The 70,126-nt window shown below is 45.8% G+C and overlaps 5 protein-coding genes, 1 long non-coding RNA gene and 1 pseudogene across 8 annotated transcripts in view; 5 read left to right on the top strand and 2 right to left on the bottom strand.

Moving 5' to 3' along the window:
* LOC113007873 (interferon alpha/beta receptor 1b-like) overlaps window positions 1–11,536 on the top strand; it is a 16,618-nt gene extending 5,082 nt beyond the window's left edge. Inside the window, exons 2-8 of the mRNA XM_026144887.2 lie at window positions 5,121–5,259; window positions 5,786–5,976; window positions 6,957–7,117; window positions 7,969–8,113; window positions 9,975–10,132; window positions 10,287–10,459; window positions 10,542–11,536. Of these exons, the coding sequence (XP_026000672.2) occupies window positions 5,121–5,259; window positions 5,786–5,976; window positions 6,957–7,117; window positions 7,969–8,113; window positions 9,975–10,132; window positions 10,287–10,459; window positions 10,542–10,785 (1,211 nt within the window). The 3' untranslated portion in view covers window positions 10,786–11,536. The remainder of the gene's footprint in view (window positions 1–5,120; window positions 5,260–5,785; window positions 5,977–6,956; window positions 7,118–7,968; window positions 8,114–9,974; window positions 10,133–10,286; window positions 10,460–10,541) is intronic.
* An 8,755-nt stretch (window positions 11,537–20,291) lies between these two features.
* On the top strand, window positions 20,292–32,624 carry LOC113008470 (uncharacterized). 3 transcript variants are annotated; one of them, XM_080290761.1, is made up of 7 exons: window positions 20,292–20,403; window positions 21,189–21,294; window positions 28,079–28,263; window positions 28,391–28,539; window positions 29,142–29,283; window positions 29,427–29,553; window positions 31,456–32,624. In XM_080290761.1, exons 1-6 carry the CDS (start codon window positions 20,364–20,366, stop codon window positions 29,546–29,548), a joined length of 744 nt encoding a protein of 247 aa, XP_080146887.1. In that variant the 5' UTR covers window positions 20,292–20,363; the 3' UTR covers window positions 29,549–29,553; window positions 31,456–32,624. The 3 variants fall into 3 exon arrangements, with proteins under 3 accessions (XP_080146887.1, XP_080146886.1, XP_026001689.1); XM_080290760.1 differs by having other exon boundaries at window positions 29,427–29,566; window positions 31,456–31,596; XM_026145904.2 differs by lacking the exon at window positions 20,292–20,403 and having other exon boundaries at window positions 21,072–21,294; window positions 29,427–29,566; window positions 31,456–31,596.
* Window positions 32,625–35,664: 3,040 nt separating this feature from the next.
* Window positions 35,665–37,065, bottom strand: LOC113007610 (protein CFDP2-like; annotated as a pseudogene).
* A 54-nt stretch (window positions 37,066–37,119) lies between these two features.
* On the bottom strand, window positions 37,120–43,768 carry LOC145421034 (uncharacterized). Its single transcript, XR_013902301.1, has 2 exons — window positions 43,453–43,768; window positions 37,120–41,608 (listed from the first exon to the last, which is right to left on the bottom strand). It is a non-coding gene; the product is annotated as an uncharacterized LOC145421034 (long non-coding RNA).
* Window positions 43,284–46,793, top strand: LOC113008350 (uncharacterized). Its single transcript, XM_026145711.2, has 5 exons — window positions 43,284–43,518; window positions 43,742–43,783; window positions 43,854–44,141; window positions 44,239–44,496; window positions 44,592–46,793. The coding sequence occupies exons 1-5, from the start codon at window positions 43,464–43,466 to the stop codon at window positions 44,876–44,878; spliced, it is 930 nt and encodes a 309-aa protein (XP_026001496.2). The 5' UTR covers window positions 43,284–43,463; the 3' UTR covers window positions 44,879–46,793.
* A 9,587-nt stretch (window positions 46,794–56,380) lies between these two features.
* On the top strand, window positions 56,381–60,463 carry LOC145421170 (uncharacterized). The gene is made up of 5 exons (XM_080291025.1): window positions 56,381–56,423; window positions 58,367–58,408; window positions 58,482–58,766; window positions 58,854–59,096; window positions 59,185–60,463. Exons 1-5 carry the CDS (start codon window positions 56,393–56,395, stop codon window positions 59,265–59,267), a joined length of 684 nt encoding a protein of 227 aa, XP_080147151.1. The 5' UTR covers window positions 56,381–56,392; the 3' UTR covers window positions 59,268–60,463.
* A 7,675-nt stretch (window positions 60,464–68,138) lies between these two features.
* LOC113008029 (uncharacterized) overlaps window positions 68,139–70,126 on the top strand; it is a 5,221-nt gene continuing 3,233 nt past the window's right edge. Inside the window, exons 1-4 of the mRNA XM_026145144.2 lie at window positions 68,139–68,271; window positions 68,397–68,591; window positions 69,610–69,715; window positions 70,045–70,126. The exon at window positions 70,045–70,126 is cut by the window's right edge and continues 103 nt beyond it. Coding sequence (XP_026000929.2) covers window positions 68,552–68,591; window positions 69,610–69,715; window positions 70,045–70,126 — 228 coding nt within the window. The 5' untranslated portion in view covers window positions 68,139–68,271; window positions 68,397–68,551. The remainder of the gene's footprint in view (window positions 68,272–68,396; window positions 68,592–69,609; window positions 69,716–70,044) is intronic.

The raw sequence follows: 70,126 nt of genomic DNA on the forward strand, positions 1-70,126 counted from the left end.
CTTCTCAAAGTGCATTGTGGGTAAACTTTGAGGCTCTTTGTCTGCTCGGAGCGTCGTCAGGCAGATACTCCTCACCGCTGAATAATCTCAGAGTGGCTGTGATTCTGGGGGATTATTGTTTTGTTGCTGTGGCCAGCACATCTGGATCCAGGTGTGGGGGAAGCTCGGTCTTTATCCACAGTTCCTCCTTCACTCTCACAAATGCTTTCTCGCTCATATTTTTATTCTGCTCGGAAACACCTGTGCTTTATTTTTGTCCCTGGGGCTGCTGGGTAAATAATCACTCTCACTCCCAGTGCGGTCAGGTTAGTCGCAGCACTTCCTGTTCCTCGGCAGACGCTGTGCTGGTGTTTTTACTCGATGTGCAGACGCTCGTTTTCGTGGCTGATACGATTATTGTTATTCTGATCTAGGGCTGTTTGATATAACCATATATATTGGTTGCTGGAGTACTTTTCTATGCTGTGGTGTGCTGGGGGAGCAGCGCAGCAAAGAAGGACTCATCCAGGCTGGAGAAACTGATCAGGAAGGCTAGCTCTGTGGTCGGCATGAAGCTGAACACTCTGGTGACAGTGGCAGAGAAAAGGACACTAAAGAAGCTGCTGGACATTATGAACAATGCTGGGCATCCTCTGCACACGGCCATTAACAACCAGAAGAGTCTGTTCAGTGACAGGTTGCTTCTCCCAAAGACAAGAACTAACAGACTTAAAAACTCCTTTGTCCCACACGCCATCAGACTGTTTAACTCCTCTCTGGAGGGGAGAGGGAGGGGGGACAACTAAGCTGGAGTGCCTCTTCACCTCACTGTGCAATACTTTTGTAAATAGTCAACAGTGCAATAGACCTCAATACTTGAAATGTGCAATTTCACTTGTATTTTTATTTTTATTCCTATTTATTCTATTTATCCCCTTCGTATATTTTATTTATGTGTGTGTGTGTGTGTGTGTGTATATAATATTCTGTAACTGTAACTTCTGTCGGTGCTGTGCTTTTGGAAACCGAATTTCCCAGAGCAACCCACCCGAGGGATTAATAAAGTTTTATCTTATCTTATATGGATGACGATATAAAAACGTCGTTTCATTTCACGCTATCGTTTGTTTCGTGGTGTCGGAAATAAACTGTTTACAGCAATATGTGTTCATGGTTCTGATGTCACTGTAGTGGCTGTATTCATTTATTAAAGTTCTCTTTCTCTTATATTTAATATCACCACACTACGGACGGACAAGCGCCTGTTTTTATGCGTTCTCGTTAGCAACAACGACGGTAACAGCATCGCGTGTCCGCTTGTTTATGTTCCACATAAACCTTTCACAATAAAGCTCAAGATCCTGTTGAGACTTTTCAAAATAAACTGAATCACGTGAAAGAGCAGATTATTTACGATGAGAAGTAAAAAAGAGCCGCCAATAACGATAGAGGAGATTCAGAAAGCGATTGGAAAATTACGTAGAAACAAGGCACCAGGCAGTGATGGGTTTCCTGCCGAATGGTACAAGAAATGTGGAAAAGAATTGATACCCTTACTCCACCAGACTCTTAATTGGACTCACACTAAACATGTGATTCCCCCCTCTTGGAGGGAGGCAATTATCACGGTGCTGCCAAAACCACAAAAACAAAGAGAATACTGCCAAAATTACAGGCCTATATCGGTGTTGAATGTTGATTATAAAATCTATACTACAATCCTATCAAATAGGCTCCAGTCGTTTATACCAGACCTGATAGATGAGGACCAAGCAGGTTTTGTCAAAAATAGACAGGCACAAGACAATATTAGAAGGACCCTACACATCATACACCAAATACATAAAGACAAGATACCGGGTGCGTTGATAAGTTTAGACGCAGAAAAAGCCTTTGATCGAGTCAGCTGGGACTTCCTGTACCTAACCATGGCAAAGTTCGGGTTCACTACGAAATCAATCCAATGTATTAAATCTCTCTATGACAAACCGACTGCAAGACTAAAAGTTAACGGCTCATTGACAAAGACATTCCAAGTAGAGAGAGGAACTAGACAGGGTTGCTGTTTAAGTCCAACCTTATTTGCCTTGTATATTGAGCCATTGGCACAAATGATTAGACAAGACGCCCTAATAACAGGAATAGAAATCAATAGACAAGAGCATGTAATTAGTCTGTTTGCTGATGACGTGTTGATAGCCCTCAAAAACCCCACAAACTCTTTTATGCAGCTCACAGAAATGTTAGGAAAATTTGGTACGCTTTCTGGCTACAAAGTAAATATACTTAAAACTCAAGTTCTGTTTAATTGTACACCAACTCAAAATCTTAAGGAATGGGAAATAAAGTGGGAGGCAAAAACCCTTAAATATTTAGGTATAAATATAACCAAAAACTATGCCAAACTATATCAAAGTAACTATGGACATATAAATAACAGGATAAGGCAGGATATGGAAAGATGGAATACATATCCGTTAGGATTTAGTGACAGGATAAATGTGATAAAGATGAATATCTTACCACGATTGCTATATTTATTCCTCTCTCTTCCGATAAGCATACCTCAAACCCAATTCTCAGAATGGGATAAGTATATATCTAGATTTGTCTGGGAAGGCAAGCGGCCAAGGGTACGATACACTACTTTACAGCTTACTAAGGAGAAAGGAGGAATGTCGCTTCCTAATTTAAAAGAATATTTTCGTGCTGCACAGATACGCCAGATAACATATTGGTGTAGTGATGATGACGGGGCTCGCTGGAAGGATGTGGAGCTCTCCACACTCAATGTCCCAATCCAAACAAACATGGGTATGAAGAAGACCCCTGAATACGTAACTAAAGACCAAGATAGGAACCCGATAATATCCTTTACATTAAATGTATGGTATGACACAGTAAAGGAGTTCAGGATTGGCAAAGAGCTTGGTTTGCTAAAATGGATAGCCTTCGATGAAGAATTTAGACCAGGAAAATTGGATCTTGGTTTTAAAAATTGGAATGAAAAGGGAATCACAGCATTTTGTTTATTAATCAAAAAAGGAGAAATTAAAAGTTTTGAAGAATTAAAACGGGAATACAACTTAAAAAACAAGGATTTTTTCAGATACTTACAGGTGAGAGATTACCTTAATAAAAACATAAAAATAGAGGAAGACAAAATCCATCCTATTATAAAAATAATTATGCTAGCATATAAAAGTGTTATTCCAAAAACAGTGTCTACAAATGTTTGATGGAATCAAGACAGGAATCAACTGTATATGTTAAAGTAAAATGGCAAAGAGAGCTGAGTGAAGAAATCACTGAGGGGGTGTGGTATGAAACATGGAAAGAACATAAGAATACAACTCACTCATTGAGGTGGAGAGAATTCATCTGGAAAAATCAAATTCGCTATTTTATTACACCTAAGATTAAAAATAAACAAACCAATACACAACAACAATGTTGGAGGCTGTGTGGATGGGATGAACCAGACCATACACACATTTTCTGGAAATGCAGAAAAATTCACACTTTCTGGGTTAAAATTCGCTCAGCTCTCTGTGATATATTAGGTTATATTATTCCCAGAACCTGCCTTGTTTTGTATCTAGGATACTTGGAAGGTACTGTAGATGTAAAGGATCGTTACCTGGCTAAGATTCTCCTTTTGGCAGCAAAGAAGGCCATCACCAAAAACTGGCTTAAGACAGAAACACCAGGAAAGCAGCAGTGGGTAGCAATTGTGGAGGACATTATGGAGATGGAGAACCTTACATATAAACTGAAAGTAAAGGAAGAACGCTTTTTGAAGGACTGGGGAAAATGGTTGACGTACAACGGAAGGGGAAAAAAGACTGAACTGAATGAAGATGAGCATACAAGAAGAAGAAAAAAGTGAAATGAACGATGGAAATGTTTGACACCACAGGCATGTTTCCTTTTTTTTCTTTTGTTTTACTTTATCTTATTTTTCTAATTATTATTCTATATGTATCTATATTTTTATACATATATATTTGTTTGTTTCTTTTTCTTTCTAATTTCACTGTCTTGAGTTTGTGACTCTCTTTGTATTCTGTTATTCTGAAGAAACTGTATGCGTAATGGACAGGTGAGTTCTTCAAATAAATAAAATAAAAAGTTATAAAAATAAAAAATAAAAAAAAGAGCCGCCAGGTGCTAAAAAATCAACCTTAGACTCAAACATCAGAACAGGCTTTTCCCCGCAGCACGCCGTGTAATAAACACTCACAAAGAAAAAAATGTATCGTTTCATGCATCGTTAAAACACTCGACTCCGGGTAAAGGACGCGCAGCTGGAAACACTTCACGCAAGTCGAGCTGCCCGAGATTCACAGAATTTACAGAAATTGTTACATTTTTGTGATTTATATCGTTGTCAGGACGATAGAATTCTGATATCGGGATGTGAGATTTTGGTCATATCGCACAGCTCTATTCTGATCACAGCCACGTGGACCTGATTTACAGCAGCTGAGGACGAAGGAACAACATAAGGGTCATGTGACAAGTTGATGGCTATTTTTCAAAATAAAAGCCTCAGTTAGTTATAGGACCTAGGGATGGATAATTGGGGAGGGAATCAAACACGGGGTTCATGTCCCAGACTGAGGTCACAATGACCACCTGTGGACACCTGAAGACCGAGGCAAGATGGCGGCAGCTGATCTGCTGCGTGTGCACGTGTTACAAACCCTCAGACAGACACACACACACACACACACACACAGCAGGGCTATAGACTAACGTTTACTTCTGTAACTTGTCCTTTTCCCCATGTGTCTGCGATGACACCTGTAACCTGGGTGCACGTGACATCATTACTGGAGGTGGGGTTTATTTTCAAGCCATTTGAACTTTGAATGGAACATCTTCTTTGGGAATATCGTAGGCAATGTTAAACCTCATGTCGGCGTCCTCTGACGACCTGTTTGCTGCTGCCTGAAAGGCCGATGTCTCGGGACTACTTCCTGTGAGGTCGTGCTGACGACACTGAGCTGGAAAGATTTCTGTTTTTCTCTTCGCACACACATGTTGACTTTCTCAGAGTGCGAGAGAGAGCGATATAGAACGCATAGTATGCAAACTGTTAACCCCACTCCAGCCAATCCTCTGTTTCTGTCCTGCAGGTGGAGCCGATGGATCCGAGGTGCCGCCTCCTCAGAACGTCATCACGAAGACCTTGAACACCAACTACACGCTGAGCTGGGACTGGCCGCCGGGCGCTGCAGGGACCCACGCCGTCACCTTCACCACGCAATATGTGCCGTAAGTCTGAGAATCACGAGGGCGGGGCTTATTTACCTGTCAGACGGTGGACACAGGGGGCGTGGTCCACCTCACCAAACCAGCGACAGGAAGCTGTCAGAGAGGCTTACTGGAAACGGGCTCAGGCTCAGCCATCTCTTCCTCATACTTGAAGCAGAGCCTGAGCCCGGCTCGTGTTTCTCCTCTCTGGTTTCACTGGAATTCATTTGAGACGTTTATTAACCACCTGGCCTGCCATCATGTGATCACATAAAGACCTTTTAACTCCTCGCTGATATTTTAATACGAGTTTAAGTGTAAGTCAGAGTGTGCTCCATGCCTCAGAGAGCCGTGGAGCAGCCTTCCTCTTCGCAGTTTTCCTCCCTCGTCCCCATCATCCTGCTTCCACAGGCGTTAACCTCCCAGCCCCGACCTATGAAACAGACACGTTTACTGAAACACGGCTGGTGTGTTGCTGTTGTAATTAGATTTGATTCAATGAAAGCTCTCCCTCCACTAATGTGTTTTCATGTTCTCGTATCCTCAGGAGGTACCAGCTGAAGTTTAAGAAGAAGAAGACAAACTGGATCACGGCGTGCAACCAGACGTCACACCGGTCATGTGACCTCACACGGTTCAACCTGCACTACCTGGGCATCTTCGTGCTCCAGGTGCGAGCCACCGTGGACGGGCAGCACTCGGAGTGGGCGCAGACGGAGTTCTGCCCCGATAAGGAGGGTAAGACGAGTGCTCGGCTTTCCAGGAACTGCGATGTGCACATGCTGCAGCAGCGTTTGAGCTCACGTGTGAGCTCACCACAAACCATGAAAAACAAGGTGTTATGACTCAGAGGTGAACAGCCTTCGCACAGTATCGGTGCAACAGCCGAGAGCTGCGCTCAGCAGAGATAAAGATCTCCAGCTTCAAATATGTGACTGTGAATCGTGCGTCCATGTGTGAGGCTCTCATCGCTGCAGTAAATGAACCAGAGTCAGCCAAGCAGTCACAGAAAGTCTGTGCAGGTGTTCACTACACATCCTGGGACCTGAGCTCACCTGTTGTCTGAACCATTAGTGTAGATGCCCTCAAGCCCACAGTTCTGACCCAACTTTTATTCAACCAGCGAGTTTTTTTATTTTGTTTTGTTTTTACCCTAAGTGACGCGGGAGTCTCTCTAAGTCGATGTCCAAGAGGTTTCTCAGCTTTTATTTACATTTCAGCAAAAAGTGTCACATCCAAAATGATTCATAGTCTTCTTAGAAAAGCCTTTATTGGCAACCTCGGATCAGTGTTTCGCACTGATCTGCTCCTCCGTCTTTAGCAGTGAGCTCAGGTTGGAGGGTCTCCTCGCCCTGGTCTTTAGCTCATCCACAGAGTCTCAGTTGGGTTGGAGTCAGGACTCTGGCCGGGCCGCTGCACAGTGTTAATGGTTTTGTCTGCTAACTGTTGGTTTTGCTGTGAAATGTCCACTGGTGCCTGAGGCCAAGTCTCTCTGCAGACTGCCTGATGTTGTTGTTGAGAATCTTCGTTCATGGGGGCGTTCATGTTCGACAGTGGGGATGCAGAGGTTTCAGGCCCTGTGCAGTGAGACAGCAGTCTGCCTGGGCTCCTTCAGTAGACGGTCACATGGTGTTTAAGGACCGCCTCACAGGTGTCAGAGCAGGTGAAACACCTGCTCATCAGGTGAATAAATGTGATCTCCTCTCTGTCCCGTCTAGCGGCTCTGGGGCCTCCCAGCAACGTGACCCTCGCTCCTGCTGGAAGCGACCTGGACGTGGTCGTCACCGACCCGCTGACCAGCAACAACACCTCCATGAGGGAGCACGTCCCCAACCTGTACTACCACGTCCAGTACTGGGAGCGCCAGGCTGATGGGCAGGTAGGAAGCCCCTCCCACTTCAGTATTACCTTTTCTCCTCGTGTGTGTGTGTGTGTGTGTGTGTGTGTGTGTGTGTGTGTGTGTGTGTTTGTTCTCGCCTCCCCAAGACGTTTCGGTGGAGAACAGATGTATTTCCTGTGTGAATCTCGCCGTACTTCCTGCCGTACTTCCTGCCAGCTGGCTGCAGTTGAGCAGCGAGCTGAAAACTGGTTTGATGAGGAAGAAACAGGTCACTGCAGCACGTCCCAAAATAAGCCGAGCGCGTGACGAGCGAGTCGATGATGAGGGTTAACGCCACACAAACACGACATGCACGGAGGAATCGGACAGCTCAGAGCCTCACACAGAAACACGGGAACCTATCAGAGCCCACCACATCTGCAGAAGGACCCGCCCCCTCGGGTCAGCTGACTGACTCAGACTGTACAAAGGTGGTCGAGTGAGTAGACGGGACACGTGAGCGTCTCAGGCCTGTGTGTGTGATAAAGGTGATGATGAAGACGTGGTCCAGCTGCAGAGGTGCAGCCTCAGTGATCATGTCGGTGACGGTGGGAGCACAAACGTGTTCAGCACCAAACCCCCAAACGCACAGGAAACCACACAGACGTCACGTTTACACTCGTGGTGGAGTTTAAGTTAGGATGAGACACACAATCACACACAGACACACAATCACACACAGACACGCACACAGTCCTGTTTGCAGTCTGTCCTGATTGGCTGCAGTCAGGCTGACTATTACAGGACTGATGATGATGATGTCTGACTGCATGTTGATGCTGGTGCGTGGCGGTCCGCTCAGAGTGATGCTCTCTGCCGTTACCCCTCTGACCTTTGCCCCTCCCCCTCAGGCAAAGTGGCTGAGGATCAACACCACCATGGTGACGCTGCCGGGCTTGAAGGCGTGGACCTGGTACTGTGTGAGGGTGCAGTCTCGCGACGACTTCTACTCGAAGACCAGCGACTTCACGGTGCCGCACTGCATGCAGACCGAAGGTAACGCCGTCACTCTCACTAAGCTTGGCGCTCTGCTTCCTGCAGCTGTGACAGCACAGCCTCTCTCTCTCTCGCCCCCTCTCTCTCTCTCGCCCCCTCTCTCTCTCTCGCCCGCCCTCTCTCGCCCCCTCTCTCGCCCTCTCTCTCTCCCGCTCTCTCTCTCTCTCGCCCCCTCTCTCTCGCCCCCTCTCTCTCGCCCCCTCTCTCTCTCGCCCCCCCTCTCTCGCCCCCCCTCTCTCGCCCCCCCTCTCGCCCGCTCTCTCTCTCTCGCCCTCCCTCCCTCGCCCTCCCTCCCTCGCCCTCTCTCTCTCTCGCCCCACTCTCTCTCTCGCCCCCCGCTCCCTCGCCCTCTCTCTCTCGCCCCCGCTCTCGCCCTCCCTCTCTCTCTCGCCCTCCCTCTCTCTCTCGCCCTCCCTCTCTCTCTCGCCCTCTCTCTCTCTCTCGCCCTCTCTCTCTCTCTCGCCCGCCCCCCCTCTCTCGCCCGCCCCCCCTCTCTCGCCCGCCCCCCCTCTCTCGCCCGCCCCCCCTCTCTCGCCCGCCCCCCCTCTCTCGCCCGCCCCCCCTCTCTCGCCCGCCCCCCCTCTCTCTCTCTCTCTCTCGCCCTCTCTCTCTCTCTCTCTCTCTCTCTCGCCCTCTCTCTCTCTCTCGCCCTCTCTCTCTCTCTCGCCCTCTCTCTCTCTCTCGCCCTCTCTCTCTCTCTCGCCCTCTCTCTCTCTCGCTCTCTCTCTCTCGCCCGCCCTCTCTCTCGCCCCCCCTCTCTCTCTCCCTCTCTCGCCCTCTCTCTCTCGGCCCCCCTCTCTCTCTCTCGCCCTCTCTCTCTCGCCCGCCCTCTCTCTCGCCCGCCCTCTCTCTCTCTCTCGCCCCCCCTCTCTCTCTCTCGCCCTCTCTCTCTCTCTCTCTCTCGCCCTCTCTCTCTCTCTCGCCCTCTCTCTCTCTCTCGCCCTCTCTCTCTCTCTCGCCCTCTCTCTCTCTCTCGCCCTCTCTCTCTCTCTCTCGCCCTCTCTCTCTCTCTCGCCCTCTCTCTCTCTCGCCTGCCCTCTCTCTCTCTCTCGCCCTCTCTCTCTCTCTCTCGCCCTCTCTCTCTCTCTCTCGCCCTCTCTCTCTCTCGCCTGCCCTCTCTCTCTCTCTCGCCCTCTCTCTCTCTCTCTCGCCCTCTCTCTCTCTCGCCTGCCCTCTCTCTCTCTCTCTCGCCCTCTCTCTCTCTCTCTCGCCTGCCCTCTCTCTCTCTCTCTCGCCCTCTCTCTCTCTCTCTCGCCCTCTCTCTCTCGCCCTCTCTCTCTCTCTCGCCCTCTCTCTCTCGCCCTCTCTCTCTCTCTCGCCTGCCCTCTCTCTCTCTCTCTCGCCTGCCCTCTCTCTCTCTCTCGCCCTCTCTCTCTCTCTCTCGCCCTCTCTCTCTCTCTCGCCCTCTCTCTCTCTCTCGCCCTCTCTCTCTCTCTCGCCTGCCCTCTCTCTCGCCCGCCCTCTCTCTCTCTCTCGCCCTCTCTCTCGCCCTCTCTCGCCCGCCCTCTCTCTCTCTCTCGCCCTCTCTCTCTCTCTCTCGCCCTCTCTCTCTCTCGCCCTCTCTCTCTCTCTCGCCCGCCCTCTCTCTCTCAGAGACCAGCTTCTTTCTGAGTCAAAATTGAATCGAATTGATTGTAGAAATTAAAACCGATACCAGCACAGCCTCCACGCAGGGACACATCAGAGGAGAACCAATCAGGTGTCAGAATGTAAACTCGTCCAATCATAGCCTGCAGAGGAGATAAGTGAAGTTCTCTGAGGGTCTGAGAGGGTGGTCACATGGTCTGCCACCATCTTCATGGTGACAGCTGTGACTCTGAAGGCGGAGCGCCTCCATCTAACGGCGTCGGTTTGTTTCCAGGTTCGATCCCCTGGTGGAACATCTTCCTGTACTTCCTGGGCTCGCTGCTGTTCTTCTTCCTGATCGTGCTGGGAACCATTTACGGTTTATTCAGGTGCTGCAAGACCATGAAGGATGTTCTGAACCCGTCCGACCAGATGCCCTCCCACCTGAAGAAGGTAGCTTGCAGTTGATGAGCGGGTGGTGTTCACCTGATTGATCTGTTTTATTTAAACCATGAACTGGAACACTTATGATGAGGTGTGATCGGGGCGTTTCTCTGTGATGTGCGCATCATCAGCAGCTCTTCTTCTCTCCTCTGTCCTCCTGCAGTACCTCTGCAGCTCTCCGGGCTGCGACATCCCTCGCCTCCTCACCCCGGACTCTGAGTCTGAGCTGCTGTGTGAAGGTGTGACCATCTGTCCACCGCCCACCGTCCTGGAAATCCACATCCCTCCTGCCGAGGAGCTGGCAGCACCCCCCTCGGGCCTGGAGCCGAACAGCAGGTCAGTGTTGGCGTGTTTATTAGAGAGCGTTCATGATGGCAGATCCGGCAACGCCAGCTAAACCGTGTCTCTGTGTTTGCAGTGTCAGGCACAGCCGGCAGGACAGCAGCAGCAGCGGCGACTCCGGCGTCTACTCCTCTGGCGGCGGCTCCTCAAGCAGCTCTGCCCTGAAGCATCTCAGCGCCGTTCGCCACAACCACATGGGGAGCGATGACATCTTTAAGGGTTTGTTGGACCCTGAGCGGGTGAACCTGCGGGAGATGACGGCCCACCTCAAGAGCCAGCCCGAGGTCGCAGACGAGGGCGTCGTGGACGTGTGCGTCTGAGCGAAGAGGAGACGGGTCCGTGGGAAATGTGTGGCATGCCTTTTTTCCGCCAGTCACTGTGAAACGAGCGTCTCTTTTTAAACACAAACACTGAAAAAGACTGAACTGCTGAGCCACGCCCCTCACGCAGAAGGAATGAGTCGTGCTGGAGCGTCGCCGTTTGCAGCTGCTGATCCTGGTTCAGGCAGACAGGAAGTCCTGCTGGTGCTGACAGAAACATTCCTCCTTCAGCCGCTACTGTCGTCTTAACCCTCGCCACACAGCTCGACTCTGCGCGCCATCATGCATCACTTTAACTTTCACAGGTAGCTTGCAGGTGCTAGCATTAATCAAAGAGGAAGCAGTTCATTACGTGAGCGCACCTGGCTACAAGCATGACATCTCTGCGGGCGGCGGCCTCTGTGTCGCTTTCATTTAATCTCCGTTTTACCGTAACAGCACGTTTTATTCTTCCATTTATGGTTCTTATAGAATCTCTGTTCTGGTAACTCTTGCTTTCTTTATGGGTCTGTCTCACCTCCATCTGCAGCTTATGCTCCGCCCACATGGTGATGTAGAAACCGAATCTTTGGCATGTATCAGCAGGACAAATCAAACAGTAATTGTAATCAAAGAAGCATCAGTCGTGTGGTTTGACTTCCTGCTCTGAATCGCCCCGCCCATCTGCTGACCTCTGTTAACCTTTGTATATAAGCTTGTTGTGCAGCTGTGTTTACAATCAGAAACTAAATAAACTCCTGAAAAAACCAAACTCGCTTCATGTTACTGTGCGCAACATCTTCTCGTTCCAAACCCTCGTTTCACATGTTTGATGACGCAGATCCTGTGACGTCCAGCAGAGGCAGCAGTGAGTCAGTCCCCATAAACTCCCATGTTTACAGCAGCAAAGAGCCTCTGTGCGGACTCAAACTCACGCCCCTGCGTTTCTATGGTACACTGTTGCCCAACAGTGCAAAAACATGAAACGAGTGATTTTTCACGTGACAGGCGTTTGCTCTGCTGCAGAGCTTTTCTTTGGTTTTTTCCACGTCATGAAGAAAAGCTTGAGTGTCGCTGATAAACTGCAGCCGGTTCTGTTCCCGTGGCAGAAATGTTGGAAAGGTACTTGAAAGCTCGACCAAAGCTGCACTTTCCTCGGGTGAAATGACCTGAGAACAGGAAACATGATTCATGTAAAGTTCAGCTACTAAATCCCTCCAAGATGAACCACTTCTAATTCTGTGTTTATTTGCTCACACTGTCACATGGAAAAAGGATGGTTGATCTTGTAGCTTTCCCAACAATGACCTTGGGGAGTTCAATTAGTTTTATACAGCGCCAAATTGCAACAACAGTCGTCTCAAGGTGCTTTATATCATACAGTAGATCGTACAATAATACATACAGACAAAAACCCAACAATCATATGACCCCCTATGAGCACTTTGGCGACAGTGGGAAAGAAAAACTCCCTTTTAACAGGAAGAAACCTCCAGCAGGACCAGGCAGGGGCGGGGCCATCTGCTGTGATTGTTTGAGAGAAGGAAGACAGGCTAAAGACATGCTGTGGAAGAGAGACAGAGGTTAATAACAGATATGATTCAATGCAGAGAGGTCTACATCTGCAGAAATGGTGGCGTGCTCTACAGATTTAACGGCTGAAAGTTGACTGTGATGATTTCAGACAGCAGACATATCTGGGAATAATCTGGGCTAATTTTCTCTCAGTTACTGACAAATGCTGCTGTGCGCCTGAGTTTCCTATTCTCCCTGAGTCAGTGCCAAAGGTTGCCTGAAGGAGACTGGACGACACTTTCGGCGAACATGGAGCTGCAACCTGCAGTTCCTCTGACGTCCAGCAGAGGCTCCAGCAGTGTGTCAGTCCCCACAGACTCTACGTTTGGTTAACAGACCGTCCAACAAGTCTGAGCTGAGTCTTTCTCTGTGTTTGATGTGATATGTGTTTGAACTGCTCTTGTTCTGTCAGGAATGTATGGAGTACATGGGACAGACCTGAAAAAGTAGTCCGTGCAGCCTGAGGTGAATTGAACCAGAATTATGCCAGAAGCCTGCTGACGACGCTGAGGCGTGCCTTTCTGAGGAACGTTTACCAAATATTAGAGGCGTGCCCGTGACCAGCACTAGCATTGGCTGATGCCTCCTCAGCTCTGAGCTTTCATCCAAATAAAACAAGCTAATGGGAGATGAGACGGGAGCGAGGGCCATCTTTTATGTACTTGTGATGGTGGTGGAGAGAGACTGAGGTTTCAATAATCTGTCGTACTTACATATAAGCTGAGAGATGTTCTGTGATGTTGCCGTGCACAGACAGGTGAGACAGTCACTGTGCTGTGAGTGCGCTCCGTGGCGCCCAGCGGAGAGCGGCGGTCGAGCCTCGTGATTCACAGCTGCTCCCTCTCCCTGCTCTCAGCTGGTATTCCCCGTCACTTCCCCGAGTCAGACAGAAAATGAAATCGCTCCGAGCACAACCAACAAAGGGTCGCAGCGGGGCCAAGAACCAAAACAGTTCCAAACATGTGGTGGGAGTCTGATCAGCTGATAAACAGCTGATATTTGACTTCTGTTTATTCTCTTAATCAGTCCTCTGTTCTCCCGCCTGAAGCTTTCTTCTCCCTGTTTCTCATTTCCAAATATTCCAGATATCTTTTTGACCTGGGGTCCTGTTACTCCTCATACAGGAAGTGATTGGGTTGAAAACCTGCTGATTTTAGAATAGAATAGAATAGAATTCAACTTTATTGTCATTGCACATGCACAGGTACAGGGCAACGAAATGCAGTTTGCATCCATCCAGAAGTGCTTTAGTGATATAGATATATTACAATATATATTAGCAATAATATAGATATGTGAGTATATTGCAGAAATGGGTCTATTATGTTATAATGTACACGGTATGAAGTATGTTGTGAATATTCTATAACTATAAGTATGTACAGGCTGTAGTGAGTACAAGCTATGTACAGGCTATGAACAGGATATAAATATGAAAAACTATACAGAATATGAAATAAATAACTTTACAGAATCTGAGATATACAGTTATACAGAAATGGGAACTATGCAAGTTGTAAACAGTTGTAGGATTAAAGATTATCGAATGTACAGAATGATTGTTTACACAGAGCTATACAGTAGTGCAGTTAAGATAAGTGAGGGTGTAGATAGTTTCTACAGAGGCTATATAAAGTGCTAGTGGTTGTGAGTGGTGGTTCACTCCATGTTATTATTGTGTGTTTGAGGGTACAGTTGTCCATTGTGGGTGTGTGTATGTTCAGTCCATGAGTTTAACGTGGGTCAGATGTCAGGAGGCAGAGTTCAGGAGTCTGACAGCTGTGGGGAAGAAGCTGTTCCGGTACCTGGTGGTCTTAGTCCGGAGGCTCCTGTAGCGCCTCCCAGAGGGCAGGAGGGTGAAGAGTCCATGTGATGGGTGACTGGGGTCTTTGATGATTTTCCCAGCCCTTTTCAGACACCGCTTCCTGTAGATGTCTTTTATGGCAGGAAGTGGTGCTCCGGCGATGCGCTGGGCAGTTTTCACGACCCTCTGCAACGCCTTCCGGTCCGAGGCAGAGCAGTTCCCGTACCAGACTGTTATACAGTTGGTCAGGATGCTCTCGATGGTGCAGCGATAGAAGTTCACCAGGATGTCTGAGGACAGGTGGTTCTTCCTCAGAGTCCTCAAGAAGAAGAGGCGCTGGTGAGCCTTCTTGACCAGCTTGGAGCAGTTGGTCGTCCAGGTGAGATCCTCGGAGATGTGGACTCCCAGGAACTTGAAGCTGCTCACACGCTCCACAGCCGTCCCCTTAATGTGGATGGGTGGATGTGGGTCAGCATTCCTCCTGTAGTCCACGATGAGCTCCTTGGTCTTCTCGGTGTTAAGCAGCAGGTTGTTTCTGTCGCACCACTCAGCCAGACGATCCACCTCCTCCCTGTAGGCGGCCTCATCGTTGTCACTGATGAGGCCAATCACCGTGGTGTCATCTGCAAACTTAATGATGGTGTTGGAACCATCAGCAGGTCTGCAGTCGTGGGTGAAGAGGGAGTAGAGGAAAGGGCTCATCACACAGCCTTGTGGTACACCGGTGTTCATTGTGATTGTAGATGAGCAGCGGTTATCCAGCCGGACATGTTGGGGGCGGTTGGTCAGGAAGTCCAGTAACCATTTGCAGATGAGGGAACTGATGCCCAGGTCTGTCAGTTTCCTGATGAGCTGTGAGGGGTGGATTGTGTTGAATGCTGAACTGAAGTCTATAAACAGCATTCTGGCGTAGGTGTTGTTGTTGTCCAGGTGTGAGAGGACAGAGTGCAGTGCGATGGAGACTGCATCCTCTGTGCTCCTGTTCTGGCGGTATGCGAATTGGTGGGGGTCCAGGGTGGGGGGGAGACAGGATTTGAAGTGTGCTAGGACCAGTCGCTCTAAGCACTTAGTGATGATGGGGGTGAGTGCTACTGGGCGGTAGTCATTGAAAGAACCAGATTTAAATGTGGTTCAGGTTTTAATTGTCTTTGATGTTTTTGACTTTTTGTCAGATTTTTGTAGTTTTATCCTGTTTTTCTTCATTTTCTGGTTTTCCTGTGTGCCTTGCTGTCACCTCCAGTCTTTCTGATTATGAACCTGTGCCTGTAGTTCTCCGGTCATTCTTTGAAGTATGGATTTAGCTCCTTTGTTTGCGTGCTTATGGTCTCAGGCTTTGATGCTTTTGGTGTTTGTTTAGGGCTTCTGGGCTTGAGTCAGTCAACGCCTCTGTTTGTTTTGCCGTCCTCTCCTGCTTAGCAACGTTACCTGATATCACTAGTTTAGCTTCTGTGCTTTTGTTCAGTATATTGACAAAAGGATTGGCTCAGCTGGCTTCACACGGATATCAGCTTGAGTGGCATTCCCATTCTTAATCCATCCATAGGTTTAATATGATGTCAGCCCCCCTCTTGCAGCGATAACAGCTGCAAATCTTCTAGGAAGTCTTTCCACAGGTACAGGATTGGTCACCCTGATGTTGGACGAGAAGACCTGGCTAATTCATTCCAAAGGTCCATCCATCAACCTAGGCATCCATCCATCCATTCATCATCCCATATACCCATCATCCATCCATCCGTTCTGTCAGGACTCTGTGCTGGTGTGCAGTCATGTTGGAACAGGAAGAGGACATCCCCAAACTGTTCCCACAAATTTGGGAGCATGAAATTGTCCATAAAGTCTTCTTATGCTGAAGCATTGAGAGTTCCTTTCACTGGATCTGAGAGGCTGAGCCCAGCTACTGCAAAACACCCCCACACCATGGCACAGTGCGGTCAGACAAGTACTGTTGACTATTGAACCCAGACTTCTCCATCAGACTGAGTTTGCTTCTTAAATACCAGGTACATAATTGGCAGGAACCCTAAACCTGACCTCCAACAAGAAAACTCTGTCCTGCTCAGGGAGGGGTAGCCATCTATGTGTCATGTGATTTCACACATAACTGTAATTGAGTATCCTCTGCGTAGCAATCAGTATCAGGTTTTCTAGTAATAGTACCAAAGGGAAGCATCTACATTGTGGATTATACTTTCTGCACAGGCTGGCACGGTTTTAGAACATAGAAGTAAAAACTCAGATATGACTGAAGGAGGGATTTTTGAATCTCCTCTCCATGTGTTTAAGCCACCTGAATGTGTGACTGTACGATCACATCACAATGCCCAGTTATTGTGGAAAACTGTTATTCATGGACAGGTTGGGAGGACAGTGGTAAGGACTCTGCTTGCCTGTCTGGCTTCAGAGCTGAAAGGAAACCTGGGTTTGTTCCTGTTTTCCTCAGAGGACAGTAAGTTGTCCTAACTTTGCTTCTTTTTTGGAAAGTCTTAGACCTTAGAATACCATTTTGTTTCTAGCGTATGACTCATGTGGTTTAAGGGATGTGACTGTGAATTATTACAGGGATTCATGCATCTCTTTGTTGGGTCTTGTTGAGGTAGCTTCTCTCTCAGCCTTGAGTTTGTGAAGCAGAACGTCTAAGCTTCCTCTGGTCTTTCAGAGTGAGCAGCTCAGAGGTTCACACAGGTCGTTGGTCATGTTGGACATCTCGTTTTGGCTCTCAGCAAAGGCGGTCGCACTTTTTCTCCTCTCCTCCTCACCCTTATCTTCCCTGCTTAGCCTCTTGTGTCCTTGTCTTGTCTTGTGTGTGTTACTTTCCCTCGAACAGTCTCTCACTGTCGTTCTCTAAAACCTAAAAGAGAATTATGGATTTGATCAACTGGTCTCTGAATGTTATTGACACCCTTTTCTCAATGAGAAGTCTGGGCTTGGGAGAGCCTGAGTGCCCTGGAGGGACTTTCCCTGCCAGATACACGATGGACGGGTGGCAGGAATGGAGGGTTGTGTGCCTGGCGGGACTGTCGATCGAGGACGCTGAAGATATCTACCTATTTGGAACCATGATAACAGGGTTCTTGCTGATTGGAGCTGGCTTGGCCCTGGCTCTCACAACGAACGCAGCATGGGTAACACCTTGGAGATGCTTACAGCTGCCGTGAAGACTCAAAACAACAACATTGAGCGTATGGGGGGATACATCAGAGAGAGGCCTGCTCAGAATGAGACCCTTGAGCGACAGTTGGAAAACATCACGGAACGGATCACTGCAGTTGTGAGGTCTCAGAATCAAAAGAATGACAACACCATGGAACAGAAGTTTGATACCATCATGGGGAGGCTCGCGGCTCTCCGACGGGAGATTGAGAGGCCAGCATCAGAGTGTTAAAGAGCAGCTTGACGTTCTCCTGGGCTGCTCGCATGAAAAATCAACAAAATCAACATCGTAATGCAGACACCACCACGGCGCCAGCCGAACAATCACTCGCTGATAACGACTGTGTGATGGCTATTCTTCCCATCCCATGCAAGGCCACCTGGGTTGGCTGGAGGACTGTTTACTTAGCCTGATAGGCCGAAGGACACTGTCTCAGCTGAACTATGGACACGCACACACACACACTTACACTGATAAGCACTCACTCATCCCCCCTCCCTTTCCAACGCCTTCGATGCTTGTTGCCTCCTGGGAACACGAGGCGGGTCTGGGCCCGCGCTAGAGACGGCGCCGTTGCAGGATGGCTGCTGTGTTGCCTGGGATTACTCCTCATCCCCTACCCAACCCTGTGGCTTGTCATGTCTTCACAATGTTGTGCTGTGGACATTCATGTGCTTTTTTGTGCAGAGGACTTTTTTTGTTTCCTGCTCTCGTGCTGTCCTACCATGGAAGCACAGCATGAGTGGAGGTCTCTTTTTTTCCTCTTGTACCTTCCCGTTGTTATGTACATTTCAGTGTTTTCAGTGCAACGCTACCGATCTCCGACTTGTAACCCCATGTGATGTCTGTGTTATGTGTGTAAGGTCGGGGGTGGTCCCATTTCACGGCAGGGCAACCTGCTTGTGACAAATAAAGCTTTGATTAGTTGATTGATTGATGTGTAACTGCTCGGTGCTGTTATGAAGAATACTTAAGCCACCATGGCTCTGAACACAGCGCATGTAACAACTACCAGTCGGAGGGAAGTGTACAGATCAATGGCGCCCTCTGATGGAGGGAGCTGGGCAGACTGTTTGTCTCTTAGTGCCATCTTGCAGTGAAAATGTTTCAGCCCAATGATTTATTGATGCAAAAAATAACCTGATTTATAAAGTCTGTATCAGAGTTAAACTTTAAGCAGAGATTTGATGAAATATGAGTCATGGCACTGAGAATCCTGACTTTAACTCAAGGAAGAAGGTTTCCATCACGTCAGCGGGATCCACCGCCTTGTTCCAGTTTGATTATTGGTTCTTCTTTATGTCTTTCGTGATCCTCCCTGTCCAGCTAATGGTACCGCAGTTATGGAGCTTTATATGATGAGCTGCTCAGTGAAAGAAGCAAATGCAAAAAGGCCCTCAGATGTGCTGGGATGCCTCAGATTAAGTGTGATTGTCCTGATGCTCCTGTGGGAATTAAGGTCCCGTCAACATTTAAGGTGCTGATGGTAAAGGAGGCTTCTCTCTGGGGTCTGTAACATGCTGATCCATACACTGCTCAAATAGATGCACACAGCACAAATGCCCTGGGTTAACCCTGGGAAGAGTGAGGCGATCACAACGATGAAGGAAGCACAAATGTTAGTGAGCTTTCCCAGGATTCATTCCCAGCCTTCTGGATCTGGGATATGGATCGGCTCTGTTATCAAAATGCTCCAGAAAGCTCCGTCTCCTGCTGTGCTCATCATGTATGACCAAATACATCCTTCATCTCGTGGCCTTTGCGCTTTTTTTTTTTTAGTCCAATTATCTGCCGGCCTTATTCAGGCCAGTCAACGTTCACTCTGTCTCACAGACTCCTTTGTGCAACCCACCTCCTCCCATCATGGCCTCTCCCTGCTCACTCAGGCTCCATTCAAGCCTCCGTCTCTATCTCCACCAGCAGAGTCTAGACTCCAGGGGGTCAAACATGACTCTGTACATCAATAAATCATGTTCACCCTGTGGAACTCCATAATTAACCTCAGTGTGTGAAGAGGACTCTCCATTTACATGCACAAACTGGAGTCTATTAGATAGATATGATACAAACCACTGCAGCACAGTACCTGTAATACCTACAGCATGTTCTAATCGCTCTAATAGGATATTATGGTCGACAGTATCGAACGCTGCACTGAGGTCTAGCAGGACAAGCACAGAGATGAGTCCACTGTCAGAGGCCATAAGAAGATCATTTGTAACCTTCACTAAAGCTGTTTCTGTGCTGTGATGAGCTCTGAAACCTGACTGAAACTCTTCAAATAAACCTCTGCAGATGATCTGTTAGCTGTTTGACAACTACTCTTTCAAGGATGTTTGATATAAAGGAAGGTTGGAGATTGGCCTATAATTAGCTAAGACTGCTGGATCTAGAGATGCTTTTTGAGTAAAGGTTTAACTACAGCCAGCTTGAAGGCCTGTGGTACATAGCCGATCATTAGAGATAGGTTGATCATATTTATGATCGAAGAATTAATTAATGGCAGGACTTCTTTGAGCAGTTTTGTAGGAATGGGGTCTAAAAGACAGGTTGATGGTTTGGAGAAAGTAATTATTGAAGTTAACTCAGAAAGATCAATTAGAGAAAAAGAGTCTAACTTAACATCAATGGTACTAAGAGTAGCTGTAGATAATATTACATCTGTGGGACTGTTCAGAAGGCAGCTTAGATATATTCATTGCCATGCAGATGCAGTCTTTCGATCCCTGAAGCCTCATAACAAACACTAATTAGTTAAACTGCAGTAATGTCTGTGAATGCTTAGGAATGTTTATTTAAATGCTTTAACTAATTATTTTATTTAACTTAGATCTGTACTTTTTAAGCTCTGTCATTTAATATTTTAAAATTTTTAATTTAAGTTCTTTCTTTTTGTAATTTCTAGCTTAGCAAGCTCCACCTCCTGTGGAAACTGTGGTCAAACATCCCAAAACCTCAGTCGGGTCACATGACATCTGAGCTGTCTGTGCTTCCTGAGCGCGCACACACACACACACACACACACACAGCTGAAACAGTGCTCAGCTTCTCATTCTCGCCGTCACCATGCTGCTGATCCTGCTCTGCTTCCACACCTTCACCTGGGGTAAGGAGCTGCCGCCAACGGCACACTAACCACAGATGAAGCAACATCCTGTGTGTGATTTTGTCCTTTAATTATGTAAATCGATTATTTTTGCTCCTGAGTCACACTTTAAAGCTTACTTTCATTTCTTCAGCTGACGGTGACTCATTTAATGGTATAACAGAGTCAGCAGTAGGTTATTCCTGATAGGTCAGTTCAGCGCGTCTAACATGAGAAAATGTCCTTTTTCTGTTTGCTGCGACTGTTTCAGGTTAAAAAGGTGAAACAGTCGCAGCTGCTGGAGGGTTAAAGGTTCCTGTGAAACATGGAAGTGGGCTATAAATGTCCAAAGCTCCTGACATGACAGGAAAGGATCTGTGAGGCTTTCAAAGAGTTTATTTCAGGTTATAATCATCACTTCTGTGTTTGTTTAAATCAGCCTGTAAACATGTTTAACCTTCATTATTACTGATGCAATAAATGTTCATTCATCTGTTCACTGTAAACACTTTTGACTCTGACACTCTCAGGCAATAAATAACTGATCTGTCCAATCAGAAAACAGACATGAAAGTGAATAAATGACGTCACCACAAACATCAGGTTCACATCTGTTCAGTTTTTAAAAACGTGCCGTGTGCAGCAGACAGATGTTATTCCTCGTTTTTGAATCTTTGTCCCTCTGAGCTCAGGCGTCGATGGTTCCTGCTGTCTCTTTAATAAATCATCTGAGGCCGTGATCACATGAATAACAATAATCTGGATTATGCAGGGATTTCTCTGGTTTGCTTTCTTCACCTTTGCAGTCGCGTCTCAGGCGCCGCCGCCTCCACAGAACGTCCAGGTGGAGAAGGGTCAGCTGACGTGGACTCCAGGGGAGCCGGACGTTACCTACACTGTGAATTACCGCAGGTGAGCCCTCACAGCCAGGGAAGGTGCTCTGTTTTAAGGTGGAGCTTCCTTTTCCTTTAGTGATAATTAAAATGAACGAAAGAATTTCATCTCATGCTCCAAACTATACTGAAGATATCATTTTCTGGATTTAGGTCATCACTTTTACAGAAGACAAAACAACAAACAAACAAACAAACTGGATGGGTTAAATAAAACATTTTAATAAGCTAAAAACTACAGAAAGAAATTAAATAGAAATATTTTTAAAATAAAAGGAGCCCAGAACGTACCATTTGAATAATAATTTGAATTAAATAAACTACAGTAAAGATAAACATAGGTTAAAAAAAGAAAAAGAAAAAGAAAGCTAATAACAAGAAATAAAAGTAAAACTGAGAATAAAATCCATTCAAACAGAAAGTGGAAGGCCGACTGTGCCACATAACCACTTCTGTTTTTGAACAGTTTCAGAGGTTCGTCGGTTTATCGATAAATCAGATCATTGACTGAGAATGAGTCTGCAGCTGTTATTCAATCCGGTTTTATTTATATAGCTTCAAATTAGAACAGAAAAAGTACGATCCTGCCCAGCAGGCAGCTTTGGAAATGTGAAGGAGGGCATACAGCTGTGTTTTTCAGATCATTAAACAAATTTAAATATCAGGCAAAGATAAGACAAAATGCAGTTTCTAAATGAAGGTGTTTATTATTAAGGGAAAAACTCCAACCCTACATGGCCCTGTGTGAAAAAGGGATTGTTGCTAAAACCTAGTAACTGGTTGGGCCACCCTTTGCAGCAACTGCTGCAATCAAGCAGCGCTGACCCACTCATCTTTGGACAGTTGATGTCATTCAGCCACATTCGAGGGTTTTCGAGAATGAACTGCCTCTTTGATGCCACAGCATCTCAGTCAGATTCAGGTTCAAACAAGGCCAGTAACCAGGTCTGATTACTAGCAATAGACTCAATACTTGAAATGTGCAATTCACTTGTATTTTTATTTTTTATTCCTATTTATTCTATTTATCCCCTTCGTATATTTTATTTATCTATCCACTTAGCACTTTTAATTCTTATTCTTATTTTTATATTTTTATGACAGTATGTTTGCACTGAAGCACCACAGCAATTTCCTAATGTTGTAAACCTGCTCAACATTTGGCAATAAAACCCTTTCTGATTCTGATTCTGATTTATATTGTCTCTGTATTTATATATATGTGTGTGTGTGTGTGTGTGTGTGTGTGTGTATATATATAATATTCTGTAACTCTGTAACTTCTGTCGGTGCTGTGCTTTTTTGGAAATCGAATTTCCCAGAGGAACCCACCCGAGGGATTAATAAAGTTCTATCTAATCTAATCTAATCTAGCAGACCAGCTACCACAACTTGTACTTTAGCCTGACACATTTCTTTCTTACTATTTAAACCAATACAGTGGAACCCCGACTTAGGAAATTAATCCGTTCCCGAGGGTCTTTCGTAAGTCGAAAGCTTTCGTAAGTCAAAGCACCCATTGCGCGTTTTGAGTGAGGCGATGCTGAACGATATAGGCTACAGGCTAATTGCTAACTAGAACAACAATACGTCATTCAAGTGGAACGAGCGAAGCGCAAGTACGGAAGCCAAGGGGTTGTCACATGATTCGGATGGCATTTTGTTACTTGGGCATTTTGCCGTAACACGGGCAGAAATATTGCCGTTCAGTGCCTTCGTAACTTAAATTTTTCGTGAAACGGGGTATTCGTAACTCGGGGTTCCACTGTGTAGTCGTGCTGATAGATTTCTTTCATTAGATACAGCAGCAATTCTTTATCATGTGGAACAATTGAGATGTACTTTGAAACTGCACTTCACACTGACTGAAAGGGTTGTTTCACTTGTCAGGCCTGCAAGGATCGAAGTGTAAACTGAGTTGGAAATCCCCGGCCTACAGGAAGCACGTTTACTGTATGAATTCAATGCTGTCCAGCCGAGAGATATAATCTCTCCAGCGTGTCCTGGGTCTGCTCCGGGGCCTCCTCCGGTGGGACATGCCCAGAACACTTCACCCAGGAGGCGCCCAGGGGGCATCCTTGTCAGCTGCCCGAACCACCTCAACTGGCTCCTTTCGATGTGGAGCAGCAGCGGCTCTACTCTGAGCCCCTCCCGAATGGCCGAACTCCTCACCCTATCTCTAAGGGAGAGGCCAGCCACCCTTCGGAGGAAGCTCATTTCCGCCGCTTGTATCAGCGATCTTGTTCTTTCAGTCACTACCCACAGCTCGTGGCCGTAGGCAAGGGCAGGGGCCTAGATCGACTGGTAAATTGAGAACTTCGCTTTTACACTCAGCTCTCCCACAGCACCAATCCGTCTGTCGATCTCCCGCTCCCTTCTCCCATCACTCGTGAACAAGACCCCGAGATACTTAAACTCCTCCGCTTGGGGCAGGAACTTATCCCTGACCCGGAGTGAGCACTCCACCCTTTTCCGGCTGAGAACCATGGCCTCAGATTTAAAGGTGCTGATTCTCATTCCCAGCGTTTCGCACTCTGCTGCAAACTGTTGCAGTGCGAGCTGGAGGCCATCACCTGATGAAGCTCCAGAAATATTTGTTCAGTTCTCTTTCAAACCCCAGCAGCTGTCTATTGCAACTTTTGAGTGTCCACTAAAACAAAAACAAAAATAAACGCGTTCTAAAATCTCACCTGTTTGTTTTTATTAAGGCATACATGTACCTTATTTTTATAAATAGAGATTTTGCTATTGAGGTTAAACATGATATATAAGTCACTTAGATCACTTCGAAATGTTAATGTTTGGTTTATTTCAGTGTTTTATTTGTTCCTGAGTGTTGCATCTTCAAAAAATAAATTGTACAATTGTACAAATCGTGAGTCCATTCTCCAGTGCGTTCTCGACAAGTCCAGACTCGCCGGGAACGCACGGGAGCGTGGACTTGCTTACTTGAGAGTTGAGAAAGGGCCAAAGAGCGATTCAGAAGACCCGTATGAGAATATCACCAAGGGAACAGTTTACCCTGCCCAGGATAGGGTTACCGGGGCCCCGCCCTGGAGCCAGGCCAGGGGAGGGTGCCCGAGGGCAAGCATCTGGTGACCGAACCTTAGTCCATGGGGCCCGGCTGAGCACAACCTCGAAAAGGGGACAAGGGTACATCTGTCACCATCTTACAATGCTGTGATTGCAGCCATTCCCCAACTCTCTGTGAATGGGACTCATGGCCATTGATCAGTGTTTGTTGATCAATAATCTTGAGAATTTGCATAATTAAGATTAAGGAACTGACCTCCCAGCCCATTGTTCCTTCAGTGGGCTGGTTTCAGTCATTATGCAAATGTCCTGTTTATAAGATTGAAACCTGCAGTCAGCTGAGACTGAAGACGTCACCTGATGATGACGAAAAAGCTGGTGCCCTGTTGTAAAAGCTGTCCTTGAGTCAGTTTGTCTGGACCCTCAGCAGCCTGACTCTCCTGCCAGATGGCAGCAGCTTGAACGCCCGGTGTCCTGGGTGTGTGCAGTCCCGTAGGATGCTGCATGCCCTCTTGAGACAGCGAGTGCTGTACAGGTCAGGGAGGAAGTCCAGTGATTTTTTTTTGTCTTTCTGTGTGCTATGGTGCAGCTGGAGAACCACACACAGATAGAAAAGTGTGTATAAGAGGGGGCTGAGGACACACCCCTGTGGGACGCCTACGTTCAGAATGAGGGTGGAGGAGGTGTGCTCTCCCATCCTGACGTTATGGGGTCTAACGCTCAGGAAGTCCAATATCCAGCTGCACAGTGAGCTGCTGAGTCCTAAGTTGCTTAGTTTATTAACCAGTTTGTGGGGTTGGACTGTATTGAAGGCGGAGCTGAAACAAACAGCATTCTCAGGTGTCACTACTGTACAGATGCAGGATGTCAGCACACTTTCAATGGAGCAGCAGTAGAAGCTCCTTCTTCAGGTCCATTTTTCTGAGGATTGTCAGAAAGTGGAGACACTGTTGGGTCTTCTTTACAACAGCCGAGGTGTTTGAGCACCATTGGAGGTCTGTGTCTATGTGCACACCCAGGAACTTGAAACTGGACACCCTTTCCACGCACTCCCCATTGATGCTGACAGGCTGCAGCTCAGACTTCCTCCTTCTGAAGTCGACTACCAGCTCTGTTGTCTTGGTGGTTTTGAGGTCCAGGTTGTTGTCGGCACACCAATCTGACAGCCTCTGAACCTCAGCTCTGTACGCCGTCTCCCCAGAGATGAGCCCCACCACGGTGGTATCATCTGCAAACTTGATGACTGCGTTGTCTGGGTGGGAACTAACACAGTCATGTGTGTACAGAGTTTACAGTAGGGGGCTCAGTACACAGTCTTGTGGAGAGCCGATGTTAAGGCTGAGGGCTGAGGGAAGATGAGGCCCCACTCTAACTCTGTACACGGTCTGACAGGAAGTCTCTGATCTAGCAGGAGGTGGTAGAAGGAAGTCCGATATCCAGCAGTTTTACTGTTAGTCTCACCGGGAGTATGGTATTAAAACCAGAGCCAAAGTCAACAAAGAGCAGCCTGGTGTCACATCGCTGTTGTTCCAGGTGAGAGATGGTGGTGTGGAGTGTTGTAACAATGGCATCTTCAGTAGATCTGTTAGCTCTGTGTGCAAACTGGAGCAGGTTGAGTGTGGGTGGCATGCAGGACATGATGTGATGTCGGACCAGTTTCTCGAAGCACTTCACGCCCTGCTGACTTAAATATTGTACTGGGTCCTGTGGTGGGTTGTTGTTGGGCTGGCAGCGGGAGAGCTGCATCTCTGTGTGTATTGTGAACGGCATCGTGTGTGTGCTAATAAAGCATGCTGCAAAGCATGTTAATGTCACCGGGTCTGCCGTGGTCATTCACGATCTCTAAAATTAGAAATATCCTGTCTCAGAGTGACGCTGAAAAACTAGTTCATGCATTTATTACTTCCAGGCTGGACGACTGTAAGTCATTATTATCAGGAAGTCCTGACAATGACCCTGGCTCTGCTGGAGGTTTCTTCCTGTTAAAGGGGAGTTTTTCCTTCCCACTGATGCCAAAGCGCAGGGTATTATTGTAGGGTCTTTACTTTACAATATAAAGCATCTTGAGGCAAATGTTGTTGTCATTTGTTGCTATATAAACAAAATTGAATTGAGTTGAATCGATTCGTTCATGTTAATGGAGAATCCTCTTCACACACTGGGGTGACTGGAGTTCCATGTAGGTCTGTCCCCAGTCAATCTGAGCAATTGGGGTAGAAGAGCCTTATTTAGGTAGATGACCAAGAATGTTGGTCACTCTGATATCGCTCCAGTGTTGCTTTGTGGAGAAAGGACTACAATTTGTGCAGCATCCCACCAATCAGATCTGCATGGTGGAGTGATCAGACAGAAGTCACTCTTCCGTAAAAGATCCAAAGTTGTCGTAGGATTGTGGAGGGGTGTGGCTTGGGCGCGGCTGCAGGGGAGGCTAAGACACACCGGAACTCCATTAGCTCGTCACGCCTCCCGTGAGTAAAAGAGTGTGCTGGGACCTGAGGTTGTGGTTGTGTGTAAGAAGGAGCACCTGAATAAAGAAAAGTGTGTAAAGAGCGAACTACATGGTCGGGTCCGTCACAGTGGTGCTGAAACCCGGGAGGTGGCATGGCGGAACCTCGACCGGGCCAGCCAATGGACACGCTGGCCCGAATGGTGGTTGAGCTTGCAGCTACGTGAAGGGAGCAGGTGGTGGTGTCTCGCCGCCAGTTGGAACGGCTGCAGGACCGTTCCGAGCTCCAGATGCAACTGATATTGAGTCTGGAAGCTTGGTTGGTTCCTGACGGACACCGCCGCCAGCCTGACCGGCGTTCCTAGACCGCATTGGGGAGGGAGACGACCCCCATGGTGTTGCAGATGTCCATGCACGAGAGGGACCTGTTTTGCAAGCCAGCGGTCTGCGTGCTATCTGGACCAGCTCATGCCGAGCCAGAGGTCGCCCAGAACAGGGACCTGCCCAGGCTGAGTTGGAGGTCTGCGCGCCATCTGAACCTGCCACATTCATGTCAGAGGTCACCGTGCTGTCTGGTCCAAGCGGCGTCCTCGGCAGAGGCCAGCACCGTCTGAACCTGGATTGTTTACACCAGAGGTCAGCGTTTGTGGTCTAGCCTGCCGGCGGCCTGCCAAGCTGCATGTGAGACGCGGCTTACCTCCTCGACTGCTGCGCCGTCGCTGGACACACTCGGTCGGCCCCGGACACAACTCATCCCTGCCGCTAGTCCATGGGCCACGGATGCACATGGCCATGGCCGATTGGGCTAGGCTGGATGGCTGCCCGACCTAGGTTGGGTGTGGCCTGGGCACGGCTGCAGGGGAGGCTGAGACACACCGGACCTCCATTAGCTCATAACGCCTCCCATGAATAAGAGCGTGCCGGCACCTGAGGTTGTGGTTGTGTGTGGGGCTGCAGCTGGAAAGCTGCGACCGAGTGAGCGAACTATGTGATCTGTCATTCCTGTCGCAAGGATGAAAAATGAATTTTGGAATAAAGCTGTAACATGAAAAATTGTAGAACAAGTGAAGTGTTGTCAAGACCTTTGAGGTGCATTGTGTTCATCCCGCTGTAACCATGTTTCTGTAACACAGAGCAAATTAATATATTGATAAATTACTAGCACATGTACCAGCAGCAACTTTACTGCACTGTTCTTATTATTAAATATGTTGCTGATGGACAGTTGTCTGCTGTGCTGCAGTTCTCCACCCGCTGCAGGGATTTCATGGAGAGAACGCTGAGCAGAAGTTTTCTCTGACTCGTTTCTGTTCCTCATCCTCAGATTTAACTCTGATAAATGGGAAGCTCTTCCAGCCTGCATCCAGACGCCTTTCCATTCCTGCAACATATCAGCGGTTGGGCCGCGCGACACTAACGACTCGCCCGAGAACAGCTGCGTGACGCTGCGCGTGCGGGCCGAGAGACGGGGGCTGAGATCTGAGGGTGTTAACGCCTGCAGCAGATACGGTGAGAACCCTCAGATATGTGTCAGCGCTGTCTGTGGGTGAAGCTGTGAGACTCGAGGTGTTAACCATCCTGACCACAGTGTGAACCACGAGCTGCTGCTGTGCTGACGCTCGCTCTGCTCTTCCAGGTGACGTCTGCACGCCTCCGTTAAGCATTTTGACCCGGCCTGGATCACTCACCGTATTCCTTAACGATGACCACGAGCTGGCGAAGGAACACGACAGCAATGCCAAGCACATGATTTACTTTGGCAGAGAGGGAGAGAGTCCTCTGCAGGTGAGAACACGGAGTGATTCCTCCAGGTGTTTATGCTCACCTGATGTTACAGCACGTGTCACTGCTCAGAATATATCTGATATTTTTATTATTTTTTTAAAGAAAGATGTGCACATGTGTCTGTCAGTGTGTGCAGGCAGGTCCAAGCATATTTGGACAGTTTGCCTCTGCACCAACAGACAGTCTGCACAAACTGTTTCAGAATTACAGCTATTTTTACACAGTTCCCATTTTCAGAGACTCAAAGTGACTGAGAAGCAGTTTCGTGTCCAGATGAATCCTGCGCCTTCATTTTTAGAACTAAACTGAAGCCAGAGAGTCATGTGCCCGCCACTTCAGGCTGTTACTGACTGCAAGAGATTTTCAGCCACATTAAAAACTATATATATATATATATATATATATATATATATAAAATTCAGTTAGTTTGTCCACTTACTTTTAATTGTTTTGGTTAAATTATTATTTCAGACATCAGCAGCAAAAACTAAACCTGCATGTTTAACAACTGGAATCGCTCAGAGAGTCAACATTTTAAAATTACAACAGGAGCCCAAGCAAAGTAAATATCAAGTAAATATCTTCTAATTTCATATTGTCAGGAGTATGAAGACACCATAGCCTCCATGACCATTGAAGACCTGGAGGAGGGGCAGCGGTACTGTGTTCAGGTGGCCTATACGGTCCACGGGGACCTCGTGGAACCACGCAGCTGCATCCAGTGTGAGGTCATCCCTGCATCAGGTAAGCTGCTCTTCTTGGTGTAACGTTCCTTTAACGCGCTCCGACTCCAACCAGAGACACAGATGTAAACGACTCCGCTGCTTTTGAATCAGCTGAAGGTTTTAAAGCTGCAGCAGTAAACTCACTGCGTCTGTTTTTCTCAGAACACGTGAACAGGACGCCGATGATCGTGGGGCTGCTCGTCGGCATCGTGGTCCTCGCCATTCTTGCATTGGGATACCTCGGGTTTTTCCAAACTGAGAAAATCAAACGCTGCCTACACTAACCATGGTATGCCTCACCGGTAAGAAGCAACACTGCTGCACACACTCACCACACAGACACCAGTGGGTGCTGTATCCACTCCGAGCGTGTCAGCGGGGCACGTAAAAGAGCTGATTCGACAGTTTGAAAGCCTTCTACTCACGATTACTCAGTGTGTAAGACTGATGTGATTCTTCTTGGTGACTGGTGAGTCAATGAAATGTCCAATGGTGTTAAACACTGGAGAGTACCAGAGTTTACTCGAGAAAGAAAAGTCATTTTCTGTGGTAGAAAAACTTGTTTGACCTTGAATTTCCTGCCACATAACTGGTGGGAGTGTTACAACCAGCTCTGGTCGTCACGCCAGTTTGCTCGGCTTTTGGTTTGTCTTCCTATCAGACAGCGAGTCTCACATCTTTGTATTTACCAACAAACACGTGACATTTCACATTTAACCAACAGAACGTGAGCGGCTGAAATCTCCCAGAGTGACACTTAGACATAAGATCGGTGTTTCACTCACACTGAAACTGACACAGAGTGAAGTGAAACACACAAACAGAACCATATTTACAACACTAGTTAACTTCTGGTAAATCGGCTCCAGTCATCACTCTTGCCTCCTGGGAACTCTCTCTATCACTTCCTCTTTGTCTTCTAACTGACACCCAACCTGTGGGCCACTGACAACATTCAGCATCAACTATTTGATTTCAAACTCATGATCCCGTCTGACCCTCTCTTCACCTCCACTGCTCACAAACACAAACGATTGCCCATCCTCCACTGGTCTTCCTGTTGACACCGCGGCACAACAGTTTGAATCCACCTCCAATGATCCTGCTCTTACTTCCCCTCTATCTGTACAACTCATAGTCCCTACATGCTTTAACTTCCTGCTCTCATGTCCACACTTCTGTCTTTCCTTCTCTCTCACTGCCTGCTAACATGCCTTCCCCCAAATCCACAAAACCCCACAACAAAGAAAAACAAAGAAAGGAAAACACTGAGCCACAAACTCTGTCAATTCTAAAAGTGTGGAAAAGTTAATAACAGGCTAAAATTCTAACATGAAACTAAAACAGAGAGCATACTGAACCGGGAACCTTTCAGCATCCTCTGGGTTCAAAGGCACTATCAAGCTGAGCTAACCAGCAGTGCAGCACCAACATCACAGCTAAAAACACTCTGATTGGTTCTCTGCTTCTCAGTTTGACATTCACAAGAAATTGTGTTTCACATAGTAGTTTATGTGTTGCTCCTTAAAGAAGGAGCAGTTTTTACAAGCTGACCATTAAAGGTTTTAAAGCCCATGAGTTTGTCAGCGCTGAAGATGGTCAAGAGGAAAAGAAAACCAGAAAACCTGGGATCACGCCTCAGATATGGAACAATTCAAAATTGGGAACCGAAAGAAGGTAAGGTGCTTTACCACTGGGAAATAAGACAAGAAACACACAAATGACTGAACAAAAAAACAATCACAGCTAAAAGTGAAAATGAGTAAAAAAAGGTAAAAACCTAAACAAAATAAATTAACATCACATTAAATCTTGTTCTATGGAAATGGCTGTGATAGACACACAGTGTTCAGTTCAGTTATTTGTGACAACAGCGCTCGTCTCAAGGCTCTGATATTGTAAGACTAAGACATAAGAGGCGGGAGACGTGAGCGTCCTCCGCCTGTGAAACTGTTTTGGGGGATGTGTCCTTGTTGCACCTGTTGTTAGTTTCATTAACACCAAAGCAGCTGAACCTGATTAACACCTCTGATACTGAACTAATCAGATCAATATCCCAAAGTTTCACTGACTTGATGTTGAACTGCTCCTCTATTTTGTAACATTTTCTGAGCAGTGTACACCAGACACACTAAAGGCTGCTGGTCACATTAACACTATAAACTGATGTTTTCTGCTTGTGTGATTACAGATGCAGTGAGAGTCGTGTTTCCCAGGCTGCTAATGGTGACATCCAGAAGCCTTCAGCAGGCAGCAGGTAGAGGACATTCAAGAAGCTGTGCTGCTGTCCAAGACGACGTCTTACTTCTTAAACCTAAACACACAAACTTCTCAAAACAGAGTCTGATGGAGGACTTTATTATGGCAGAGCTTGTGTGTTTCCTACAAACTGGACTATCAGATGAATGAGTTTTCGGATTATTTTCGTGGGCTGCTGGGATGTATGCGTTTGGACCGTGATGAGGGGAAAACAAGATTTCTGAAGTGACGTAATAGGATAGGTTAAAAAAGCTGATACTGGAGTCTGCTCAACTGCAGGAGGAGGACGTCTCCTGAGAAGCAGTTTAGAGGATTCTGACTCTTACAGTAACTTGTACTGTGTACTAGCTAGCATGACGGAGTTTCTATACAGTTGGGTGGGTGCTATGATGTTACTGGTGAACTTTATTTTATTCATATGGTTACTTAGTAGAGTTGCCAACCGTCCCCTAAAAAACAGAATCCTCTGGTATTCAGAATTAATATTACCGTTTCGTATTGAGCTGAAAATAAACGTGATTTGTCTTCAGCTACAATAAAAAAAAAAAGACAAAAAGCTGGAGTTATTCTGTCTTTACGCTGTCAGATTGAACTGTTTCTGAGAGACTAATAACACCAGGATCCTTTTCTAAGTAGCTGACAGCTGGTAACTGTGCAGGGGCGGATCTAGAAAAGTGTTGCCAGGGGCCCAGGCAGGGCATTAACAGGGAAGGGGGGGCACAAAGATATACTTTTCTTTCTTATTCTCATTTAAAATGTCTCGCTTTTAACAAATAATTATCCGAATCTTACAACCAAAGTTTTCATCTGATGTCAAATTTATAGAAATCCATTATTGTACGTAGTACGTTTTTTTCAGGGTCCCAACATAATTTCTTCAGAAAAAAGTACTGTACATGATGCCAGTATTTTCCCACATTTTCCAGATACTGTACAAGTACTTTGTGTAAAATGCCATCAAAAACTCAGTTAAGTTTTATTCTTTCTCACCTGTCTTTCTGTCTCCTTTCACTTATAAAAGGTTGCCATGTTAGAAAAAATATTTTGCCCTGGCATGCTGTTTATTGATGTGGTAAATAAATAGTTTATGAAAATTATAAACTGTCATTTATTATTTTTAATATTCAGTAATGGTCATGTCTCACCTCTAGTCTTCTCTGTCTTAATTTCAGGTTTCCACCATGTGTTGTAGATAGTTCAGGAGGTTAACTCGACCAAGCAGTCTTTGGGTTTCGGCTAAGTACTGTTTAGAATACCAGAATAGGGGGGATGGTGGAGGTTTAAGTTTATTAGACTGATACATATGTACCAACAAGACAGTGTACATCACTGTGACAACGACATTTGTTTTCATTCAAAGGCTATTTGGTTTTTCCTGTAATACCTGGTGGGCCGGTCTCTAGTCAAAATGCCCAGGCTGATTTTTTGTCCCAGTCCAGCCCTGCGGGGGGACACTGAGCAGAGTGTCTCAGTGTGAGGAAAGTGAGGAGCAGGAAATATAAACCCTGCCTTCCTTCGGCCATCACAGGGAACTTGAGGGTCTCTGGCTAATGAGATGGACAAGCTGTGGGCGCTGGTCAGACATCAGAGGGAGGATTGGAAGTTCACTGTGTTGTGCTTCACAGAGACATGGCCGGACCTCAGTGCCACAGTATCTGGCTTTTTCACTGTTCAGGCTGGAACATGTTACTGTGAAGGCTCTGCTCGCCAGACTCGTTACTGTAATAGGTCAAAAGAAACTAAGTTAAGCAGGTGGTGGGGGGATTCATGCAGGAACTGACTACCTCCATCTTCATTCCCATGCTGTCTGCTAGATGATGCACCCCACTAGCAACCCTCAGTAAAGTTCAATCAACAGCCACAGTTATTAACGGTAGCGCTCCTCTAATGATCTATGGCACGTGGAACTTTGCTAGGATTCACGTCAGTGGCCGGAGAAGGCCATGGAAAAAGACTCCCTCGAAGCTTTCTGGCCAACTTTCAGGGAACTCAGGAGGGTGCTTTCCCTCACTGTGTGTAGTACAGGTGAAGCACTGCTGGTTTCAACTGAGGATATTGTTGGGTGGTGGAAGAAATTCTTCGAGGACCGCCTTAAGTTTAGTGACATGTCTTCTGTAGAGGAAGCAGAGTCTCTGGACTCGTCCATCACTGGGGGCGAAGTCACTGAGGCAGTTAAAAAACTCCTTGGGAGTTGGGAAGAGTTCCAGCCTTAAATGGAGGAGTTTAAGTGTCTCCAGACCTTCAGGAGTGAGGCGAGAGGGGAGCAGGAGATCGACTGGTGCTGCAGCTGCAGTGATGTGGATACCAGTCTGTCGTGGTGAAGAGAGAGCTGAGTCTAAAACCAAAGCTCTCAATTTACCGGTCGATCTTTCTGGGCATGTCCCACATGCTGGAAGAGAAGGCCATGGACAGGGAGGTCTGAGCTTCTCTGCTTAGGCTGCTGCCCCTGCGACCCGGCCTAGGATAAGTGGAAGAACACGGATGGATGGATGACCTGAAAAGTAGGCGCCAGGGATCTGTTCATTTTTAAAGACTAGAATACTCAATAAGACTTAGACTTAGTTCCTCCTACGCCGGGCAGCGCATCGGGCAGCTAGTGATCTCCATCGATGTCGGTCAGCAGCAACTGCTTCAGCTTCGTCCCAGGCAATGTCGACAGTTCTCAGATCGTCCATGAATGTTCGACGCCATGTGGTCTTTGGTCGGCCTTGCTTTCGCTTGCCAGTGCGTGGACGCCATGTCATGGCAATCTTAGCTGGGCGATGAGGGGGTAGGCGTAAAATATGGCCCGCAAAGCGAAGGCGCCTTTCTGCAACAACATCGGCTAATGGGCGGGTGCCTGCTCTTCGTAGGACCTCCTCATTTGTTATTCGGTCCCGGTAGGAAATTCTCAGGATTCGCCACAGGCCACGTTGTTGAAGCACGTTCAGGTGTTGAATAATTGCACTTGTTGAGCACCAGGTTTCACTAGCGTAAAGTGCAGTAGGGAAGACGATAGAGTTTAGTAGTCTGATCTTGACCCTTACATTCAGGAAGGTCGAGTTCCAAATAGGTTGGAGATGTCGCAGGACACCAACTGCCTTCCCTACTCTGGCGTCGACATCCCGATCAGAGACCCCGTCATTCGAGATGATGCTGCCAAGATATGTAAAATTCTCCACCTCTTCAGCGCGTTGTTGGTTGATCATGACAGGAATGCGGGCATGTGCATAGCCAACTCGGAGTACCTTGGTTTTTTTGGCGGTGAGTCATAATCCAACTTTCGTCGCCTCCCTCTGCAGGGCTGCGGTCAACTTTTGGAGGTCTTCCTGAGTCGAGCCCAGCAGGGCGATGTCATCTGCGAAGTCCAAGTCAGTGAGATTACGTGCTTCGTGCCAGGGCACACCGATGCCAGCTTGGTCAACTGATCGTCGCATGATGAAGTCAATTACCAACAGGAAGAGGAAAGGGGATAGCATGCATCCTTGTCGGACTTGTCTTGAAGAAATATGTGCAGCCGTCATCTGTCCGGACGCAGCAACGGGAGTTGGAGTAGAGACAACGAAAGGCATCTACAAACTGCTGAGGGACTCCATAGTGGCGTAGGATAGCCCATAGAGTCGGCCGGTGGACGCTGTCAAAAGCCTTCTCGAAGTCAATGAAATTAATAGAAATCTTCCTTTGGTATTCCAATGTTTGTTCAATGATCATGCGGAGGGTGAAGATTTGCTCGACGCATGACCGGCCACTCTGAAACCCAGCCCGCTCTTCTCGCAATCGTTCGTTCACTGCGTGTCGTAGCCGATTCAAAAGAGCGAGGCAAAACACTTTCCCGGGTACTGACAGCAACGTGATGCCCCGCCAGTTGTTACAGTCACCCAAATCACCTTTTTTTGGAAGTTTGATGATGGTGCCTTTTGTCCAATCATCGGGTACATGTGATGTTGACCAGCAGGCGTTTAGGAGTCTTGTAAAGGCGGCTTCAAGATGGGGTCCATCATGCTTCAGCATTTCGGCGAGGATTTCGTCCAGGCCTGCGGCCTTTCCACTCTTGAGGAGTCGGATGTGATGGTGATGGTGATTTGTCCAATATTGACAGGAAGAAGATCCATGGAAGGTGCCAGGTCTTCGGCCTCGAACCGTTGGGGTGGCTCAGGTTGGTTCAGAGTATCGCGGAAGTGTTCGACCCATCGTTGGTCTTGTTCAGCTGCAGTAAGGAGGACATGTCCATTTTTGTCTTGGATTGGAACACCGCGGCCACCACGAGCCCCAGTTAGATCTCGTACAATGCGATATAAGGTTCGGGTATCGTTCCGATCGGCTGCTTCTTGGGCTTCGATGCCTTTAGCTTCGATCCATTCACGCTTTTCACGCCGGCAGCTGCGTTTGACCTGTCGGGCAAGGTCTTGGTAGGTGGCCATGGCCCTCTCACGCTGGTGAGTCAAAGGCCACCTGGTCCCGAACTGACTTTGCCAAGCGACGTTGATCTGTAAGTTCCCATGAACGGTCGGAGATCCAGCGCTCCTTAAAGCCTCCCCGTCGGTGACCAATCTTCAATTCTGCTGCACCGACCACAGCCTCTTTTAGCTCATCCCAGAGTGTATCTGGATTTTTGTTGTTATTTCCTTCCGCAGCAAGGAGCTGGAAGCGGTTTCTCAATTCGAGTTGAAATTCCGCTGCCGTATTTGCGTCTTTTAGGCGTTGAACGTTAAAAGGACTTGGCCGCTGCAGTCGTGGTTGGAGGCTCTTCAGGTGAAGTTTACATTTGGCAATTAGCAGGTAGTGATCAGAGTCAATGTCGGCTCCACGCCACACTCTAACATCACTAATGGTGGATGCCCAGCGGGATGATATGCAGATGTAGTCGATCTCGCTTGTATATCCGCCACCGGGGGCCTTCCACGTCGCCTTGTGTATCCGATTGTGGCCGAAGAAGGTGTTCTTGATGGTCAGCCGGTTTGCCACACAGAACGAGATCAGCCGCCCACCGTTTTCATTTGTCATTGCTGCAATTCCAAACGGGCCGATAGCTGATTCCAGGCCGTCCCGGTTACTGCTTATTTACGCGTTGAAATCTCCGCCCACGATCAGCAAATCATGGATCCTGGAGCATCGCATAGAAACCATCTTGTCAGTATCGTCAGCCTCTTCTGTTGGAGCGTATACTTGAAGAATTGTGACTTTCACATGCCTAGCTTGGAAACGAGCCAAGATTAGGCGGTCTGAAATGGGCTTCCAGGCCAGCAATAATGTTGTTGCACGTTGCGAGAGGATGAAGCCCACGCCACGTGCATGGTCTTGGGCATGGCCAGAGTAGAGCACCATCTTTCCATCACTAACCATCTTCCCGCTTCCTGCCCATCGCATTTCTGAGATGCCCAAGATGTCCATATGGTACGAGTCAAATTCATATAGAAGCTGGGCCAATTTACCTGTTTGGTACAGAGTCCGTACATTCCATATTCCATAGTCGATAATGAAATTCACTTGCTGTTTCCGTAGCAGTTGGAGTTTTTACAGGGTGGGGTTGCTAGCCCCACGCCCAACCCTCCTCCTTTCTCATCCGGGCTTGGGACCGGCAATAGCAGAGTTCAATAAGAACCTCCTCAAAACTGACTTTAATGGCAGATACAATATTTTATTTAAGCAAAGAGCTCAAACAGTTAATAATAATAATAATAATAATAGATTGCATTTATATAGCGCTTTTCGGGACCCCTCAAAGCGCTTTACAATCCCACTATTCATTCACTCTCACATTCACACACTGGTGAAGGCTACAGTTGTAGCCACAGCTGCCCTGTATGGAATCAGAAGAGACGATCATAATCACAAATCAGTCAGATCGTTTTACAATTTAAAATAAAAAAAGTAAAACTAAAAAATTAAAGTAATGTAATCTAAACTGTTGCTAAATATCTACTGCCAGCTTTGATGAGTTTTTAGTCAGGAGAGAGAGAACACCTCAGCTGTAAATGAGTTCTGGCCTTAGCCACGCTGGATGAAATCCTTTCTGAGGAGAAACAAAACTTCTCAAATCTTCCTCTAACGACCGAGACTGTCCACAGTGAAAACAAGGCGAACCTTTCTATTTCTTCTTCTCTGCTCCACTTTCATCACATTGTGTTTGTTAGGAATTCTCTCTCACTTACTCAGAGAGTTAACTTCAGCTCATAATTTCTGGTGATTAAACTACACTAACTAATGGCTTTGATAAGCTTTAGAGAATAAAATATAAATTAACAGACACTGAAATTATCCCTCATTATCAGAACAATTTCCAACTTGCTGTGTTGTAGGTAAAGAGTGTTTAAATCTGTTATGATTAGCATCATGAAACATCTCTTTATCTGCTGCAACACACGTCTTAATTATTAATGACAAACATGTGTGTGAGGCAGCAACATTGCTCTGTACTGTAACATCATGATATCAACAACACTGGACATTTAAACCTGCGTTGGCAAAATCCATCCATCATCCATCCATCCATTATCCATCGTCCATCTGTAACACTTCCAGCTCTTCAAAAATCACAGACGCTCAGAAAGGTTGGCTTTTCACAGTTTATTCCTGCAGAAGACATAAAACACACTCAACAGGTGTCTTCTGATGGTACCAGCAATTGTATCTCCCTCACAGTGCAAACGCGCGCTGTCTTGACAGACTTACAATTAACTTTTTAATAAAGAAAAATTGGAAAATAATAATTTCTCCCATTTTACAGTCTGTCACACTGAACTTGTATACAAAAAAAAAATCTTATGACTAATAAAAATCCATTTCACAACCGTATAAAACAAAATAACAGGTTACAGAAGTCTCAGTAAACAGTATCACCGGCTAATCATTGCCCTCTAGTGGACAAATTAACAATAGCGCATTACATCTTCACTTGCTTGTGCTTTACAGACAAAATGACTGGTTTTTTTTTTTTTGTTTTTTTGTTTTTTTGGCCTGTCCCGTTTGGCTCTTTTGCCATCAGAATTGTTGTCTAAAGGCAAAGAAAGATGCCCAACGGATTTACTTTACCAAACTGACCATCCCAGCCTTGCCGTAATGGTCCATTTGATTCACCTTTTATTGTTTATTTTATTTTCACTTACTGAATACGGGACAGACTTGACTGGGGGAAAGAAGGGGAGAAAGAAAGAGGGAAAGAGAAACAGCTGAGAAGAGGGACGAGGGAGAAGGGCAAAAGACAAAAACCAACAGAACGGGCAGAGAAAAAAAATGCATATATCGATCACCTGGATCACCTGCTGAGAAAGAAAAAAGAAAACAAGCAGAAGAGAACAAGAGTAATAGAATAAACAACATCACAATGATATATGGGAATATGACAGTAAATACTAAATGTTAAACATTATTGTGCAGCACATAAGATCAACAGAACACAGTGTGCTTTGAGGTAGGAGCCAAAAAGGGTGTAGTTTGTGGGTGTGATCACCCGTGTGTACACCTGTGAGCATGGACGCGCTTGTTTTTTAAAAGGTTCCTTCATGTAATAATCTGCTAGAGGGTGTGGGGAGGCCACAGCCCCGTCCTCCAGGGCGTGAAGCAGGTATGGAGGAGATCAAAACTCCAGACATCCAGAGGCCCCCAGAACACAAGAGACCAAGGAAGACCAACAGAGGGGCAGCTGCGCCACTGTCCCGGAAAGAGCTGAGGAGAGTCCCAGATGAGGGCTCACTCAGCAGCCGCGGAGCAGAAGCCAGGGGGAGTTGCAGTGACGCGCCCGTGAGCTCCGCCGGCAGCCAGCTGCGCCTGAGTGACCGAGCCCCAGGCCGAGAGGCCGAGGGCACCCCACCTCCGAAGTGGCCCGAGCGAGCCCCAGGCTCCAGGCCCCGATAAGCGGCCGCCAAGGAGTGAGCCGGTGTGTACCTGGACGCCCATCCCCGGACACAAAGAACCACCAACGCACCGATGTCTGAGGGAGTCCGCCACTGGCAGGGGGAGTGGTGGTAGGGGGAGATAGGCCTCCAAACCTTGGAGGGCCTGAGATGTCCCCAGAGAGGTGGCGCCTGACACCCAACCTGACATATAGACACAGACATACAGGCACACACAGATACAAACATCCATTCCCACCCTCATGCTCTCATATGCACTTACTCCACACTCAACCAACGTGGAGACAGACATAAAGAGACGTTGTACACACGATCACACTCCCCAAGCGTACTCTACAAACCGGGTCTAGGTGCCCCCGCCCCTGGAGGGGGGAACTGCACCCAGACCCAGGTGGTGTTTCCCTTTTCCCTGCGGTGGGGGGAGGCAGACCGCCCCGACTCCGTAGCAGCAGGGAGGCTCCACACTCCAGACCGCAGTCGGACGGCCAACTCCTCCTCCTAGTCCTAGCCCCCCTGCTCCAGCAGGTCGCAGAGAATGGGGGTGAGAGAAGACTCCAAACCTCCCTCCACCCGCTCATTGTAATGTTGATGCATGTGTGTTCTAAGGTGCATTTAAAACCCAGGAGGGCATGGAGCTACCTGCCAGAGAGCAGCAGGTAAGCGCATGGTCCCTCCTGCTAGCCCTCAATGTCTACGTGTATTTAAAATTGAGAGGTGGGCAACGACGCCAGGGGTGGGGTGTACACCCTGATGGTACTTTGGACTCCGTGTATCGTGCCCACCCCCAAGATCCTATATGTATGTGTAATGAGAGTGTGAGTAATGTGAATGTCTAAGTTGTGGGATAAAATTGAGGCAGAGGCAGCCAGAAGGGGACAGAGGGGGGGGGGGGGGGTAGCCTCCTCTGCACCCTGGTGACATACCCCTACTCCAAGGCCCTGCATGTGTGGGTGGTTGTGGTGGAGTGGGAAGAGAGAGGCAGCTGGAGATGGGGAGGGAAGGAAGGGAGGGGCAAGTGACCCCTCCCTGGGGCCAGCTCCCCCGCTGACCCCACTCAACAGGTGTCTTCTGATGGTACCAGCAATTGTATCTCCCTCACAGTGCAAACGCGCGCTGTCTTGACAGACTTACAATTAACTTTTTAATAAAGAAAAATTGGAAAATAATAATTTCTCCCATTTTACAGTCTGTCACACTGAACTTGTATACAAAAAAAAAATCTTATGACTAATAAAAATCCATTTCACAACCGTATAAAACAAAATAACAGGTTACAGAAGTCTCAGTAAACAGTATCACCGGCTAATCATTGCCCTCTAGTGGACAAATTAACAATAGCGCATTACATCTTCACTTGCTTGTGCTTTACAGACAAAATGACTGTTAACAAGCTCACGTACCTGCAGAAGACATAAAACACACTCAACAGGTGTCTTCTGATGGTACCAGCAATTGTATCTCATACAATGTAAAACAACATCACAAAAAGCACAGAAAAACAGTAAATCCAAACACATTTCCTGCTATGCGCAGCAACCACTAGGGGGCTGACAAAAGCTTACTGCCAAAGAGCATAAATACGGCAGAAACACTGTTTAACAGCAACCAGCCTTTGTTTCGGTTACACAGAAACTTTCTAACATCAATATGAACCTATATGCATCGACATGTACAACTTATGTACCAACATTCACACCAGAAACCATAAAAATGCCAGAGCCTTTCATTACAGAACTTACCCTCACAGTGCAAACGCGCGCTGTGCGGAGCGGAAGCCTTAGCAGCTTCTAAACACTAGGGTGAGATCCGGTTTCTTGGTTTTCAAAATAAAATACAATTAAAAAAAAGATAAAATTTACACTTAAAATAATAATTAAGAACAGGTAAGTGCATGTTTTTCCAGATGTATTTGTAACTCCGTTACACATCCCTCCATCCATCCATCTATCCATCATCCATCCTTTTCCTCTAATCCATTTTCAGAGTTGCTGCAGGTGCACATTAGAAGAAAACTTAGGAAAATAATACTAAAATACATGATTATTGTTACTCTTACTAGAGTAATTTTTAAAAATCCTCTGATAAGCATCCTCTAAAAGGGTTTAAAGTTGCCCATTGTTTTCTGTCTTCTTGCTGCAGCAGATGGGCACTAGCAGAACAGTCTGTGTTCAGTACACATAGAAGGCCACTAGATGGCAGAATAGACAGACACGGGGATGATAGGAGGGGAGGAAGAGGAGGTATGAGGCAGCTCTGCAGGAGAGATGAGGAAGATAGCTCAGTCAATGATCACTTTATTATCAGGTCAACAGGTTAATTCATGGATGTAAACAGGAAGTGATGTCATTGTCCTCGCCTCTGGCCCTCGAAACTTCAAAGAAAATTTGAAGAACGCGAGTACAGACATTCACCACATTAGTGATGATAAGCTCTGATTTGGATTAAAAAAGCAGATAGAAGAAGACTTCTATTAATGAAGACATCAGAAGAAATCAGTTGCAGCTGAGGACAGCACTCCCACCTTCACAGGAAGGGTAAGAGACCAACAGAGACAGACAGAGTCACACAGAGACAGTTTAGTGCTTATCAGTGTGATGATAGATGTGACTGAACCTGAGGAAACTAAGATCTGCTGTTTTTCTGCTGGAAAATAAATCATGTAGTAAAAAAATGACAACTGAGTGAAAGACTAAAAGTAAATAAAACCTTTAATTTTGGGGACAGACAGCTCCTCTACCATCCACCAGGAGGAGCTGCAGCATCTATTGCCCTGTCGTGTTCGGGGTGGGGGACAGAACTACTTCACTATGCAGTCCTGTCGGCGGCTCAGACTGATGTTTCCATCGGTCTCTGAGTCAAACCGAGCTCCTACACTCACTCGCTCATTCACTTCATTTACTAATGTGTATGTGCCCAGAAATAGTCTCACTCTGCACAAAGAGAAAGAGTGCAAGAAAAATTATGCAAACTGTGTGAAATGTGCACACTGATTAGTTTTGCTCTCATAGTTATGGATCTGCTAGTGCATAGGTGTCAAACTCTGGCCCGCGGGCCAAATTTGGCCCGTAGCCTAATTACATTTGGCCCGCGAAGCCATACAAAATTACTATTAGAGCTGGTCTGCTGATATTATACAGTTCATGTACTGCTAATACTACAATTCCCAGAATGTTCTGTTGGTGTTTTGGCACATCAGTCACGACAGGACCCATTAGCACCCTCTCCTCTGTTGACCATAGTCTTAGCAACCATGCAAATATTGCCATGCTACCTATCCCAAAATGGCAGAAAGAAAGGCAGAAAACAGGAGCTTTCTGGACAGGTGGGAGAATATGATGAAAATTTGATAAATGATAAAATGATAAAATTTAATTCAGAAGGCTGCAAATACAATTTTTATTTAAGAAATGAATTCCACTGATGTGTTTTTTAATTGGAATTTCGATTTTGCATATGTGCAATATTAAGTTATATATACGTTTATATAAGTTATATATTGTTTAGTATTGAGCTTTGCTTGTTTCATATTCAGTTTTTCAGACTCAAACTTGTTTGTCCTGAGTCCTGAGCAGCTCGTTCAGCAGTGGACTTTTACACCCACAGTGTAGGAAGGAGTGCTTACAGCAGCTGTCAGACTCTATAATGCAGTTTAAAAAGTTCTTTTGGTCATCTTACTCACCAGCCTGTTTGTTTACTGTACATTTTATAGATAGCTCTGTAGATTTTCTCAATTTTTCTATACATATTCTGTACCTGTATATATGAACTTTGGCTGCCTATATTTATAGGACCTTGTGTCTTCCTTTTATATTTTATTTTCCTGTGCTGTAAGAGCTCTGGAACACCGAAATTTCTCATCTGTGGGATAATAAAGGTTTATTCTATTCTATTCTATTCTATTCTATTCTATTCTATTCTATACCTTGAGTACATTTCTGACCCTGTACTTGAGTAAAGAAGAATCATAAGTACTTTAAGGAGTATTTTCTAACAAAAGTATCTGTAATTCTACTTAAATGCAGAATGCAAGGACTTGTGCCACATATGGTATTTTACTTCCTTGCTAACAGGAAGTGGTGAAGCTGAAGGTGTCTCACTGCTCAAACTGATGTTCAGTCAGCATCCGGACGACATGAAGACTCCAGCTGTCTCTCTGCTCCTCGGTGAGTCAAACACAGCTCCTACATCCACCCATCCATCATCATCCACCCATCATCCATCCATCCACTGACTGAGGAACCAGAGTGAGTCCAGGTCCAGTTGAAGGACAGTTGATGAATGAATGCTGGGAGTTTTTGGTTTCTTTAAATGAGCGTGAAGCAGAAGCAGCTGATCCACCTGACCTTCAGTGACCTCTGACCTTTACTGACCTGTGTCCTGTTGCAGGTGTGTGTGTGCTGCTGCTGTCTGCACTGGCTGTTTCTGCAGGTGAGTTGAAGTGAAAACAATCAGAGACTCCAAAAGATCACAAATACATTTACTGTGTGTCTGTGCTCAGTCTCTCTGCAGGTCAGTCCAAACCTCCAGCAGATCTTCAAAAATTACGCTTCTTCTGTGTCTCTGAGTTGTGTTGATGATGAAGGAGAGACAGCTGATGGATGGCTGGTGAAGAGGACTGGAAGAGGATACACTGTGGACTGCAGAGCAGATGCTTCAGCCTTTTGGAGGAAGTTTGATTCTTTCTGTGTTCTCGACATGTCTGATTCCTTTAATGGGATTTTCTTCTGTGAAAACTCATCTGGACAGCAGAGCGATGAAGTCTCCATCAATGTAACAGTAACAAGCTGTAAGCTGCTCCCACCTGTCTCTATATGTCTATATGACTCTGATCTGTTGGTGTACCTTTGTCTCTACATCACTCTGTGTGTGTCTCTGTTGATCAGGGTTTGGTACAATCCTGGAGATCCCTGCACTTCCTGTGAGGGCAGGAAGTAATGTCACTCTTCGATGCAGACATAAATTCCTGAGTCGTGAATATAATCACAGATATTCAGCTGAATTCTACTTTAAAGGAAGTCGTGTTGTTTCTGAACATCAATCAGAGCTCCTCATCACTAATGTCCAGAAATCTGATGAAGGTTTCTACTCATGTTTGGTTGATCAACATTGGAGATCTCCTCAGAGCTTTTTGAGGGTCAGAGGTCAGCACACTGACAGCACTTCCTATTTAAAGACATGAACTACAGACCTGATAAAAGACTAATCACTAACTAAACCACAATTCTCTCTCCTGCAGAGTCTGATCCCAGTACAGCTCTCCCTTCTCCTCCTCCGACTGCCTCTTCCACTCCTCCTCCTCCACTTTCTCTCAGTCATACTCAGTTCAAATTCTTGTGTTATCTACTGGCCTTCTGTCCATACTGTATCTCTGCTGGTCTGCTGATGTACATCTGCTGCAGCAGGAAGTTGGAAAACAAGCCAGCCATCACCATGGAGATGACCCAGAACAATGGAGGCGGTGACAAACTGGATGAAGAGTGGGAGGTCATCAGTGATGATGTCACCACCGAGCGTTATGTCTGAGCTTTTGTTTGAATAGTGGATGATCCTGAGTGTTCATGGATTCATGTGTTCTTCAGGGTTGTAGAAGTGGGGCTTTCACTTGGTGTTGGATCTTAGTGCAGTAATGTAACACGCATAGCGGTGTTTTGTGTAGCTTATCAGTGTAGCCAGTTAATTACAAACTTTACATAACAACTTATAATGTAATCTTCATGTTCTTTATCCAAAGCACATGCTCTGTGTATCTGTGTACTCGCTAATTTATATTCACAGTATTCACTCACTGTGTCTTTAGGGATTTGCTAGCTTAGATTGTAGCCAACTAGCTAGCAGCATGGCCTTTTCACCTGTCCCTCCTGCACGTTCCTACTCAGGCGTAGGTCCCAAGCAGCCACGGAAACAGGGTGGCTGGGTGACGGTGAGGAGGAAGCATAGTCCTAAACAGAAGCCCCAGGTACACCACCAACCCGTTTATGTGTCTAACCGTTTTTCCCCACTCGGCGACACACCCGCCGGGGGTCAAACTCTGGTAATTGGCGATTCTGTTCTCAGACATGTGAAGCTAGAGACACCGGCAACCATAGTCAATTGTCTTCCAGGGGCCAGAGCAGGCGACATTGAAGGAAATTTAAAACTGCTGGCTAAGGGTAAACGTAAATTCAGTAAGATCATAATTCACGTCGGCAGAAATGACACCCGGTTACGCCAATCGGAGGTCACTAAAATCAATATTGAATTGGTGTGCAACTTTGCTAAAACAATGTCGGACTCTGTAGTTTTCTCTGGTCCCCTCCCCAATCAGACCAGGAGTAACATGTTTAGCCGCATGTTCTCCTTAAATTGCTGGCTGTCTGAGTGGTGTCCCAGAAACGATGTGGGCTTCATAGATAATTGGCAAACCTTCTGGAGGAAACCTGGTCTTGTTAGGAGAGACGGCATCCATCCCACTTTGGATGGAGCAGCTCTCATTTCTAGAAATATGGACAAATTTATTAAACCCCCCAAAATATGATTATCCAGAGTTGGGACCAGGAAGCAGAGTTGCAGTCTTACACGCCTCTCTGCAGCTTCTCTCCACCTGCTACCCCCCAAAAACCCATCCGCTTAGAGCAGGGCTCTAGAGTGTGACCAATTTCTCAATGGTGCGACTAAAAAACATACCGCATAGGTGCGACCAGCTATTCGAGTAGACAAAAAAAGGTCTCAGCAACTCTGAAAGTCTCTGTGTGGCCAACAGCAGAGAGGGCGGGACCTCTGAGACGCCCAAGGTAAGATGTTCAGATATTGAGATGTTCAGTTCGAAGCCTTTGAGCCATTTTTAATTTACACTTTCTTTTTATTTTATATATCTTGAGATATTTTAAATGTAAATTTGAGTTCAGTGAAGCACTTTAAGCACAAGAACTTTTTCAGTACCGTATTTTTAGGCCTATAAGATGCACTTAAAATCCTTTCATTTCCTCAAAAGTGTGTCTTATGTATGAATTCTGGTTGTGCTTACTGACCTCGAACCGGTTTTATGTGCTACACGGCGCTCTAAAATCTGTCAAAAATGTTTTAGTATGACTTTGCTAAGCTATGAAGCTGCACCGCTTGATGGATTGTTGGAGCATTACGGCTGCTGTAGTCAGGAGCCTCACGGAGTAACACATACCGTGCTTCAACGTAATATTAACGTATTGTGTGTGTATAAGGACCCGAAAATGGCTCCAGTTAAGAGACATGCTTACGAAGCACATTTATCAGTCACTCAGTAGAACATGGGAATGGAGCAGCTGCCAAAGAATTCAACATTACTGAATCAATGGTACGGAAGTGGAGGAAGCAAGAAGAATGAGTTGAGTAAAGTCTGACTTATTTGACTGTTTGGTTTTGCTTACGGTAACTTATCTTTCTTGTAGAAATGTGCTCCAAATAAAGAACTTTGTGTTGACAAGACTGTTAGTTAATCATTTACAAATCAATATTGTCTGTATGGACAGCAATAAAAAAAGTGAACGTGTAAAGCTGCGGTGTTAAGCAATGTGGTTGAAAAATTTGGGTTCACCTAACTTTTGAACTGGTGCACCTAAGAAGAAAACATTAGGCACACCAGTGCAAACCGTGGCAAAAAGTTAGTTAGAGCCCTGCTTAGCGACTGTGTCAGCTCCCAAACAGACAAAACACAAACTAAAACTAAAGACCATCATTTTTTAAACATAAAAAATCACAAAGAAAGAACAATACAGTATCCACATCTGATCTAAAGAGTAAAACAGTGAAATGTGGATTATTAAATAGTTAGATCCAAGATGGCGGCGCGTGAACAACGCGAGGCTCAGTGTCTCTCCAGAATCTGCTATTTAGCGGTTTTTTTTATCTACTTTTAACCGGATTATTCGTCCAGAATTGCTGTGCGTTGCTGACCTACAGCAGACAAGAGCTTCTGGACATCTGGACTCACAACTCCAACAGTTTTATCGCCGATCTCCGACTCATCCCAGAGATCTCCAGAACACCGGAGGCTGCCCACTCTCCCCGGCTGGGCGGAAGTGCACGCAGACGGCGCCGAGATCGTAAACAAAGGCGAGGTAGGCGCGGAGGGCTACGGGCTAAGCTAAAGCTAACACCACACCGGCTGCCTTTACCCAGTATTTTTCTCGCCAATGTCCGTTCTCTGGCAAACAAAATGGATGAGATACGGCTCTCCATCACTAACAACAGACGGATTATGGACTCAAATGTCATGTTTTTCACCGAAACATGGCTGAACAACAGCTGCCCGGACAATGCTATCGAGTTAGCAGGACGCCACACACACCGAGCCGACAGGCTAGCAGATGACTCCGGCAAGACCAGAGGTGGAGGTTTGTGCATTTATATTAACAATGCTTGGTGCATGAACTCCACTACTACTGAGAGTCACTGCTCACCTAATGCGGAGTTTTTAATGGTCAAATGCAGACCTTATTATCTCCCCAGAGAATTCACTTCGATCATACTCACTGCCGTGTATATACCCCCCGACGCTAATGCTAGGTTGGCCATGAAAGAACTTTCTGCAGCCATTAACAAACACCAGAATAAACACCCCGAGGCTGCTTTTATTGTTGCTGGCGACTTCAACCACACCAACTTAAAGACAGTCCTCCCCAGATTCCACCAACATGTCTCCTGCCACACCAGAGGAGACAAGACTTTAGACCATGTGTATTCCAACCTGGCTGGAGCCTACAAAGCCACACCCCTCCCCCACATTGGACAATCGGACCATCTCTCCCTGTTGCCTCACACCACGGTATTCACCACTCATCCAACGTGTGAAACCTGCTGTGAGGACAATTAAAGTGTGGCCAGAGGGGACAGACGCAGTGCTCCAGGACAGATTTAAAAACACAGACTGGAATATGTTCACCCACACAGACCTGGACCAGTACGCCTCATCTGTACTGGATTACATCTCCAAAACCACAGACAGTGTCACCACCCAGAAACGGATCACCATGTACCCCAACCAGAAGCCTTGGATGAACCGGGATGTTCGTCTCCTCCTGAAGGCCCGCAACACTGCCTTTAGGTCAGGAGATGCACACGCCTACAGTACAGCCAGGGCTAATCTAAAGAAGGGCATCAAAAAAGCCAAACACCATTACAAAAAGAAGGTAGAAGAACACTTCTCCAACTCCAACCCCCGACGCATGTGGCAAGGACTCCAGACCATCACAGACTACAGGACCACCAAACCCTCCCCCGCATCCTCTGATGTCTCCTTCCTCAACGAGCTCAACAACTTTTATACTCGTTTTGAGCGAGGGAACCCCACAACCACAACCAAAGCAGACATGATGCCAGACCACCAACCTATGACTCTCTCCCCCACCGATGTAGGAGCGGTGCTGAGCAGGATCAATGTCCACAAGGCTGCAGGCCCTGATGGCATCCCCGGGCGTGTTCTCAGAGCGTGTTCTGGGGAGCTTGCAGGAGTGCTCACAGACATATTCAATCTGTCCTTGGCCCACGCTGTGGTACCGGCCTGCTTCAAATCCACCTCCATCGTCCCGATACCCAAAAACTCCAACCCATCTTGCCTCAATGATTACCGCCCAGTAGCACTCACCCCCATCATCACTAAGTGCTTAGAGCGACTGGTCCTAGCACACTTCAAATCCTGTCTCCCCCCCACCCTGGACCCCCACCAATTCGCATACCGCCGGAACAGGAGCACAGAGGATGCAGTCTCCATCGCAATGCACTCTGTCCTCTCACACCTGGACAACAACAACACCTACGCCAGAATGCTGTTTATAGACTTCAGTTCAGCATTCAATACAATCCACCCCTCACAACTCATCAGGAAACTGACAGACCTGGGTATCAGTTCCCTCATCTGCAAATGGTTACTGGACTTCCTGACCAACCGCCCCCAACATGTCCGGCTGGATAACCGCTGCTCATCTACCATCACGATGAACACCGGTGTACCACAAGGCTGTGTGATGAGCCCTTTCCTCTACTCCCTCTTCACCCACGACTGCAGACCTGCTGATGGTTCCAACACCATCATTAAGTTTGCAGATGACACCACGGTGATTGGCCTCATCAGTGACAACGATGAGGCCGCCTACAAGGAGGAGGTGGATCGTCTGGCTGAGTGGTGCGACAGAAACAACCTGCTGCTTAACACCGAGAAGACCAAGGAGCTCATCGTGGACTACAGGAGGAATGCTGACCCACATCCACCCATCCACATTAAGGGGACGGCTGTGGAGCGTGTGAGCAGCTTCAAGTTCCTGGGAGTCCACATCTCCGAGGATCTCACCTGGACGACCAACTGCTCCAAGCTGGTCAAGAAGGCTCACCAGCGCCTCTTCTTCTTGAGGACTCTGAGGAAGAACCACCTGTCCTCAGACATCCTGGTGAACTTCTATCGCTGCACCATCGAGAGCATCCTGACCAACTGTATAACAGTCTGGTACGGGAACTGCTCTGCCTCGGACCGGAAGGCGTTGCAGAGGGTCGTGAAAACTGCCCAGCGCATCGCCGGAGCACCACTTCCTGCCATAAAAGACATCTACAGGAAGCGGTGTCTGAAAAGGGCTGGGAAAATCATCAAAGACCCCAGTCACCCATCACATGGACTCTTCACCCTCCTGCCCTCTGGGAGGCGCCACAGGAGCCTCCGGACTAAGACCACCAGGTACCGGAACAGCTTCTTCCCCACAGCTGTCAGACTCCTGAACTCTGCCTCCTGACATCTGACCCACGTTAAACTCATGGACTGAACATACACACACCCACAATGGACAACTGTACCCTCAAACACAATAATAACATGGACTGAACCACCACTCACAACCACTAGCACTTTATATAGCCTCTGTAGAAACTATCTACACCCTCACTTATCTTAACTGCACTACTGTATAGCTCTGTGTAAATAATCATTCTGTACATTCGATAATTTTTAATCCTACAACTGTTTACAACTTGCATAGTTCCCATTTCTGTATAGCTGTATATCCCAGATTCTGTAAAGTTATTTATTTCATATTCTGTATAGTTTTTCATATTTATATCCTGTTCATATCCTGTACATAGCTTGTACTCACTAGAGCCTGTACATACTTATAGTTATAGAATATTCACAACATACTTCATACCGTGTACATTATAACATACCATAATAGACCCATTTCTGTAATATACTCACATATCTATATTATTGCTAATATATATTGTAATATATCTATATCACTAAAGCACTTCTGGATGGATGCAAACTGCATTTCGTTGCCCTGTACCTGTGCATGTGCAATGACAATAAAGTTGAATTCTATTCTATTAGGTCTCTCTCCTCCAAGTCCCTGTCAGTACATGACTTAATAATTGATCAACAAATCGATTTACTCTGCCTTACAGAAACCTGGTTGCAGCAGGATGATTATGTTAGTTTAAATGAATCAACACCCCCGAATCATTCTAACTACCAGAAATCTCGAAGCACAGGCCGAGGGGGAGGTGTGGCAGCAATTTTTCACACCAGCCTATTAATCAACCAAAGACCCAGAAAGACTTTTAATTCATTTGAAAGTCTGATGCTTAACATTGTCCACCCCAGCTGTGAAACTCAGAAACCAGTCTTACTTGTTATCATCTATCGTCCACCTGGGCCTTACACAGAGTTTCTGTCTGATTGCTCAGACTTTTTATCTGGTTTAGTCCTGAGCTCAGATAAAATAATTATTGTGGGTGATTTTAACATCCATGTAGATGCTAAAAATGACAGCCTCAACATGGCATTTAGTCTGTTATTAGACTCAATTGGCTTCTCTCAAAATGTAAAAGAACCCACCCACCACTTTAATCACACTCTAGATCTTGTTTTAACATATGGCATAGAAACTGAACATTTAACAGTGTTTCCTGAAAACCCTCTCCTGTCTGATCATTTCCTGATAACATTTACATTTACAATAATTGATTACACAGCAGTGGAGAGTAGACTTTATCACAGTAGATGTCTTTCTGAAAGCGCTGTAACTAAGTTTAAGAATATAATCCACCCACTGTTATCATCTCCAATGCCCTGTACCAACACAGAGCAGAGCAGCTATCTGAACGCTACCCCAACAGAGGTCGATCATCTTGTTAATAATTTCACCTCCTCACTACGTACGACTCTGGATACTGTAGCTCCGGTGAAAACTAAGGCCTCAAACGCATCAGCATCAGCTCTTCTCTGACAGCATGGTGGGAGTTTCTAAAATTGACGGAGTCTTCATTAATCCCATGCAAACGTACACCTATCTGGAACACCCTGACATATTACAAAACAATAATATGATAAACTTTCCAGATTGGAGTGGTAAAGGAATCAAATATTTAGAACATATACTAGAAGGAACAGAATTTATTTCATTTGACGGACTAGTTACACAATATGGGATCAACAAGAAAAGATTTTTAGAATATCAACAGTAAAAAAGTAAAAAGTAAAAAAGAAATTTAAACCGGGTCAAGTTGAACTACAAACACCACCAAGTGTGGTTCAATTTCTTACTCTTAAAACCCCCAAATTACTATCCAAAATATACAGAATGCTTTCTAAAACAGATGAATCAATATCACTTCCTATTGCAAAATGGGAAGCGGATTTATCAGTTAACTTAGACCAAAACTTCTGGTCTCAGATTTGCTTAAAAACCTTTCATCTAATTAGAAATCCCAGTCTTCAATTAATTCAATACAAAATATTACATAGAGTGCACTATACAGGTCATCGGATGTTCAAGATGGGCTTTACGTCTACCAACAACTGCTCACACTGCCAAACCAATTCACCGGACAATTATATCCACGCTCTTTGGTACTGTCCACTGTTAGGTATTTTAGCACTACGGTTAGCATTTACTGGATATTGTTTTATAGTGACATTATACAGGAAAACTCTGTCATTCAATAAGGCCCCTTTGTTTTAGTTATTTTTCTCTTTGACCCAAGAATTGATGTGTGAGAATCACAGGCTGGTACAAGGTTGAAATACCACAGAGATCACTCCCTCAGCTACATTAGTTTCTTAATCTTTTAGACGCCTGTTGAAGGCCAAATGGTTTGTTTCAGATTTCACTAATGTAAGAACTCTTTGTTTTGTGCCTTGAAAATATGTCGCTGAGATAATCACAATTGTAGCTGAACTGATAAACTACACAAAGGATGCTTCTTCACCCATGGGCAGGAAGACGCTGCCTTATCTTGGTCTGTACTGGTTTAAACTGATAATCTGCTGTCTCATGAATTTTACCCTCTATATAAACTGTTGTACTTGTGAATAAAGTTGAGTCAATTTGGGAAGACAATCTGAAGCAGTCTCTGTTTTCTTGTTCTCCCAAGCTGCTCCCGAGCTCGTACTAACACGCTGAATGGCATGCTTGAATATTACTTGAGAATATATTTGACTGTGTTACAGACTAAGGGACATTCTCTGCTGATAGGTGAAGGTACATTCTCTGCTGATAGACGTCCACGCCTCGGAGGAAGTCGATCCACGGATTAGGCCTTGGAAACCGTTTCCTTCATCCACCAGTGCAGAAGTTTTGGCGCGAGATATGTGAAGACTTATCGAAGTGTCTGAAATGTAACATTCCAACTTCCTCCTTAGTGTGTTTGTTGGGTAGCTTAGATAATGTCACTTCAGAAAAGAATATAGCCCATATGGTTTTCACTGCCCTATGCATAGCCAAGAAAACAGTCCTCATGAACTGGAAAAATAAAAATAATCTTAATTCTAACCAATATAGAAATTATCTATTAGATTACATTAGTCTTGATACAGCCTCTGCCACCACATCAGATCAATTGCTCTGGGCTCCTTTGATTACCTCCATCACCTAGTGGGGGTGGGTGGTCATAGTTTTGTCCCGCCTTCACTGTTGTGATTAGTGTGGGGGTAGGGACAGGCTTAGGGCGTCAGGGGGTTCCCCAGGAGCATCTTCCTTGGGGGGCTCAACCCGGGGTAGCGGTCATGGCCTATTAAGGGCTCTGTTGGCTCTTAGGTGACGGTTTCCTCGTGGCTGCGTGCAGTGGGGCTAGGGGAGGGTCTGTACTGATGGACGTGGGTTACTGACCTGGTAGCCTGGCTGCCCCTGGGTGGGTCCGGGACGGGCGTGAGGTTCTGGGGGTGCTCCGTCTCTGGGCTGGGGCCCTGGCCGGGCCTCGGGGGCTTGGGTCCTGGTTGGTATGTTGCTGGGGTTGTGGGCGGGTGGGTGTATGGGGGCCCAGCCCTGGCGCAGGGTGCCGCCAGTGCATCGAGCCACCTGGGGGCTCTTCGACTGGTGGGGGAGGTTGTTACACCTTGCAGGAGCTCTCCTCTCTTCAAGAACTCACTCTGCAGGAGGGAGAGATACAGGAGAGGTGGAGGAAGATCTCAGCCTGAGCGTCTATTGTCTTGTGTAGTCTGCAAGATAAGTGGATGACGGGGTGGGTGCAGTTTTCTCTGTGGTGGGGTCAAGTGGGCTGTCCTGGGCTCTGCGGGGCTGGGCGGCGCTGCTGTTCTGAGCCCTGGTCCGGATGGGCCTGGGCCCCCTTGCCCTGGCGGGTTGCGGAGTATGGGGGTGCCTACTGGGGTCAGCGGGGGAGCTGGCTAGGGCGATCGTGGCTCAAGAGTTGGGAGTTCGCCTTGTAATCGGAAGGTTGCCGGTTCGAGCTCCGGCTTGAACAGTCTCAGTCGTTGTGTCCTTGGGCAAGACACTTCACCCGTTGCCTACTTGTGGTGGTCAGAGGGCCCGGTGGCGCCAGTGTCCGGCAGCCTCGCCTCTGTCAGTGCGCCCCAGGGCAGCTGTGGCTACAATGTAGCTGCCATCACCAGTGTGTGAATGTGTGTGTGAATGGGTGGATGACTGAATGTAGTGTGAAGCGCTTTGGGACTAGAAAAGCGCTATACAAATGCAGGCCATTTACAGGTACTGTGTTGCAGTGGATTGCATCATATCTATCTAATAGACTCCAGTTTGTGCATGTAAATGGAGAGTCCTCTTCACACACTGAGGTTAATTATGGAGTTCCACAGGGTTCAGTGCTAGGACCAATTCTGTTTACATTATACATGCTTCCCTTAGGCAGCATCATTAGAAGACATAGCATACATTTACACTGCTATGCTGATGACACCCAGCTCTATCTGTCCATGAAGCCAGATAATACACACCAATTAGTTAAACTGGCCAAGGTTTCTTTCTGTTTAAAACCGTGTAAGAGGCTGTCAGCAAGACAGTCTCCTGATGAGAATTGTATTAGTGTAACACGAAAATCAAGAGAAAGTCTGGGACCTCATGAACGATGTTGAAATGGCTTTAAGCTATGAAAACTCATCTATCAGCATAAAAACATTTTTATTTAGAATACAGCAGGAAAATATCACCTGAATATAGTGAGCACACAGCTTTCTAAACTGCTGTCCAAGACTCACACAACTCTTTTCTAAACCAGAATGAAGTCGGAGAGAACAATCAGTGTCTAAACTGTCCTCATACATGTCCTGCATGTCCAGCACAGTCCCTCGGTCAGCAGCCAATCATCTGCTTCCCCTGATCCACAGAGACAGAGTGAAGACCCTTCTGACCTCCTCTAAACGTCTCCATCAGCACTCTCAAATCAAACCTCACATCTGAGGAGCTCTTTCTCAGCATGAAGCCCCCTGCTGCTCACTCATCGTCACCTCTCATCTTAATCTAGCTCCAACAGCTCTTTCTCACAGTTTCATGTAGTGGCTCATCAGCTGTATCCTCGTGTTGTTACCACAGTTGTTCATATGTTTTTGAACATTGCAGTGAATCTGACTGGAAGGACTGGAGTGTCAGGTGAACAATCAGAATATAAGTGTCTCCTCCGTCCGTTCAAAATCACATTTCTTTGATGAAGATGGTAAATGTGATGAGAGGAAGGAGAGCTGATGAGGTCTGATGAAACAGCTCTTGTAGAAGTGAACTTGGGTCAAAGTAAAATGGTGAACATGAGTGATGCTGATGTTACAGACAGATGATATTATTGATGACATTTAGCTTACAGTGTGTGCGCAGCGTGAGAAAGATCTGCTCTTACATGTGTTTCTGCGCTCAGTGGAACATCTGTGGGAAGGATGTGGTTACTCTCTCTCTGATACCTGCAGCACTTGCAGATATTTTACAGGGATTGTTTCAGGTTTTGCATAATGATCACTGTAAATGTGAAAGTTCTAAAGAGATGCTCAGAAAAATAGAGGGTATACAGTAAATCCTACTAAATGTTTTGTGGTGTCATTTATATTTACAGGGAAGCAAATCAAGCTCAGCAGTGTCTCTGTTTCTGTTTATTTTAATAAAACCCTCATAAGGGGTTTTAACCCTTACCCATAAAGTGAGCCATGAAAAGATCAGATCTGGGTAAAAAACAGTTAAACCTAAAATTCCCCGCAAAGCTTTGATGACTTCCAGCCTTCACAGAGTTCATCCTTTTTGTGTCTTGTGTATAGATTGTGTAGTTTATGTTGTGTGTGTAGTGAAGCACAGCCTAGTTCTTGATATGGTACGGCGCCTCAGTCGTGACCGCAACTTTCACACTTTCAATAAACAACGATGAATAAATAAATACGAAAAAAACTGAACTGGTTTCTCTGGTAACGGTGAGCTCCACCAATAAGAGACAATGTTGTTGGGGACCATGAGGAGACTCTTTTCCACAGTGTCATGTCATAAAATGTTTTTTCTGTTAAAATCAGACGGATCTTACAGACGTGTGGTTTCTTCAAGCGCACATGCCACCGTGTGGCAGTCAGTGTGCTGTGGAAGGTTACAACGTCATGGCTCACAATCTAGATCTGTGTGGAGTCTTACTGTTGAGCTCCATAGAGTCTAATTATGTACTGAAACAGTCAAATGTCAGAGTCCATAAAACGAGTGAAGGAGGTGGGCGTCTTATTTATGTCAAACTCGCGTCTGCATTTCGCTTCCGTGTAAACAAGGAAGTGGTGAAGCTGAACGCGTCTCACTGCTCCGACTGACATTCAGTCGGCATCCGGACGACATGAAGACTCCAGCTGTCTCTCTGCTCCTCGGTGAGTCAAACACAGCTCCTCCATCCATCCATCCATCCATGCATCCATCCATCCATGCATCCATCCATCCATCCATCCATCCATCCATCCATCCATGCATGCATCATCCATCCATCCATCCATCCACCCATCCATCATCCATCCATCCATCCATGCATCATCCATCCATCCACCCTCCATCCATCATCCATCCATCCACCCATCCATCTATCCTCTATCCATCCATGCATGCACCCATCCATCCATCCATCCACCCTCCATCCACCCTCTATCCATCATCCACCCATCCACCCATCCACCATCCATCCATCCATCCATCCATCCATCCATCCATCCACCCATCCATCTATCCTCCATCCATCCATGCATGCACCCATCCATCCATCCATCCATCCATCCATCCATGCATGCACCCATCCATCCATCCATCCATGCATCCACCCATCCATCCATCCATCCATCATCCATCCATCCATGCATCCACCCATCCATCCATCCATCCATCCATGCATCCATCCATCCATCCATCCATCCATCCATGCATCCATCCATCCATCCATCCATCCATCCATGCATGCATCATCCATCCATCCATCCATCCATCCATCCACCCATCCATCATCCATCCATCCATCCATGCATCATCCATCCATCCACCCTCCATCCATCATCCATCCATCCATCCATCCACCCATCTATCCTCTATCCATCCATGCATGCACCCATCCATCCATCCATCCATCCATCCACCCTCCATCCATCCTCTATCCATCATCCACCCATCCATCCATCCATCCATCCATCCATCCACCCATCCATCTATCCTCCATCCATCCATGCATGCACCCATCCATCCATCCATCCACCCATCCATCCATCCATCCATCCATGCATGCACCCATCCATCCATCCATCCATGCATCCACCCATCCATCCATCCATCCATCATCCATCCATCCATGCATCCACCCATCCATCCATCCATCCACCCATCCATCCATCCATCCATCCATGCATCCACCCATCCATCCATCCATCATCCATCCATCCATGCATCCACCCATCCATCCATCATCCGTCCATCCATCTATCCACCCATCCACCATCCATCCATCCATGCATGCACCCATCCATCTATCCTCTATCCATCCATCCATCCATCCATCCATCCATCCATCCATCCACCCTCCATCCATCAATCCATCCATCCATCTATCCACCCATCCACCATCCATCCATCCATGCATGCACCCATCCATCTATCCTCTATCCATCCATCCATCCATCCATCCATCCATCCACCCTCCATCCATCAATCCATCCATCCATCCATCCATCCACCCATCCATCTATCCTCCATCCATCCATGCATGCACCCATCCATCCATCCATCCACCCATCCATCCATCCATCCATCCATCCATCCATCCACCCTCCATCCATCAATCCATCCATCCATCCATCCATCCACCCATCCATCTATCCTCCATCCATCCATGCATGCACCCATCCATCCATCCATCCACCCATCCATCCACCCATCCATCCATCCATCCATCATCCATCCATCCATGCATCCACCCATCCATCCATCATCCGTCCATCCATGCATGCACCCATCCATCCATCCATCCATCCATCCACCCTCCATCCATCATCCATCCATCCATCCATCCATCCATTCTTCCACCCATCCACCCATCCATCCACCCTCCATCCATCCATCCATCCATCCATCCATCCATCCATCCATCCATCCACCCATCCATCCATACATCCATCCACTGACTGAGGAACCAGAGTGAGTCCAGGTCCAGTTGAAGGACAGTTGATGAATGAATGCTGGGAGTTTTTGGTTTCTTTAAATGAGCGTGAAGCAGAAGCAGCTGATCCACCTGACCTTCAGTGACCTCTGACCTTTACTGACCTGTGTCCTGTTGCAGGTGTGTGTGTGCTGCTGCTGTCTGCACTGGCTGTTTCTGCAGGTGAGTTGATGAAGTGAAAACAATCAGAGACTCCTAAAGATCACAAATACATTTACTGTGTGTCTGTGCTCAGTCTCTCTGCAGGTCAGTCCAAACCTCCAGCAGATCTTCAAAAATTACGCTTCTTCTGTGTCTCTGAGTTGTGTTGATGATGAAGGAGAGACAGCTGATGGGTGGAAGGTGATGATAACAACAGATGACTACAGTTATGACTGTGCTGACAGTCTAAGCTTGCATGGATATGGTGTGGGATATTACTCTTTCTGTATTCTGGATTCATTCTTCTCCTCTGATCCTCTTTACTTCTGTGAAAACTCGTCTGGACAGCAGAGCGATGAAGTCTCCATCAGCATTTCAGGTACAGGAAGTGAGCTGTCTTTGTGCGACTCTGCTCTGCTGGTGGATCTTTGTCTCTGTATCACCCTTTTGTGTCTCTGTTGGTCAGATAGAAGTGTGATCCTGGAGATCCCTGCACTTCCTGTGAGGGCAGGAAGTAATGTCACGCTGCGCTGCAGAAACCACAGGGGTTCAAAGGTTGAAGCTTATTTCTTCATTAATGGGAGTCATGTTGGAGCTGAACACAAGTCAGAGCTCATCATCACTAATGTGCAGAAGTCTGATGAAGGCGTCTACTCGTGTTCTGTCGGCGTAGATGAAGAATCTCTTAAGAGCTTTCTGAGGGTCAGAGGTGAGGACACTGACATCACTTCCTGTTTAAAGACGTGACCTAACTAAACTGATCGCTGACAGACCCACCTTCATCATCTCTCCTGCAGAGCCTGCTGTCACCCCTTCTTCCTCCCCTCGTCCCCCTTTTCTTCCTCCCTTCCTCCTCCTCCTCACTTTTTGTCTGTACTGAGACTATCCTGCCATCTAGTGGTCTTTTGTCCATATTGCATCTCTGCTGGTGTGCTGCTGTCCATCTGATGCAGAAGGAAGACGGCAAAGAAATCAGCCATCTCCATGGAGATGACCCGGCACGATGGAGGATGTCAGGGTTTGGATGGAGACTATGAATGCATGTTTGCTGATATGCTTTATACAAGCCCAAGATGTCTTCATGATGTGTTTATTATCTGCTCCTGTACTGATGATGTTCAGCCTCCTCTGAGTATAAATAGTTTTTGGGGGGTTTTTTTGGAAATCAATCCTGTTTCTCCCTCCAAGTGAGAAAACACTTTATGTTTTATTACTGGCTATGGAAATCGTGTACATCATTGTCCTTTGTATGCTTCTGCTAAATGTCTTTCTTTTTTTCATATTCACAGACTTTCCCATCGGTTGATCTTTATCTATAATCTCTGCTTGGGCTGGTTCCCTCTTATTTATGTGTTTATATGTGTAAAAAACGCAACCAATACAGCCTTCGTTCTCACAATATCATACAATTGATTGTCCCAAAAATTAGGACAGAACTGAGGAAAAAGGCTTTTCAATACGCTGCCCCTGCTTCCTGGAATAATCTGCAGAAGGAACTGAAATGATCAGAATTTGTTACCTCGGGGGAGTTTAAGTTCAATTCAATTTATTTATACAGCACCAAATCACAACAACAGTCACCTCAAGGTGCTTTATATTGTACAGTAGATCGTACATTAATAGATACAGAGAAAAACCCAACAATCATATGACCTTCCCACTGTCGCACTTTGGCAACAGTGGGAAGGAAAAACTCCCTTTTAACAGGAAGAAACCTCTGACAGAACCAGGCTCAGGGAGGGGTGGGGCCATCTGCTGTGATTGGTTGGGGTGAGAGAAGGAAGACAGGATAAAGACATGCTGTGGAAGAGAGACAGAGGTTAATAACAGATATGATTCAGTGCAGAGAGGTCTGTTAGCACATAGTGAGTGAAGAAGGCGACTGGAAAGGAAGTCTGTCTTAAAGCAACGAGAGAATAACTCAGTGTGATTGTTTTTAGTGTTGCTCTTAATTTGAATACACTCACATGTGGTAAGTGTATTTTGACTTTTGTTGCCATGATACCAGGTCTCTCTTTGGAAATGAGATTTTTTTACCTGGATAAATAAAGGACTAATAATTGTCCTGTCATCAGATCATCATAGTTTCTGTGTTTGTTCCTCAGTGTGTTTCATGTTTCTCCTGATTTATTTGCAAGCTTTGGGAGTTGTGCTCATTCCTCATGGTGACTGAAAGAAATCTCCGTCCCGGGTTCATCCGTGGATCGGGTTTCCTCCGAGGCGTGATCACCGATAAGCAGAGTTTTGTCCTTTCCTTATAAGATTCCTAATTATTCAAAGTAGCACTCAAGTATGCCGTTCAGCAGGTTAGTTACAGCGCCGGGAGTAGCTTGGGAGAACAAAATGACACAGAAACTGCTTCAGGTTGCTCTTCCAAAATCAACTCTAAGGTTTATTAAGTATACAACAGCTTATATAGAGGAAAAAGGTTCGTGTGTCAGCAGGTTCTCAGTTCAAACCGGTACAGACCAAATAAGGAAACGTCTTCCTGCCTCCTGAGCAAAGAAGTATCCTTTGTGTAGTTTATCTCTTCAGTTACAATTTATGATCATCCCAGCAAAATACACTCCTAGACATAGAATACAGAGTTCTTTCATTAGTGAATTCTGAAACAAACCACCTGGCCTTTAACAAGCTCTTTTCTAGGAGATAAAGAAGGGAGGATGGGAGTAAGGAAGTGATCTCTGTGGTGTTTTCGACCTTGAGGTACCATCCTGTGATTCTTACACATTAATTCTTGGGTCACAGAGAAAGAGAAAAACAACTAGTAAATGGGCCTTATTGAGTAACAGTTTTCCTGTATAATATCACTATAAAACAATATCCTGTAAATGCTACCATGGTATCAAAATATCACAACAGTGACCTTCTTATTTCATCCAATGAAACAGTGACTTTCTGTTGTTCCTCCTCCCTGCACCGTGTACAGTACGTCGGGATCTGTCTGGATTCAGCCTGACATCATCAGTCTGTGTAAGCAGTCGCCATCAGATGGTTATCAACTCGCTCAGGTAATCCGGGGTTTTCACTGCACGTTCACGTGACAGAGCTGGTGCTGGGAGCATCTGACCAATCACAAACATGGATAAGACTCCACCAACACCAGAGCGGAGGATGAAACTATCATAGTATAAAAATATGAAGCGATTAAACACAAAATACAAACTAAAAAGAAGACAGCTGCTCTTTGGATGTGTGTGTGCTTTAAGCAGCTGCACTGGAAACACCTTCTATATTTATACAGTTCAGCTGTTTGAAGCAGAATTGAGGAGACTTCTCAATATCTCAGCTGCATAATTCAGACACTGGAGAATCTGTTGGCTCATAACACAGAAGATCATTAAATTTATGTTTAAATGACAGTTATCCTGGCACAGCTCAAGGCTGTTGTGTAGAAGTAATACGTCTTAACTACAAGTAAACAGAGTATTGAACAAACAGCGCCACTGAGTCAATGCCAAGTCAGACTCATCTTCTGAACTGAGGAGTCAGAAACATGTCCTAGTTTACTGCCGTGTTTTATTTCCATACCTCAGTCTCAGTTCTTGTTTCCCGCTGATGTACACATACAGAATGTAAGCTGTGCAGCATCATAGATGCTTTATAGCAGCGGCCCTCAAACTGGGGTCCCCAGACCCCCGCGGGTCCACGAGCCATTGACTGGTTGTCTATGAAAACACGTCATGGCAGTAAACACATGTGCATCATCTGGGGTTGAGCTAATTAGCACAGAGGACAAACATTTATTCATCGAGTTATGCAAAAGCAAACCAGCTAAAATGAGAATGCATGACAACAGTTGCATCGAATCAGCTTCATCGAGGATGATGATGGAAGACCAAAATTTGTTGTGTCTTTGTGCGACTCCTTTCTTTCCTCTGTGTTATTTCTCATTATTACACATAACTACTTTTATGGACGTCTGTGCTTTGATTTCTTTGAATGTGGATTGGATGAGCTGTTACCAACATCTGGTGAGAATTTGATGTCAGTAGCACCTTTAGAAATATATTGGTGTTCAGTACTTGTTTTACCCCCTGTGTAACTTTAGTTCTTGGTCTCTAATTTCTTCTGATTTCCTTTTTATGAACACTGAATCAGGAAAGCTGCATCCTCCTGCTCTGCTTCTCACAGAGAGCAGTATAATAGTAGCATAGCTCAGCTCAGAGCCCACATTAATGCCTCACAGAGTTCAAGTAGCAGCAGCAGGTGAGTGAACTGAATTCTGCAGAGAGCGTCTTTGTCCAGCAGAGGGCCCCGGTGAGTTTGACATGACTAAGGAGCAGCTTCAGAGTGGATTTCAGGTGAAGCTCCATCAGCAGTGTTAGGCTGGTGTGCAGTTTGTTTCTCTGTGTCTCGCAGCCAGTTTGAGGCTCTGTGACTTTTAATAAATGTCCAACGTTAACATGAAGCTTCCAGGGACACACATGCGAGGACCAGAGCGGAGCACAGTTTCCTACAATCACTGCGTTTGTGTTTCTGTGGAAGCTCTGCCAACAAAGTGCTCCAGAACAACTCAATCTAATGTCAGCTGGTTATAAAAACTGATGCAGGCTGACGAAGCACAGTGTGACAGAGCAGCGCCTGTTTTACAGTCACATGAAGAAAATCCAAACTCTCATTCTAATGTGTATTCAAATCGTGGCCTGTGGTCGGCCACACAGTCACACCGTGAAGATAAAGAAGTGTGGCTGTTAGACGTGCTGCAGGAGAACGCCTCTTCTCTCTAAAAGAACATGTTAGCATAGCTTAGGTTTGCAAAGACTTCAGGAACAAACGAGACCAAAGTGGAGATTGTCGTGGAATTTTGTAAATAAAGTCTGTGGTCATGCTATTTATTACTGTGCGCAGGAGAACACACATACACATCAAAACATAGCAGGTTCATAGTAACGAACATCTAACCTCGGGGCATCGCAGCGCCCTTTCATACCATCGCACAAACTCTGTGTATCTTTTCAGTTACAACAGTCTTTTGTCCAACCCGGGCTGTTGCTGTACACAGAAGACTCCCACCATCCTTTCCCAGGCCAGCACCTGCCGCTGACCCTGAGCTTCATCCCTCTGAGCAAAACAGTTTGCAGATAACATAGTGAAACATCGTTAGGCCTAGCTAAGCAGTTTTCACAAGGTCATGCTGACACATACTTGCTTCATCTTAAGCAGGCAAAGGTTATACAAGATTCTAAACACATAAATCTAATGTGAGGATAAACTAGAATTTTCCATAACAAGATGTTTGTCTAAACGCACAGCAGCACATTTGGAGGAAACAGCTGTCAGCAGCTGTCAGCACAGCAGTGGAAGGACGATGATCTCTGTGGAACATGAACTGTATACCAAAGGAGTCAGTGTGAGGCTGTCTGTCCCACGGCTAAACTGGGTCATCAACAGGACAATGATCCAAGCACAGCAGCAGATCTCCAACGGAACGGCTGAAAAAGGAAAGAATGGAGCTGCTGCAGTGGTCCAGTCAGAGTCCAGACCGCAGCCTGACCGATGCTGGGGTCGGACTTCCAGACAGCTCTGCATATCTCAGCTAAGGCTGGTGACAGAGCTGTCGAGTTCATATTAGTCACGTGTCATACCGAATGTGTCGACATTTTGTAAAGGTTAAATCAACAGCATACAACATTTTTGTGAATGTTTTATGTTGTCATATAATACACTTTATTGTTTATTCTCGATTAGAACACCTTACTGTGAAAAATGATTATTTTATGTTGCTTTGTGCAGATCTCACGGCGTCGTTGGTGCACCTGTGTCCAACAAATGCCCGTAAGACTCAAGAGCACCTTGTGTCAGTTATTGAACTTGGAGGGAGTTACAGGTTTCTAGGCCTTACGCACACGATTTCTCTTTTTGTGGTGGTGTATACGTGCTGATAATAAAGAACAAGGAAGAAGGATGAACCAATAGGAATGTATGAGACATGATCAGTGTTGGTCAAGTTACTTGAAAAAAGTAATCAGTAACTAATTACTGATTACTTCCCCAAAAAAGTAATCCCGTTACTTTACTGATTACTTATTTTCAAAAGTAATTAATTACTTAGTTACTTAGTTACTTTTTAAAAACACGATTTACAACCTGAGTAGGTGATAAAGTGATAGATCTTTCAGCCCAATTCTACTTTTTCTGCATAATCCATCATACAAAATGTAATCAAATGGAAAAGTCTCTTTTTAAAACTTGTTTTATTGGTTTTAATCTTTTAACTTTATGCATCAAGCAAAAATTTAATTATCTGCAACATTCTCTGACTGGAAGAAATTTGTTTAATATTTAAACCTATTTTCTGCACATTCCAGCACATAAAATAAAATATTTTTTGTGTTTACACTCAGTCTTTCAAATAGATGCAAGTAAAACACAGCAGAAAATAAATAAAGTCAAAGACTCAGCGGTCCTGTTGCTCTATTTTCACCTGTAAAGCAGGAGTGGGGTAGGCGGAGGGTTACCCTGGTGCAGGTGTGCCGCGGTCAGTGGAAGAATCCGCGAGTTTCTCTGTGAGTTTCCCATTACGTCGTAGCTACTCGGTGCTTGTTGGAAGTTTAGGGGTTTTTTGCTGTAAAGAGAAGTTTTCTTCCCACGCACAGCGGACACTAATGTTTTTGTCACTTTTTATGGAATCAAACTCAAAGTAAGGTCAGTACTTCCACGCTTTAAACGCTGCACGCTCATACTCTCTCTGCACTCGATATATGATCCACTGTTGATCTGCACACAGCTGTTGTCACGAACGTCGCACTCGCTTACGTCACTGTCGTGAGACATTCTCGCAAAAAATCACGGTTTTAGTAACGCAGTAACGCAGCGTTCCTACGGGAAAGTAACTGTAATCTAATTACCATTTTTGCAATAGTAATCCCTTACTTTACTCGTTACTTGAAAAAAGTAATCAGATTACAGTAACGCGTTACAAGTAACGCGTTACTGCCCATCTCTGGACATGATGGAAAGGCTTAAGTGAAAATGGATTGGAATGGCTCATTCCCAGTCAGTGGTTGACATCAGCTGTCAATGCTGTGTGATAAGTGTCCTTTATTTCATTTGAAAGAGGCTGTAAAACTTTGTGAAAGTTGGACACCAGTTGATGAGTGAGAGAGGCTCACTTTTCCATGTCAGCCATACTAAGGTGGATTTGTGAGATCTGTTGGTAAGCGCTGCTGTTTTTGCTGCTGTTGGTCTCTGCTAGTTGTTGTTAGCCGCTGTTGGTGAAACTTGAAGTAGGTTTAGAGTTGTTAGACTCAGACACTTAAGCCATGTCACAATATGTGTACTTGTGTTCAGTGTTAGGCAAGTTACTGTGAAAAAGTAATTAATTATAGTTACTAGTTACTTCTTCAAAAAAGTAACTGAGTTAGTAACTGAGTTACAAGACTCTAAAAGTAATTAATTACTTGAAAAGTAATTATTGCGTTACTTTAAAAAAAATGTTTGTAAATAACCCTAAATGCTTTTACTCAATTCCTTGCACCTTATTTTGGCACTCATCGCTGTTTTCACTTACCAGCTTCCTGTTTGGGTTTAGAAGCTTTTATTTTGATGGGACGATTTCCTGTAAAAATGTTTGCAGTTTTTGCAGCAGTCGCGGGAGGCACAAGGTATGTTTATGACATAAATAAGGACACGTTTACATGTTTTGTGTGACAGAGGCTACATTTGTTACATTTTATGTTGAAGCTTACTTTATGTTATAAGGTTTACAATTGTAAGAGTGTGGAATTTTGCTTACACGCTGCTTCTGTGTATATATCCCCATCTCTGAGATTGATGGTTTACTGCCATTAAACCTTCAAAACTTCATCAGTAAAGTGGCATCCTTCATTGGGGGGGTTGCTACAATGTTTAACCCTCTGGGGTCCAGGGTATTATTGTCCATTTTTAACTACTTTTGATGTTTCCTCTACATCTCACCTTTAAAAACTGTTTATTTGCTTTGTTTGGTATCATTCTTTTCAGCACAACCTCACGTGTCTGAATTTACAGTTATGTTTTCCTTTTGACATACTGTATTAACACAATTGATCTAAAATCAGACAACAAACATAAAATTTGAGTAAAAAGTTATATATTTTTACTGTAACAACCACAAACATGTTTAATGATCATATTTCATAACTTTAAATGCAAATATAAATCGTCAATTTTAATTTATATGCACAAGTTTTGCAAACAATTTGCAAAAGTGCTCCGATGTTTTCGGAGACGTCTGTTACCCACCCGCTCAATAGCTAGCCGGGAGCTCGAGGCTCACTAGAGCCGGCTGAAATTAGCTGACTCTGAATTAAATCTGACATTAAAAATATTTCAATTCAGGAGGAAACATTTTCACCGGGAACAAAAACAGCAGGTTAATACGTGGAGATCCTGAAGGCTCCAAAAGTGATCAGATTAGATTTTAAGTATTTGTTCAGTTCTCTTCCAAACCCAGCAGCTGTCAGTTGTAATTTTTAAATGTTTACTAAAATAAAAATAAAAGCGTTATAACATCTCACCTGTTATAATTTTTAATCAGGCATACATGTGTACTATTTTTATTAATAGAGAGATTAAGCTTGTGTTTCGTTCATTTAGTGATTGTGCTTAACTGTATGAAGCTTATTAGACATTATCAAACAGATGACATGTAAGCGACGTGTAGTGCATTTTACCAAAGTGCTTAAGATCATTTTTTAATTATCTTTTTTTCGTTAAAGAAATCAACTACATCATGTATAATTTTTTTCATGTCATGTGTAATTTCCAGTGCAGATATTAATCACAGTTAAATCAAACTCCAGAGCTGTGGTGTCATCAAGTACGCTGGTGTACAGAAATCGTGCCGTGTTGCCGAGAACGCGAGTACGGACTCGAGTACTCGCGAATTGAGAAATGGCCTTAATGAAAATGTAACCAAACTGTTTATCAGGGGAAAGTATAGCCTGACATTAGTTGGTAAATTGTTAACTTTTAACCAGCTGTTATTGTTGTCAGCTGTCTGGAAACAGCGGGGTCACGTCCGATCTGCTGATAATAGTCATAATATCAGGAGTAAATGAGCACGTTTATGCACATTTCCACATGTTAGAGACTTCAGCTTGAGGAGGAAGAGGGTGGGATTTGATTAAGGTGCCGGTGGCGTAGTCCCTTTCGTTCATATTCTGGTTTCTTTGGTGAAAGCTTCCCCTTCTCAGATGATCAAACAGGTATGATGCAGGTATGAATCTAGCTGTCCGTCCACAGTATGCAAACATCTACAGTTGCTCTTGTCCTCTGCCTTTGGCGTACTCCAGCCTAAAATGTGATAAGGCTGAGCGGCAGGGTGCAGTATCCAGATATCTTTGCCGCTGTGTTCAGCATGACAGCCTCCACAAACTGGTGCCCGTTTCTATTTTAAGAAGTTAATTCTAAACTTATCAGTTTGCTGGAAGATGAAATTACAGACTAACATGTAAGTTTCTGAGTACAACATTCTTTTTTTGATTAAATAACTTGAAAAATGACTGATTATATCTTTAATATATTAAAAACTAAAACCAAACCTGTAATATAATGACATAAAATAAAACAAACTTTCCAGTGCACTGTACACAGTTACCAAAGTGCATCACTCTGTGTTAGAATGCATTTCGTTTTCCTTGAACACAGCACAGAAAATCATAAAATAAACGGTTCATTGATTTATTTATTTGGAAGATTTAACTCTCATTTCCTGTGATTGATCACATGCTGCTGACGTCACCCTCGCGTGAACGCGCGGGGGAATCCCCGGTCGGTCGATACTCAGCCCCGTGTGAGCTGGTGTGAGGGCGAGTCCACACACGGGCGTTGCTGAGCTTCGACGTGCAGGGCCCGGGACCCTCAGGTGGGAGGGCAGCGTAACTCACCTGGCTGCACAGGTGAGCTGAATCTGAGCTGATTCTGAGCTCTGCTGGTAAACACAGTCTGTCCCAGCGGCTGTGAGCGGTGATCAAACACCGTGTGGAGCAGTTGTTGGTGTTTTGTTATCGTTTGTCACGTACAGCTTTAAGAGGCGGAACCGGAAATCCCCCAAGACAGAAGCAGTCTGGGACGGAGACGTCCAGATTATCCAGGACGAGGAAGTACGTCGGTGTGTGTTTCGATTCTTCAGCTCCAGCCAGCACGTTCGGCCACAGACCGAGGAATGAGGCCGACACCATGCTGCTGATCCTGCTCTGCCTCCACGCCGTCTCCTGGGGTAAGGAGCCGCCGCCGCCGGACAATACCTGCCGAGCTACCGGCTAACAACGGCCTGTAGCCCCGCAGGCTAACCACGGATGAAGCAATATTCTGTGCGTGTGCGTGTGCGCGACAGACAGAGATTTTGTGTTTGAATCACGTTTTCGCTCCGGAGTCAGACTGAACTTTAAAATAACCGATGTTAAAATGTCATTTTCTAATGTCTTCAGTTATTAATGACTCATTCAAGCTGTTTTGTTGTAATCGGCGTCAGGTGTTTCCAGCTGAACACGAAAGGCTGCTGTTACCTGCCAGCTGGGTTTCACCTGTGGATTTAGCGTGGCCGTCACATTCAGGTTCAAATGTCAGAGGTTATCTTAAAACTGATCATCCGGATAAAATACGGAACTCGTTGAGCTCAGACCAGGAAATGTTCGGTTCAGCGCGTCTAACATGAGAAAATGTCCTTTTTCTGTTTGCTGCGACTGTTTCAGGTTAAAAAGGTGAAACAGTCGCAGCTGCTGGAGGCTTAAAGGTTCCTGTGAAACATGGAAGTGGGCTATAAATGTCCAAAGCTCCTGACATGACAGGAAAGGATCTGTGAGGCTTTCAAAGAGTTTATTTCAGGTTATAATCATCACTTCTGTGTTTGTTTAAATCAGCCTGTAAACATGTTTAACCTTCATTATTACTGATGCAATAAATGTTCATTCATCTGTTCACTGTAAACACTTTTGACTCTGACACTCTCAGGCAATAAATAACTGATCTGTCCAATCAGAAAACAGACATGAAAGTGAATAAATGACGTCACCACAAACATCAGGTTCACATCTGTTCAGTTTTTAAAAACGTGCCGTGTGCAGCAGACAGATGTTATTCCTCGTTTTTGAATCTTTGTCCCTCTGAGCTCAGGCGTCGTGGCGTCGATGGTTCCTGCTGTCTCTTTAATAAATCATCTGAGGCCGTGATCACATGAATAACAATAATCTGGATTATGCAGGGATTTCTCTGGTTTGCTTTCTTCACCTTTGCAGTCGCGTCTCAGGCGCCGCCGCCTCCACAGAACGTCCAGGTGGAGAAGGGTCAGCTGACGTGGACTCCAGGGGAGCCGGACGTTACCTACACTGTGAATTACCGCAGGTGAGCCCTCACAGCCAGGGAAGGTGCTCTGTTTTAAGGTGGAGCTTCCTTTTATATCGTCACGGCCGTTGGTGGCGAGAGGTCAGCTGATGACATTTTATTTACTCCATCGTTCTCACAGTTTCACATGAAAGCCGCCATCAGAGAGCAGCAGGCTGAGTGTAGTGTCACTGTCACAGATTCTAATCCACAGTGGGCTGGTAAAATGTTTAGGAAGAGGTCAGAGGTCAGCAAAGCTCCTGCTTCAAAGCAACGAGTGATTGGGTTTCACAGCAGAGAGAACGCTGAGCAGAAGTTTTCTCTGACTCGTTTCTGTTCCTCATCCTCAGATTTAACTCTGATAAATGGGAAGCTCTTCCAGCCTGCATCCAGACGCCTTTCCATTCCTGCAACATATCAGCGATTGGGCCG

Source organism: Astatotilapia calliptera, chromosome 16, assembly GCF_964374335.1.
Source record: "Astatotilapia calliptera chromosome 16, fAstCal68.1, whole genome shotgun sequence".
NCBI classification, from domain to species: domain Eukaryota; kingdom Metazoa; phylum Chordata; class Actinopteri; order Cichliformes; family Cichlidae; genus Astatotilapia; species Astatotilapia calliptera.

What these genes read in the sequence shown, in the direction of transcription:
- LOC113008470 (XM_080290761.1), top strand. Translation starts at nt 20,364, where the DNA reads ATGCTGCTGATCCTGCTCTGCTTCCACACCTTCACCTGGG. An exon ending in TACACTGTGAATTACCGCAG is followed by an intron (nt 21,295 to 28,078) that starts GTGAGCCCTCAC and finishes CCTCATCCTCAG; the next exon opens with ATTTAACTCTGATAAATGGG. An exon ending in AGGGAGAGAGTCCTCTGCAG is followed by an intron (nt 28,540 to 29,141) that starts GTGAGAACACGG and finishes TCATATTGTCAG; the next exon opens with GAGTATGAAGACACCATAGC.
- LOC145421170 (XM_080291025.1), top strand. Translation starts at nt 56,393, where the DNA reads ATGAAGACTCCAGCTGTCTCTCTGCTCCTCG. An exon ending in AGCTGTCTCTCTGCTCCTCG is followed by an intron (nt 56,424 to 58,366) that starts GTGAGTCAAACA and finishes GTCCTGTTGCAG; the next exon opens with GTGTGTGTGTGCTGCTGCTG. An exon ending in GAGCTTTCTGAGGGTCAGAG is followed by an intron (nt 59,097 to 59,184) that starts GTGAGGACACTG and finishes TCTCTCCTGCAG; the next exon opens with AGCCTGCTGTCACCCCTTCT.
- LOC113008350 (XM_026145711.2), top strand. Translation starts at nt 43,464, where the DNA reads ATGTTCAGTCAGCATCCGGACGACATGAAGACTCCAGCTGTCTCTCTG. An exon ending in AGCTGTCTCTCTGCTCCTCG is followed by an intron (nt 43,519 to 43,741) that starts GTGAGTCAAACA and finishes GTCCTGTTGCAG; the next exon opens with GTGTGTGTGTGCTGCTGCTG. An exon ending in TGCACTGGCTGTTTCTGCAG is followed by an intron (nt 43,784 to 43,853) that starts GTGAGTTGAAGT and finishes GTCTGTGCTCAG; the next exon opens with TCTCTCTGCAGGTCAGTCCA.